The following is a 70727-nucleotide window of genomic DNA, read 5'->3' on the forward strand; positions in this document are numbered from 1 at the left end:
AAAAAAAAATTCTGACCCTCAGTCATGGCTCCTGGATGACAAACAGAGGGCAAAACCTCCAGCCTGGAGAGGGGACCCAGATGGGGCTTTTCTGCTTTGTGCTGGGATGTGGGTGCCTGGAGCCCACCACACTGGAGTTGTCACTCTTGTGACTCCACCAGTGGCCAAGTCAGAGAAGGATAAACCCAAAGTAACACATTTCTTGTGACTGCCACACACTGAGCCTGCTCTCTGCCTTGGGATAACCATCAGTAAAATGTCACCCACAGCCAGAGCCACCGGAGCCGTCACTGGAAATGGGCAGGGACTGAAATTCCCAGCCCGTGCTGACCCCTGACAAGGCTGCCAAAATACCACCCGGGTGAGTGACAGGGCACGCCAAGCAAAGCCAAGCACGTGGGGCCTCAACCATTTGTTTTTGCACTTTGGACTAAACTCCATGCCAGCAGGAGGGCACAGGAGGGGGAACCAGAGCCAGGGCAGTGGGCACGGGGATGGCAACAAGGGTTGAGCTCAGCTGATGTCTTGCTGTATGTAGCATTCCTCCTAGGTGAGCTAAATATACCCTCCCTTTCCTTTAACACCCCCCCTCCCTTTCCTGCTCCCCACCCCAAGGGCATCTGGGGGCAGGGGGGATCAGGGCTGAGCAGGCACAGCCCTGGGCTCCCCTGCCCGGCCGTAAAAGGTGCTGCTGGGCATCACAGCCAACTGGGGAAAGAGAGCAAGAAATAGCACAGACACCATGGTGGATGGGCAGAAATAGAAGTGAGGCAGGGACTTACTGCCTGGCTGTGGGTGGGGGGTGCTTAAAGTAAGGACAAGAGGTAGTAAAACCTGATTTTCTATTATTTTTTTTTTTCACTGTGCAGACATGATGTGTGACTCTTCTCTCTGTTGAAGTTCTTCTTCCTCTTAGAAGGTCTGACTCTTTAAATATCCAGTAAATAGTGAAACAAGCTGCTGGATGAGTGCTATTTCAGGGGGAGAAGATAAGGGTTACTCAACACAGCATGGCTGAGCCTGCCAAGGGCACGAGTGTGAAGATGTGAGTGAAAAGGTGAGTGGATTTAGCTGAGCCTGAAATAAATAACACCACGTGAAGACTTTTTCTTTCTTAGTCTAAATGCAGACTCCTAGCTCTAACATCCCTGAGTCTGTAGCACTCAAATCTCCTGACTTAACTAGACCATGCCTGAAACAGCAGCTTTTTTTGTGATATGCTGACATGACCTGTTCTGCATATCAGCTTCATTCAGTTAACCTCACCCACCCTTTCCTAGCTAAGCTCATGCCCAGCACAATGAATAACTTTTGTTTTCTTCCTGGCAGCTCTTTTTTTGGCACTTGTCATTTATTTTATTTTTGAGGAAGGAGGTTAGGGTCCTACCTCTTACAATATTAGTGTTGGCTATAGATTAAACAATATTTCATACAACTTATCATTTAAATTCTATTATGTGTTAGCCTTGGCAGTGCAGGCATTGCAGAAATGCCAGTAGAGAAACTTTGATCTGAATGAGTGTAGGACTCAGGCAACCTTGAAGTATGGCTACAGAAAATAGTTTTAAATAATAAAAATCTGGCATTATGAATCTCTTGGGGACACAGGTGCTGCCAATGCCCTAAACATCCCATGTTAAAAGAGGCATGACCTCTCTGCAAAAATCAAGGACCATTTTAGGACAGATGCAACTTGGGACGAGGAGTCACACTCGACATGTGTGGAATTCACCAGACACATTTTGGGCACCACCCCAACCTGGAATCACAGTAGCTGTGGACATGTATGGCTCGAGGGACCTCCAGAGATCATCCAGCACCTCTTTGCCTCCCCTTGCCTCTCTTCCTGTCTGATAGCCAAGACTGGTGCTTGTTTAACCTTTTTAAAATACCTCCAGTGACAGGGGCAGCCCTCTGTCAGGGCTCACCTCTCCTCCTGATTACAGCATGATATTCCATTAGCTCTAATCCAGATCAATCTCACCAAGAAACAGCTCAACTTCCTTCTGCCTACCTGAAAACTAGTTGGTCTAATTGCAGTCCTTACATATTTGACACATTGCTGCCCTTGTCCTCCACTCTTCCAGCCTGGACAAACCAGTTCTTTCAACCTTTCCTTTTAAACCACATCTTCCATGCTACTAATAAGCCCTGCTTGCTTTCATGCTTGCCTGAATCTCCATCTCTGGGGCACCAGGATGCCATCCTACACCTGGCTCAGCTCTGAGGAGAGACCAATGGTGATTTCCACAGCCCTACATCTGGGGTGACCTCCTGCTTGGCCCCCTCCCCATCCTGGACCACTTGCCTCTTGCCTGGCCCTCCCCTGCTGTGTTGCTGCCAGCCTGGTCCTTCCTTACAGCATCAGGATCCACTCCAGTCCTCCTGCTCCCCTGTACTGGATGAAATCTTATTGAGCTCAGACCATTTCTCCCATTTGTCCAGGCTGCTTTGATTTCTAGCCCTCCAAAGTGCTTGCAGAGTGTGCTTCCCCACCTGAAGGTACCCACAGATTTTCAAGTGTGCTTTCTATTCCATTACCCTCCTCATTAATGATACAAATAACAGCAGAGATTTCCAGTGCTGCTTGCTTGCTTGCTTGATGCTCTCCCTTCCCTCCAACACCTCCCATAACCTGGGAAGTGACCACCCTTTCCCATGACATGCAGGAGGGACATGGGTTGACCACTGGTGACATCAGCCCCCTGGAAAAAGGGGGTAAATCCCATTTTCCCAGCCTCTGGAGCTTGCTGCTGCTGTCCTATGGCATTAGAACCTCACCTGTGACAACAGCAAAGTGAAAAACCTGCTTTCTATGTCTGTGTCCATGCTTGGGGGTGTTGAACCTGGCAAGCCTGTAGGCAGAAAGCAAGCTGGGCTTGGTTTGGCTGGGCTGAAATTTGGGCTACCAGGAAGGTTTACTGAGTGAGTGAGTTTGTACAGCTTCATCTCAGGCTCGCCAGGGACCCAGCTGAACAATTAAAGGAAATATCAGTTCAGTCGCAGGTTGCAGCACACTCATGGCCCTGCCTTCAATGAATAAAATTAATCATTCTCACTGATTCTCTAATCAAGCCAATCCTCAGAGGTGTAAATTATGCTGGCAGATGTATAATCAGGGAAGTTTTCCAAATTAACCTAAAAAAAAAAAAAAAACAAACCACCAAGACTCCAGTGAGTCTCTCAGCACTGGCTGAGCTGAGCAAAGGCTCCCTGAAGTGCAACACAAAGCTGGGGGGCAGCAACCAAGCCTTGCAAAAGCTGAGAGAAAAATAACCATCCTGGAAGCCAGGGCTTCAATTCAATATGAGGACAGCCCAGCCCTGAGCCAGTCTTTCCCCACTAACCCTTCCCAGATGTTTGAGAGATGTATCCAAGCACTTTCCTGCAGGAAGATCCTATCAGGATCCTACACCTCAGCAGGTGGAGGAACAGGAAAGGTCACAATCCCTTTGTCTGGCAGACCCTTAGGAAGACAATAAACCTCAGCACGTGGCTAGCAATAAAATATGGAGTGTGGAAATATGGCCATCAAATGGTGCCAACCTCTACTAAATGCATCTTTACTGCCAGGCTGAGTCTGGCTGTTGGATGGAGGGAGACATCAGCTTGACAGCTTCGCCTTGGTTTGGGTTTTGGTCCCTGTGAAACATCTTTTCACCCACTCACCTGGGTCTTCAAAGGGCCTTGGGCCACTTTATTTATTCTCCCTGGAGATGTGGATTGAAATGGTTGACCTGGTGTGTACTATTTGAGGAAAAGGGGGAGATGTCTGAATTTTTTCAAATGCAGAATTGGAGCCTTCAGAGGGAAACAGTAAAACCAAGCAGCAAAACCTGAGGCACAAGGGTATGGACAGCAAAACCTGGGGGCACAAAAAAGAGTTTGGATGGGGCCTAACCTGCAGCTTTGTGTACCCACTGCTTTATTATGCAAAATAAAAATAAAACTGATTCCAGCAAATTAGAGTAAATATTTGATGATATAATTATGCCTTATTATATGCAATGTTCTTTCTTTTGCAAATTAAATTTTCAGGGAAATTCATCACCCATTTCATTTTTTTATTGTTGAGGTCATGAGTATGTCACAGTTGTTTGCTATGTACTTTCATAACCATTTGATTAATATTAAATGTTTAAAATAAAAACCCCATTAATATTTTAACTATAATGGCTCTGCGAAAACATTATGAATAAGACTCAGTATTTATGGCCCACATTAATTCTTAGTGCTACTTTTTATATTTTTACTGCTGTGCAGGACACGCACAGTTCATTATATATGAAAAATAGTTTAATTTTCAGGAGCTTTGTAATAATCTGTAAAATGGAGTTTCCCTTGCCATGCCACATGAGAGAGAGCTAAGTACCAGGAATCATCTCATAGGTCTTGAAGGCACCTTAAATACCTGCTGGACATGGTAAGAAACCCAACCCTGTATGTTTGACTATTAACCCATACAGAAAAGCTCCTTCTGGCCACCACTCTCCTGCTCTGGGTTTCAGGCTCTGAAGGTGCCCTGGAGTGCTGCTCCAGAACCTCAGGCAACTTCAAGTGCTTCAGGTTTGGTTGGGTTTTTTTTTTATTGTTTTTTTTGGTTGGTTTATTGGGGTTTTTTAACTTTGTTTGTTTGTTGTTTTTTCTTGTTTGTTTTTTTTTTTTGGGGGGGGGGTGGTGTTGTATTTTTTCCAATACTACAGAGAAGTGCTGTGCCTTCCATTAAAAAAAAAAAAAAAAAGGCTCCCAAACCTCCTCTGAGCACTCCCCCTGCTCTCTGCCTGCTCACTGTCAATCAATCAATCCCAGGTAATGTTTCTTTGGATGGATCAAAACCTCCACCATCTGTTTGTAGGATGTTAGTCCTAAACCAGGTACCTACCAAGGACTTGCTTTCCCTCTGCTACCCTAAATGCTCTCTCAGCATCCTTACAAACTGGAAACCTCACTGTGTGTCCTGAGTGCCCAGAGCATCTTCTTTGCAGGATGAAAATTGGATCCCAAGATTTTTGCTGAAAACAGGAGGAGACACAGAGCTACAGATGACAACACCCATTCCCATCCCCACTCCCACTGCTGGAAAATGACAGGTCCCAACTCCCTCAAAGTGTCAGGGCACATCTCACCTTCCTCTTAGCAGGTTGGAAGAAGCACCCAGTTCCCAGCTTCATTGGGCTTTTGTGTGCCATGGTGGACTTGTTCCACACACCTTCTTCTCCTTCAAAGTTGTGCAAAGTGAAGCTGAAATCTACCCTGTCTGTCCTGGTGGCTTTCTGGACACCTTGTCCTGCTTAGCCAAGGCAAAGGCAAAGGGATGGGTCCCTAAGGCACTGGTGTGCTCCTCACCTGTCTGAGGCCAATTCATGGGGCTGGACTTGAGCAAGTTAAACATTCCTTTTAAATATGCTCCACTCCAAGCCTGCTCCTCTGCTTCTGAAACGTTGCCACCCTCTGCGGTGGGCACCATCCCTGGTGATTCAGAGTTTCCTAGGCAGAGTGAGTGGATGTGGCCAGCAAAAAAAAGGCTTGGATTGTCTTCTGTGGTTGCTGAAGTGACATTTCAGACAAGCAGGGAAAATGTTCCTGATGGGATAGAGGTTTAAGTTCCAGAGATGAAAGCTGCTGCCTCGCCCTGCATTGCCAGCACTTGCTCTCAAGACCTCAACCCTGATTTTCATTTCATTTCCTCAGGCTCCAGAGGTCTATCAGACACATGGCTTTCCACTGAACTGAAACCTCTTGTTTCAGGTGATGGTTAGCAAAATATTTGCTTTCTGAGGATGGTTCAGGAAGTTTTGGACCATGAGAACAAGAGGCAGAGTGTGCCCAGGCCTGCACGTGCTGTTTTCACCTCTTCCCTCTCCCAAACACAGATGCACAGACTCTGCCTCCACCCATGAAGACCACAGGAGAAACAAAGGCTGTGAGTTTTTCTTTGCAGCCCAGGACTTCAGGACCTCCAGAAGGAAACAGAGCTCTGGTATAGAAACCAGCAGCAAGGCCCTGGGACAACAACTGAATTACACTTAAAAGTAGTCCTAATGAACTGGAAAAAAAATGATTCAGGCTAAGAGAAAAGATCATCAGCTAGGGATGGACTGTAGAGGAGCCACTGTGCTTTGGCAAGGGAGTGAAGCCCATCAAGACCCTTTGCCCTCTGCCATGCAGGGTTCTGCAGCAGCCAGGGCCTTCAGACTGCCTCCTGCAAGCTCTGTTTGTTTCTGGAAACTGAAATGCCTCAGCTTCCAAATCATGACAGGAGAAGGTGCTTTACTTAGGGTTGAAATTGGAGCCAAAATCTATTCCTGGCACTGACTTGAAGGTCATGCACCAACAAAGAGCTCCTGCTCCATGGGTATGTGCTGTCAGACAGATGCTGCTGTTGCTCTTTCTCTGACAGTGACAGATTTCAGGCTTAGCATGCCACCCTTTCATGGGTGTGTTTGTTTTCTCCTCCAGTCTGCATTGCTCTTCTAATCCTTGCCCCCAACTCAAGTTTCACCCACTTGCTCCCTCCCCGAAGGGATGCAGTGAGGCACAGCTGAGCGCAGATCCTGACTGCCACAGCAAACTCCTGCCTGCTTGCAGCCTTCACCAGCAATGAGATGGCAACACAACCCCACAAACCTGCCCTGCAGAACCTCTGGGCAGGGTATCCCCCGAGGGAAGCAGAACAGTTCACACTCAGCCCTTGTGCTCCTTTATGCCCAGGGCATAAAAAAAAAAATGGAAGCCAGTAAGCAATCCCCTGAGATATGGAGTTGTGGAGACATAACCCATTGCTCTCTTTTTCCCAGCTGGTGGGATGCAGCACTGTGGCACCAACCCCTGAGGTGAATATGGGGAGCACAGCCCCACTTTTCAGTGCTAAGGGTCTGGGTCCCTTCCTCAGGGACACAGCAGAGGTTCTTTTCAGAGCAAATATCTTGGTCTTCACCCTCTGTAGAAGGGTTCAGGCTCCTACAACACAAAACACACTTTATCAACAAATCTGGCCATTTGCTCTTGCTCTTCTCTGGAGTATGACACCCATGTCATATTGAACAGAAGGAAACAAAGCTCCCAAAAAGGCTGCCCTGCTACTCTGGTGCTTCTCCCTCTCAAGAGGATAATTTTTTTTTTTAAGGTGGCTCTCCACAGGTGTTTGGCATATAAGGAGACATCACTTAGAAACAAGCTGGGAGTTATGAATGGTGGCTGTGGGATGGGCAAGTCAATCAGGGATAAATTGGGACTGAGGAAAGAGGAGCCTGGTGCACTACTGATCCCCATGGACAGAGATAGATTAGACCAAACAGTTGCCTGTATTTATAACCTTCCCAACACCCTGCTGCACCCAAAGGAGAAGAGAGAGGAAGAATCACAAGACCTGCACTGGCTGGGGCTTGGGAAAGGAAGTCTCTGAACTCAGAACATCCCCATCCCGGGTCGAGATTTTCCATGGTGTCACTCCTGGGGAGGAGCACCCTGCTGAGCTGAGCCTCACTCCCCAGCCACCAGGACAGCTTTTGGGGAGCTCAGAGAGCCAACTTGAAGGGTGGCAGGGAGAAGTCTGCTCCTGTGATCCCTGCTCCTCACCCCTTGCTGTCTCCCAAAGGCTGATGGAGCTGATGGATTTATTAGGAGCTCAGTCCCTTTCAGTGTGGGGCTGTGTTTATGTTTACTTTGAGGAGCTAGAGATGGTACAGATGGCTAATTTGTTTGTTTGGTATTGTTCTTTCGAGCTGCCTAGAGCTGTTTTTGTACTTTGTATTTGTCATGGTTACTGCATACTCAAAATCTCAAGTGCCTCTTTTCCTGCATGGCAGAAAGCTTGCTGAGGATCAGTTGAAAAATCACTGCTGCTGAGGAGGAGCCATCCTCTCATTCCCCCTTTTGCTCGGCTCTGCTCCCATGGTCTTTGTTTAGGTGAGGAACCCTGGGAGGCAGAGAGCCAGCTCCCATCACAGGGCTTTCCCACAACACCCAGAAAACACAGATAAAGGGTTTTATGGTGGCTCTGGGAACCTCCCAACCCCATCTGAAGATTAAGAAGGAAGATGGGCAGGGACAACAAGAGAAATGATGGTGATGGTGGTGAGGAGAGAAGCAGCTGCATCTGACCACACAACCTTGCTGCCCAGTTGCTACTGGTGGGAAGAGCAAGCCCAATGATCAGCATCCCCAAGAACACAATTAGGAGACAAGGTTATTTTCAGTGGTGTCCCCTGTCATGGCTTGTAAAACACAAGCTCAAAGAAGCCCAGAGTAGTCCCTTCCTCCACCACAGGCACTGGGTGGCTTATATTAGCACAATGCTCCAAATCCCCTCTAAGCCCTCCCAGAAAGGGAGAGTAAATATAGTTTGTCAAAGAGTTATCTTTAGCACACAGCCTCATCTGCCAGCATGGATCTTTCTGCATGACCTCTTGCTAAGTCAGGGCAATTTCTGCTCCTTTTGCTCACTCCTGCCTCAGACACCAGGCCTGGAGGGGAGACAGAGCTCCCTAGGGATGGAGGGAGAGATGGCTTCCACCCAGCTCCCTGCTCACCCTCTGCATGGACACAGATGGGCTATTGACCTCCTTCAGGCCCAGTTTCCCCTGTTGTCTGTTTTAAAAGGAAAAAAAATATGAGATGGGAGCTCACATGGTGATGGGAAAGCAAAGCATCTCTGCTGGCTCTGGTGTCCTGATTGCACATCTCCAGCTGGGCACCACAGCAAGTCAAAGGGAGGGACTTTCATGGGAAAGCCTCCTCAGAGCAAGCAGTGACCTGGACAACTTGATGGCACCCAGCAGCCAAAAAAAGGCTCAACCTGTGTCAGGGTATGGAAAGGAGACCTTATAGGATCCTTCCAGTACCTGAAAGAGGCCTACAGGAAAGCTGGGGAGGGTTTTTTTTTAAAAGGGCATGGAGTGATAGGGCAAGGGAGAGCAGATTTACACTGAAAGAGGGTAGATTTAGATTAGATATTAGAAAGAAATATTTTACTGTAAGGGTGGTGAGACACTGGCACAGGTTGCCCTGCAAGCTCCCTGGCAGTGTCTCAGGTCAGGTTGGATGAGGCTTGGAGAAAGCAGGTTTAGTGGAAGGAAACTAGAAAAGAAACTAGATGATTTTTAAGGTGCTTTCCAATCCACACCATTTCATGATTCCATACTGGAAAGTCAGAAGCAGAACTCTGGGTAAGCTGGAGCTGAATGAGGGCAGTGAGAGGGCAGGAGCTCCCACTCGCCGTGCCTGTGGGGATGTTACACAGCGTGTCCCCTGTGCCCATCACCTCCACACAAAAATCCCCATGTCCAAGCCACGAATTTTCAAACACATCACTTTTCCCTTTTTTTTTTTTTTTAATTTTTATTTTTACATCTCAGCAGAAACTCATCCCTTCAGGAAACAGCCACAGGCGTCTGGTGTAACACAAAGCTCAGAGACTCCAACGTCACAAAAAAAAAAAAAAAAAGAGGAGATGAGAAAGTTAATGGCTCCAGCTGCTGCTCTGAGCTTTACTCTCCGGGGCTGCACTTGTTTTGAGAGGCATCATGTTGCAGCTCCTTCCCCTGTGCCACTCTCTGACACGACTGGGGAACTCTCCAGAACAAGAACAACTCCGTTTTGGTGCCGTCTGCCAGACGGAGAAACCCAACCAAGAGGCCCCCTGCTTCCTCCTCTGCTGCTGGAGTGGAGTTCTTCCAAACTCTCCGAGGCCAATTCCTCATCTCTGCTGTGCTGCCCTAATCCTACGGTGACTGAAACATGACCATGGGGGAACAAAGGGCAGTTTGGGGGCTGACAAGCTGCTGCTCATCACAGGGGAGCTGGAGAAGGACCAACTGGTTCAGCTCTGCTCCAGGGATGGGGAGTGAAGCCTGGAAGAATCAGGAAGGGGACATGAGAAGTTTTCTCCAGCATTCAACAGCTTTCTTCAAAGGATCACATCCAACAAACCTCCCTCTGTTGGGAATAACCAAGGGTAGCTCTGGTAGATATTTATCTATAAGAAACCTACACGCTGTCAGGTGTCTATAGCCAAAGGAAAGTCAGACAGCTGCACTCCAGATAGGCAGCATCCAACTGCATATATTTTGTGGCCAAATCACTGCAGAGCCACTGTAACCATGTCATACAACACAGGTTGCATGAGGGTCTCTAATCACTCCACAAGAAGTGCTCTTTTCTCTGTTGACATCAACTCCACATTCTTTTCCTCCATTAACTTCCAGGGAGGGAGGAGGGAAGGTGGAGATCCAGCCACTCCCCCACCATCCCAATACCATTTGTACCCCAGGGCTCACAAAGCTCTTTCCCATTAGGACACTGCTAAGGAGACAGCAACAGTAATAAATAACTGCAAGAATCCCTCCCAGCCCTCCCTATTTATTATAAAACAAGGAGATGCTGGTACCCATCAGCAAACTCTTACATGTGAGATTCTGCTTGCAAACACAATGTTTTTCTTTTGTCATTCATGACTAGGGATTGTAATTCCTGGATAAATTAACCTGAAACACATTCCTAAATTTAGTTTAAATGCAAGCTTTCCAACAGCTTTTCTTGTTCATTTGTCACAAAGCTGGTCAAGCCTGCAGTGACAACAAAAAATTCCCTTCTTTTTACTTCAAGGGAAGCAAAAACTGTGGAGAAAAGGCAGACCAGTGGATCAGTAACAGCTTCAAGTCCTTCACCCCTACAGCTCTGCACTTCCTTCTGCTTATTCTGAAAAGCAGCCAGGAAATGCCCTGCATGGAGCCAGGAGCCCTGCGATGCTGACGACAGGAGCCAGAATTTTATTTCACTCACTGGCCACCCCCTGCCCCTTCCCAGTTTTTCTAAAGACATGATGGTGAAAAAATTGAGGGGAGAGCAACTTTTGTCCTCTCAGGGCCAGATTTTTCCTTTGCACGTACAAAGTACCCTGAAAGAACCAACATGTCTTCTGAATTATTTCCAGTATATGGGAATGATAAGAGCATAGAAATCTGCTCTGGTTTAATTATGAATAAGTAATAAGGTAATGCTAGCAATGCATTTAACCAAAAAAAAACAACCCCAGATTTATAATAAGTGATTATGTATAAACAATCAGAACAAAATTGTGTGTGTTGTAACTCAGCATTTACATTTAGGAGCTGATTCTTCCTAAGCTCCTGGTGTAACCTTAACTACAGAGACACTCCCACTGGTGAAGTCAATGACAGAATTGTTGGCAGGATGGGATCTATTGAGGATTTTCCTCAACATGAGGAAAAATTTCTTTACTGTAAGGGTAGAGCCTTGGAACAGGCTCCCCAGAGAGGTTGTGGAGTCTCCTTCTCTGGAAACTTTCAAGGTCCATCTGGATGCATTTCTGAGTGACCTGCCTTAGTTTTGGTCCTGCTCTGGCAGGGGAGGGGGTGAGACTCAATGATCTTCAGAGGTCCCTTCCAACCCCTGACATTTTGTGATTAGGAAAATGGATTGCAAAGGAAAAAGGTTGTTTTTGCTGTTTTGTTTCTTTTTTAAACTAAGGTTTAGCAGCTCAGTCCCTAGAAGACAAGATTTGATTTTTGCTTGGTGAGTAAGTTCACCTGATTTTGCCTTACTTATTCAACAATTTTACTTAGTCAACTTACAGTTTAAAAGCAAATGAAACCAAATAACTCAGTTTCCCAAGTATTCCCAAGTATATTATTCCCAAGTGCCTAAACCACCCTGGTCTGACTGCACAAGAGCTCCTGGTGATGTGGAGCCTGACAGGTACACTTGGGGGTACAGTGACAAAACCCCGAGTTTTGTTCATGAGAGAGACATGGTGGCAGGAGGGACACCTGAAGGAGTGGGTCATGTCCCATCTCAGCAAGAGGGATTACATTCAGGGTGCTGTCACCTGCCCATCATTGGGCCTTAGTTCAAGGGAGTAATGAGCAAATCAGACCAGCTTGCTTCTAGCTCCCCCACTCAAGAGGCAGAAACAGGGATGGGTGGCACCTAATTCAGCCTTTTTTGTTGTTGTTTCGTTTTCAAGTAATTGGTCTCACTGAAGTCTTTTGCCTCTGCTTTGAAATCAGGCTGGTTTTTCACTCTGGTCAGGTGCAAACTTCTGAGAAGCAATCCTGAGTTTTGGCTGTGAATAGTAAACAGAAAGGATGCTTCACTACTGTCACCCTCTTGAAAAGGAACAAAATGGAAGAGGAACAGATCTTTCAGGGTTTTGCTTAGGAGAAGAACTCAAGGCAAGCCGGAAAACACTCAGAGGCTCAGACTGGCTCCACCTGCAACAACCTCAAGTGCCCCTCATACCTCTCTTTGCCTTTTGCTTTTCTCATCCCAAAGAAGCACATGCTGCAGCAGCATGAATACCTCTTCCTACAGATCAAGCACTGTTTCAGCTTTTGGAGCTGCTGGATCTGAAACCCATAATAAAATTAGTCTCAGGAAAGGAAGAGAAAGCCATCCAGACAGGTAACCCTGTCCCTCTGCAGCCAAGCTAAAGGAGGAGCCCAGAACCTTGTCTACACAAAGCAGATTTCTTGGTGTCGCTCCAGCACTCCGTGGACTGTTATCCATCAAAAGCAGCACTGGAATTGGCACTCTCCACAGAAAAGGAAGGGATCCACCCCAAACACTAAATGTCAGGAAGCTTTTGTGACACAGGATGAAGAAACACATGCTGCTGCTGCTGCAGTTCAAAATGTTCCTGCTCGGAAGATAACCGGGAGGCAGTGTGGCTGGGCTGGGCTGTTCCACACCTTCCACCAGTGCCAGGACCACATAAAACCTGCAAAGCCCTTGCTGTGAGTTCTCCCCAAGGGATGGCTGGAGGCCAAATGACCCAGCACGAACTCCCATTCCCAGAAAGTCTCACTACCTGGCAAGCCTTGCTGTTAAGAGGTGGATGTCAGGAAAAAACTGAATTGTGGGAAAAGAGTTGAGGAGAAGAAGTCAGACCCTCACCTTCACAAATTAATTTTAACATGGTCAAAGAGGTCCATGCAAAGTAACTTTAAGAAGCAAAACTGGTGAGGTGAAGTAACTATCTGGATTATAAAGATATTAATCAGGGGTATAAAGCAGATGGTTTAGTTATGGGCACAGGTTATTTGTCTCTACAGAGAAAAGCAGAGGGCTTACAGACATGGAAGGGCTCCTAAAGTCCAAAAGTAATAATCAAAATAGCCATTAAAAAAGCACAGCTAAGAATTATGGCTTCATGCTCTCTATCATAACTTGCTTCCTCAAGGAAAGCCAGAAGGCACAGCTTAGATGTCTAAGCAGAAATTTCTAACTAATTATAGGCCCTTGAATTACAAGTTAAAGCCCCAGCAGGGCCCATCCATCCCCTAGTGCAGGGAAGCTGATACCCAGTGCTTGTCCTGCATGAAGTGTTTTGTTGCACAGAGTTAATAAAGATAGCATGGTATTTTCTGCAAGGAGAAAAAGGCCTTCTGTAATTTCTGAGCATCTGTCATTCATTTAATTGATGGCCCAGTATTAAACCATGGCAGAGCTGTTGCCCTAACTCTGCTCTCACAGGGAAAATGCATTGAGCCCTATTCAATCACCACCACAAAATCACAGGGAATTCAGTGGTGCTTGTGGGTTTTTTTTAATTATTACAGTCCAAATAGGTCTGAAAGCATGATGGAAAAAAGTGGTGTTTGTGCTGGTTTAGCTTTGTTGCAATGGATGAAGTAGGACTTGCAAAGGCATGAGTCAGTGTGCAGGAGGTGGTTTAGTTCCTGATTTTTTGTGAAATGAAAGAAAGGTGATGTTCAGCATCACCTTCCCCTGCTCCCATTGAGATCATTCATCCAGCACCCTAATTTTGGGGCTTTCTAACTATCACCTGAGGGGTGATGCATCTTAAAAGAGAAAATCATTTGCTTCTAGTGCTTACAAGCACCAAAAAAGAGTTGTGTAAATAGTCTGAGCAAAATTCAGTGCCTCGTTCTGTTATCATAGAATCACAGAATTGGCTGGGTTGGAAGGGACCTCAGAGATCATCAAGTCCAACCCTTGATCCACTCCCACTGCAGTTCCCAGCCCATGGCACTCAGTGCCACATCCAGGCTCTTTGGAAATATCTCCAGACACGGAGAATCCACTACTTCCCTGGGCAGCCCATTCCAATGCCTGATCACCCTCTCCAGAAAGAAATTCTTTCGAATCTCCAACCTAAACTTCCCCTGACACAACTTAACACCATGCCCTCTTGTCTTGCTGAGAGCTGCCTGGGAAAAGAGCCCAACCCCCCCCTGGCTCCAACCTCCTTTCAGGGAGTTGTAGAGAGTGATGAGGTCTCCCCTGAGCCTCCTCTTCTCCAGGCTGAACAGCACCAGCTCCCTCAGCCTCTCCTCATAGGGTCTGTGCTCGAGTCCCTTCACCAGCCTGGTTGCCCTCCTTTGGACCTAAGGTCCTATGTAGTTGTTGACTAATACCTCTAAGTCCTCTTACTACTGGACAGCTGGAGAATATGACACTCAGAAAAAGCTGGAGAAAATCTGGAATTCAGGTGGCAAAAAACCATCAAGGGATCTATTTGAAAAAAAAATTAAAATTGGGGCCCATAAAATGGGGCCCCATAAAGATGCAAAAAGAAGAAGGGAAAAAACCCACAAAATCACAGGAGGGAAAAGGCTAAAATCCAGCTTGCTTTCTTGTGTCCCCAGCTGAGCAGGTGGAAGGGTGAAGCTCCCATCTCCAGCCACCACCCCTGGCCCTACAGCACCAGGAGCAGTTGTTGTCTCCTGCTGTGAGGAAATGGCCTGGGAACCAATAACACTTTTCATTTCTGTTTACTCATCTTCTGTTTGTTTTCAAATGGCTGCCAAAAAAAAAAAAGCATGAGGAATATCTGGTGGTGGGTGAGGGGAAAAATAAGTGTTTTATAGTGGAAAATGGTAAAGAAAAGAAGAACCAAAACCATATTTATCCTTTTTGCAGCAAAGGGTGAGTGCTCTCCTTTCCAGAGGCAGCAGTTAAGGTCTCCCTGGAAAAATGGAGGCTCCTCAGGCTTGCCCAGAAAAGCCACAGCCCCCAGGAAAAGTGCCTTGGGGTGGGATGGGGGGCACCCTGGGGACCACTGGGACAAGCAGCAGCAGGTCAGGGGCAAGAGAAGGGGACCCCAAGGTGGGAGCTGAGCTGAGCAGGGCAGGGTGGTCCCCAGCACTGTGTGGAGGTGAGGGCTGGTGAGCAGGGATGCTTCTTGTGGTGTTTGCTGAATCAACAGTGATGGGAGGAAGAAGCAGCTCCTATAATCTCCGTGAACTTTTCTTGGCTTCTCCATGAGTTTTATTTTATAGGAGGCTTCCACCTGATGCAACAGTACCAATCTCTGCTGTACCAAACTCTACAAAACTGGCTCTTGAGTAGCAGCAAGAAAAGCAAAGTTGGGTGAATAAAAAAATAAGGGAAAAAAAATGAGTAATGAAAAAAATAATAAAGTTAATAATGAAAAAAAAAATGAATAAACATGAATTAATAAAAATAATGAAAAAAAAAATGAAAAAATAAGGTTGGAGCCATCCCTCCATCTTCAATGTACCTCTGTCAACCAAGCAAGACATGGACACTAAAGAAGATTCCTATGGGAGACAGGAATGTTTCTTTCCCAGAAGGAGAACTTCAGGAAGGCCAAGACTTTCAGGGAGCTCAACAATTCAAATGTGAACTCAGCAAAGACCAGAGGCTGCCTGCAGGCAGTGAAAGGGTTACTTCTGGAGCCCTAGGTGGCTAAGGGTAGAAGCAGGAACTCCATTCAGCTCTTCCAGCACTGCCTGACTTTGGCCTGGGAGAGAGGAAAAGGCGTCCCTGCTCCTGGGAACAAAGAGCAAGGGCAGGAGGGTGACTCAGGAGTCCTGCTGGCCTGCATGGCATCCAGGGAGGGTGGCTTGGCTGTCCCATGGCCCTGCTTGGCAAGGGGTGAGGGCTGCCTGCTGACACACACAGAAAGTGAATCCAGGCCCACATGTTGTTCTAGTAGGGAAAAAAAAAAAAAAAAAAGGTTTGTTTTTTTTTTTTAGATTATTTTGGAGCTTTTTTGTTTTGTTTTTTTTTTCTGGGAGCACAGACTTGAGTGTAGTTTAGACTGGGCTGGACTGGTGCTGCATGAATGAACAGGAGCCTACTCAGGGAAAGGTGTTTTGTTGGGTGGGTTGGGGGGTTTTTTTATTTAATTATTTTTCAAAAGCTGCAAACTGGAGTTACTACCTAAACACACACGCTCCACGAAGAAGAAATGTGAAATGCTGAGGGCTGAGCCCTTTCCAGCCTAACTATTGGGTTGCCTCCAACACGTAGCCCTGTTGTAGTGAAGCACGTGCTGGATGGAGGAGTCAGGGCTAAAAAATTCTCCATTTATGACAAGCTTGGCTACTCCCAGTGCCATTAATTTCTGCACAGACACAGGGAGTGGGTGCAACCAGCAGGTGCCATGCTGCAGGTTGGTGAAACATCACCCTGGGAGGGCGAAGGGGTGGCTGGGTGTCCCCAGAGCAGTGTCCCCATCCCCTGCCATCCCTGCCAGCAGGACAGAGGGGCAGGGCTTGGCCCGGGCACAGAAGGAAAAGATCCAGGGGCTCTGTTGACATAACAAGCCACTAGAGAGCACTCTCAAATGTATTTATACTCTTTTGCCTAAGTGCTAGTTCATAAAAACACACGGTTGCCATGGCCTGGTTTACAGCACATCTAAAAAGAGAGCTCCCAAACATCCCAGGTTTCCTGAGGCCACCACAAAGCCTCCCTTGTCCAGAGCCATTCCCATCCCATCCCCCTGGCACCTGGGTGCAGGGCAGCACCCTCCAGCTCCACACACTCCCTGCACTGCTGCTCATTTACAAATAAACGTCAAAAACAGTATTTTTAAAAAATAAATCTAAAAAAAAATTAAAAACAAATTAATCTTGCACTCAACTGTAAGGTTTATGGTGTTTTCTTCTTTATATACAAAAAAGTGCAATAAGCAATTAAAGCTCTGAGTTTCCTCATACTTCGTGACAGAATTTAAAAAAAAATAAAATGGCAATGGGTTAGTTCAGCAGCTACCAACTGCATCACTGTGCAGGTGATCTGCCAGGAAAAAGTATTTTTGGAAAAAAAAAACTGATGGCAGAGGGTTAGGGAAAAAAAAATAATCACACGTTCTTCATTGAAACACTTTTAATACTACACGAATTACAGTGTCACCTTTTAAAAAGTTAAAAAGGAATACTAACAGTAGCAATGTTGCAGCTAAAGCACTTCAAAATAATTTAAAAAGTTTGTTGCCCAGGAAGTTGTAAAGTGGCACAAAGGGAGAATCCACCAAAGCATTACTGCAACTCAGCAAAAAGCAATAAACGGGGAAAAAAAGCAACACTGATTGCAAGAAAAATGAGAAAAATAAGCTATGAACACCCTCAGATTTTTTTTTTTTTTTTTTTTTTTTTTTTTTTTTTTTTTTTTTTTTTTTTTTTTTTTTTTGTTTTCTTTCCTTTTGCAGTTCTCAATGCCTACAGCATGCAGATCAGACTTGGCCAGGGTGTGTGGGGTGAATGTAGCTGAGTGAGCAGAGCCACCAGGAGCCATTTCTTTTCCAGCTGAAGTGTTCCAGGGACACTGTTCCTGGCATCACCTGCCAGGGAGTTTCCATCCTCTCCAGGACTTCCCAGAGCTGGGAGGAGGAAAGGTGGATTTCCTTATGGGCCTCTCCACCCAATATCCCTCAGCCCTAAAACAAGGGGGTGCTTTGTGCAGGCTCAGAGCTGAGCCACCTGATAACACACAAAAGAGGCCTTTTTAGGGAGGTTTTGGGTTTCAGTTTTGCTTCTTTTTTAAGAGTGGGGATATCATTTAAATAATAAAAAAAAAAACCATGAGCTTCATCCCACGTGAGGTATTATGCCAAGCAACTTTGAAGAACTTGTTACCATCTATCAGCTCAAAATCCATTTTTTTTTAATAAAGTGCCTAAATACACATTTACACAGATCATAGTGGTTCCAAAGAATCCTTTACAGTTCTTGTTGGTTTTTTTATATATATAGGTATATATATAGGTATATATAATGTGCGTTTCTTCAAATTGGCTAAATGTGTTTACATAAGACACCAATCTTGACTATAGGTATAAGCTTTAAAGCGTAATATTGACTCAAGGAATTTGTTTATCATGCAAATCTTACCTAGTATTACATTGACTTGTAATATGGAACACAATGTAGTGGGTGTGCTCGTTAAACACTTCATAAAAAATTACTGTGCATGTGCAGTTCTGATCTTCAAATTAATAATAATGACCATTTTCTTAAAAAAAAATAATAATAAAAAAAAAAATCTTCCAAAGAAGACCTACTCTCTGCATTAAATTGCAGTCTGAACATCATCACATTTAGAACAGTTGACTAAAAAGCACCCAAAATTCTTCAAATTATAGCTGAACAGGTTTTCCTCCTCCTCTTCTGATACTGGAAGTGTTTATTAGCCTGTCCCCAGGAAGGGACGACCCCGTCACCCTTTTTTTGCTCAGAAACAACTGCTTATAACCAAGTTATAAACACCTCAAGAGAAGGGCTTGTACAGCTGCAGCATTCCCAACGAACTATAAACAGCACAAAAACATCACTATAAGACTCGAACTATTTCTAGTAACCAATGATTTATTGATTTTAGAAGTCTGCTTGGTGATGCAGAAGCGTGATCAAAAGAAGTGGCTTTACAAAAGCGTTCTCCAAAGTAGCTTAAACGGCAGGGCCAGGGCCATTATGTGCAGCCCTAATTGCTTTCATTTCAACCAGTTTATATTTTCATTTTCAAAGAATAGCAGGTTTGTTTCAAGCACACGTAATAAGGAAATTACAGGTTTCCTCCACCCACATTTGGGCTGTCACTGATATGCCCGCGGGCAATCTGGCAGAGCCTCAAGTCACCACTGTCACTGTACCACACCGTACCTGCCACTACTTGGAAATACCAGGTCAGTGATAGTAACAATAGCAACAGCAGGAGAGGTGACTGATAAACAAACTCAAAGTCCACCTGCGCTACCTGAAAATTAAAGTAAAATTTAAAAAAAAAAAAAAAAAACAAATTTCTCCCCCACCTCCCCAGCTTTTTGTCCAAGGACTTCCCCAGAAGTGACGTGGAAGACCTTCAGAGATGGCAGTGCTACGTTGGCTCCTTCACCAATAATTAAGTTTGTTATCAAAATTCCACGTTCTGGTACGTAATTGGTGAATAAATGCAATTTTGTAATCGTACAACTGATCACGTGAACTCTGGTCAACTTCGCCTTAAAAAACAAAACCAAACAAAAAAGCAACAACAACAACAACAACAACAAAATAAACAACCCCAAACCAAAACCAAACAAACCCAGAAATCCCTAACTCAACAGTGCCTCTCAGACACCTCTCCACATCCTACTCTGGAGGCAACTTCCCATGAGAAACACGGTGGAATCTGGGACTGGATCTGGTGGATCTGCCATCACAACCCAAGCCACACGTTTCTGGGAGAAAGCCCTCCTGCTCCTTAAGCTTGCCTGGTTGGTGGGATGGCAACAAGCATCCCAACCTTGGCTACCACTCTTCTCCCCAACCGCCTCAGACCAAGCCTGCATGCGACCAGCTCTACAGGACAGGGGCCAGGAATAAGGAATCACAGACAGTAAGGCAATCTTTACAATGTCAGAAAGTGTATTTGGCATTTAAAAAAAAAAAAAGAAAAGAAAAAAAAAAGGAAGGAAAGAAAAAAAGCGAGAAGAAAAAACAAAGTAACAAGTGCATACAAATACAGCTAGAAGCATTTCTGGTTTGCCAAGTGCTCTCTAAAAAAAGCAGCGCAAGTCACAGCCTACATTGAACAGTAACTGTCACCAGGGAAGCACAACAAATAGTTGCTATAACAAAAGGGAAAAAAAAAATAGATACAAACAAACAAAAAAAAAAGAATTAGAAGAAATGCCTTTATAATAAGTACATACCTTTTGTCTTCAAAAAAATATAGAAACACAATGTATTCAAAAAAATCAAAATTATACAGCCATGTTTATGAAGTCTACATTTCCCTTGTCTTGGAGATATATATATATTTATATATATATATTTATAGATATATACAGAATTCGAGCAGTTCGAGTTCAAGGTGACGTCGGGCGGCGAGATGGGGCAAGTCACGAGTCCCTCTCCTTTTTCACTTTCACATCTCCGGCCAGGATGGTGGCGATCTCCCCCTGCATGAAGGCCCAGGGGACATTGGAGCCGACCAGGGGACACTTCTCCCCGCTGGGACAATAGACCTCCCCGCTGGCTCCCTGCTGCTTGATGCTCTGCCGGGAGCAGGGGAAGCAGAACTTGTGGGAGGGGACGGAGGGGCACTGCACGAAGTGGGTGTCTTCCAGGCGCTCGTGGCACAGGGTACAACACAACGGGACGCTGGCGGCGAGGGACGAGTCCGGCAGGCTGGCGGGGTGGACGGGTTCCAGCCCCCCCGTCGTGTTGGCCCCCTGGCCCGGCACCTCCCTGCCGGGGCCCAACCTTCTTTGGTTCATGGCGGAGGGCGAGGGGGGGCTGCTGCTGTTCCTCCGCGTGGTGGAGTGGACCTGGTTGGCGTCTTTGGAGGCGTGGTTGCCCCCGGCATTGTCCGCCACCAAAATGAGGGCGGCCATGGGGGACTGGCCGTTCTGGGCCGCCTCGGGCGGCGTGGTCCGGTTGGAGTGGGGCGAGGCGGTGGGCGGCGGGGGGGACATGAAGGGGGTGGCCGTCAGCGGCAGCTTCATCCCTTCCGACGAGGTGGGCAGCCAGGGCTGCGCCTCCCCGTTGATCTTCGGGGGTCCCGCCTCGCCCTCCGGCTCGGGGGAAGGCTTCCTCTTCCGGGCTGCCCGGGCCCCTGCGGAGGCAGAAGGGAGGAAGAGGAGGAGGAGGAGGGTGAGAAGGCAGCGATGTCGCAACGCACGGGGGTCACCGCCGTGCAACCGCTGCAAAAACACAAAAGTGGCCGCGACCAACCTCCCCCCCCCTCTCCCCCGCAAGCACCCGGCCACCCAGGCCATCAAGCCGTCGCCTCTGGCGCCCGAAGCTGGCCGGGAGCCTCGACCCCGCATCCCAGTAGAGTGTCCCCAGCCCTCCCCTCCCCTGCCCGCCGATCCCCAGGCCCGCCAGCCCTCGCCGCCTCACCTGGCTTGGCCACCGCGCCGTTGGTCTCGTAGCCCAGCAGCCTGCCGCCCGCCATGCCCGGCTCCTTCTTGAACTTGCTGTCGAAGGGGGGGACGCCGTGGCCGCCGTGCTGGTGCAGGGCCAGCAGCGTGTCCCGCACTGTCTTGGGCTTGGCCAGCCACTCCTGCTCGCCGCTCGCCCGGCCCTTGCCGTCGGCTCCCAGCTCCGCCGCCGCCGGGAGGCTCTCCGCCGAGCCCCGCTTTTCCTTGGCGCCTCCGTCGTGCTCCCCCGCCGCGCCGCCGCCCGAGGAGGAAGAGGAGGAGGAGACGGAGCCGGGGCGCTTGTGCCCCAGCTCTCCGGGCTGCCCCGCAGCCTGTGCCGCCGCCGGCTGCTGGGGGACGGGCACGGCCATCGGAGAGGGCGCGGCGGAGATGGCGGCCAGCGAGGCGGCAGCGGCGGCTGCGCGGCTGCCCAGGCCACCGATGGCGGCGGGGAGCCCGGCTCCGTTCACCAGCGGCACCAGGGTGGGGGGCACGGCGTGCGTCCGCCGCGGGTTGGGGCTCTGCCGGTTGAGCTCGGGTGGCTCCTCGGGCTTGGGGAAGCCGTTGGGCACCAGGATGCCGTTGACTTGCCGGCCGCCGCCGTACTCGGCGCCCAGGCGGGGCGGCGGCCGCTCGGCCGCCAGCGAGTAGCGCTCCAGGGGCTGCGGCGGGGGCCGCGCCGCCGCCTCGGCAGCCGCGGGATGGCCGAGCTGCTGCTGCTGCGCCAGGAGCTCCTTGGCGGAGAGCGGCGGCTGCTTGGCGTGGGGCGGCGGCGGGGCCCGGCCCTCGGGGAAGCAGCCGTGCGCCCGCTTCAGCTGCCGCGCCGTGTCGATGACGAACTCCACGCGGTCGGCGCCCTCGTAGTTGACGCAGCCCCGGCACACGGGCTCGGTGAAGTCCCAGATCATGGCCCAGGGCATGCGGGGCAGGTCGCACAGGTAGCACGACTGCCTGCGGGAAGCAGCCGCCACCGCCGCCGACGACATGTCCCGGCCCCGGGGCAGCGGCGAGCGCCCCCCGCTCCGGCTCCGGCCACCGCCGCCTCCTCCGCCCCTCGCCACCGGAGTCCCGACGGGGAGGCTCGGCCGCCGCGGACGCAGCGGGACCGTCCGCCGGGCCCCCTCCCCCTCTCCTTCCTCTACCGTGCGCTGGAGCGGGGCGCGGCGGTCGCCCCGAAAGGCAGAGTCGCTGCGGGGGACGCCGCTCCCCTCGCCGTCTCCGCCGGCGGCGCTCACAGGGCGGCGGGGACGCGCATCTCCGCGGCGCGGCTGGCGCAGGGCTGCGGCCGCTGCCGCCCGCACGGCTCCCCCGCTCGCTGGCTACTACGGGGCGTCGGGGCCGGCGCGGCGCGGCGGGGCGGGCGGGGCGGGGACTGCCGCGGGGGCCGGGGCCGGGGCTGGCGGCGGCGCCGTGCCGGGCTCCAGCCGCCACCGCCGCCTCTGCGCGCCGCCGCCTCGATTCTTCGACAGTGCCGGCCGCGCCTGCGCGATGGGCGCCCCCGCCCGCCGCCGCCGCGATCCCGGCCCCTGCCCGCGCCACCGGCACCGGGGGTTCCTCCTGCCGTCGGGGGGGCGCCGCTCCCCCGCCCCGTCTCGCTCTTGGGGAGGGCTGTGGGAGCGAAGAGGGACAAGGCGAGGGGCGGGGGTGCGCTGCGGCTCCCTCCTTCTTCCCTCTTGTATTTTTGTTATTGTTTCTGTTACTATTTCCTGCGCTGCCGAGGGGCTTTGCCGAAGGCTGCCACCCAGGGGGTGCCTCCCGCAGTGTGGGGCTCGGCGTGTATGTGACCCCCTCCCCGCCCCCTCCCTTCCTCGGCCGGTGACCTTGAGCACTGCGCGGTGCCCCGGGCGTGCCCCGCGGCTCTGGGTGTCCCGTGTGCCCCCCAGGCCAGTCAGCGCCATCTCCGGGCAGGGCCCGGCGCTCTCCAGCGCCTTTCCCCGGCTTTGTTCTCCCTGCCGGGGCAGGAGGCACCATTACAAATACATACAACGATTTTTAATTTTTTTGTTGTTTTTTAAGCGTTTAATTGTGCACAGGAAATAGGACGTTCTAGATTTCCTGTAATTTTCAACCACAAACCAGCGTTTCTCTAACGCAGACAGCAGAATTCACACAGACTAAGCCAAACGTCGTCTTCTACTCCCCCCGCAAAAAACAAACAAAAAAAAAACCTGCGGACATGTTTCCCTGTCCCCCTTCCACGCTGCAAATCGCTCATCCGCCGCCCGCATCCACACCAAAACACAGGGCGGGGAAAAAGCAGGGAGTAAAAAAGGGTGTTTGCTCTTCGCCTTTGCCACGGGAGGTGAAGCAACCCCTCACCGGGCGCATCCCGGCACCTACACCCGGCTGCACGCGTCTGCCCGAAGCCGGTAAACACGGCGTCGACTGCTCCCCCCCGACGCCCGTGCAGGGGCCGCCCTTCCCACGGCGTTATGTAGGTTACGGGGGAGGGAAGGAGGGCAGGAGGGAGGGAAGCAGGGCGGGCGGTGGAGGCCGGCCGGGGCCGGGGAAGCTCTGACGTCCGCAGCTGCCGGCGGGAGGTGCCTCCCCACCTCCCCCCCCCTCCACCGCGGCTGGCAGCCTCCCGACGAGGCGACCGGGGCGCTGCGGGGCCGGGGACCCTGCGGGCGGACCGGCCCCGCACGAAGCGCCGCCTCCCTGCTGCTCTTCCGCGGTCCGACGCGGAGGTTAAGCGGGCAGGGGTGGCAGCAGCCGTCCCCCCCACCCCCCACCTTCTTCCCGTTCCTTCCAGCACCGCCCGCCGCTGTCGGGGCTGGGTGGGGCGGTCACCCCTCAGCCCCCGGGGTAGGGGGACACTCGCCTCTCCCTGCCCCGCCTTCCTTCTCGGCCCGGAGCTGGCTGCTAGCACAGACCCTGGTGCCAGGCTGGGTGACTTTGCAACTGTGCTCCCAGCTGGGCGGCCTGGAGGTGTCGGGCTGCCAGCAGGCAAAACAAACACCCCTCTCCCGGCCCCCGACTATTCCCGCACGTCGGGGCGGTGACCGCGGTTGCTGCCCCGGGCGCTATCCCCGGAGCCCTCACGGCTCGTACCCGCTCTGCGGGAACCATCCGAGGCAGGGGTAGAGGAGGAAAAGGGTCAGGAGGAAGAGGAAGAAGGGGACAGCCCGCAGCACATCCCCGACGTGCCCCCGGAGCCTAAAGGGTTAACCTCGGTTCTCTTTGCCGGAGCAGCCCTCCCTTTCACATTGCATCAAAGTCTTTTAAAGCTGTTTCTCTTCCCTCCTCCCCTCCCCGGTTGGAAAGACGCTTTATCCATGCATGCTAAGTAAACAGATCTTTGTTTTCGTCTTCCACCCACTGCCCTCTTTCTCCAGCCCGGAGCTGGAACCTGGCCAAGCCGGCTGCAGCGATTGCTGCCTCCACACAGCCACTCACACACACACACACGCGGGGAAAGGGGGGGGGGAGAAGCCGGGTTTCTCGGGTGAGGCAATGCGCCTGCAATTGGCAGGGACAAGGCAGGAATTGTAATTGCACTTCATCATGTGATGGCTTATGAAAGAGGAAGTTTGGATGTTTTAGTCACGTACTCCTTTGCCCTCTTGCTTTAGCCTCCAGGTTCTCCGGAGGAAAAAATTACATATATTTATATATACTGGTAGAAAGCCAAGAAACAGTGTGTTTGCACATTTCACATTTCAGATCGTGAGCAGAGCTGGAGTGCTACATGAGCGAGGCTGCAGGGGAAGAAGAAAGCGAAGCTTTCAGCTGTGGCAGGCTTTTAACTGCAGGACAGAAAATGTGACCTGTATTTATTTTTCTTTATTTCTAATGAAAACTAGCTGCTTGGAAAAATCGAGATGTGTGGTACTCCGGTTTTGCTGCATTTGCTGCCTTTGAATTCATTCTGGTGGAAAAAGAAAGAAAAATCCCACGTTACCGAGCACAATGTCAAAAGGCTGATGAAAAAATAATGGCAGCACTACATAGGAAATGTGGTTTATGTATCAAATCACAAAAAAAAAAAAAGAGTCCTCAAAGCTGCTGACTGTTACAGCAGTAACTGCACAGGAATTGAACAGATAATGCTTTTGTTTCGTGTTCCTTTTCTTTGTTTTTTGTTTTTTTCAAAACAGAAACCATCCTTTTGAGCCTGATCTCTTCCAAACGCCCCTTGTTATGACACGCCAGTGCTGGAGATAAGAGCAGCGGAGTGCTGGAGGACACCTGAGGGGGGGGGAATGGGGGCTGTGCATGCCTGGGGCAATGCCTGGGCCAAGGAGCACCACGGTGGCATGGATGAGGACCCAGCAGAGTGCAGGAGGCCTTTGCCTTGTTCTGGTTGTGCCCAGTGTCAGAGCTGATGGAAAGGAGAGGAAAGGTTGACACAAGGCAGCTCTTTAAGATGAACTCTGCCCCCAACCCCCAAATCAACACCACGGTGAACCCCTTCTTACCCTTTGTTTTTTGGGTTTTTTTAGTGAACCAGACTGAGATGTTGATTTATGTCTCCATTCTTCCTTCCCTGCAAGTCCTATTTCCCTTCCTGCCCTTCATTCACACTGGTGGCAATGATCCCACACAGCCCCTTGTCCCAGAGCTGTGCCCTTAGCCTGCACTTCACCCATGGACCTTTTCTCTGTGGACCTTGCCCTTCCTTCTGTGTCCAAACCAGTGCTCTTCACTTGTTCCCTGTGCCCTCAGCATTCCTCTTTCCCTTCTGACTGAGGGCTGCCCCATCTTTTACTCCTACATATATGCACTGCTTCATCCATGGATTTTATTTGCATCCTTCTGTTGAAGCAGAAGTCCTGCAGGGTTGTAGCAAAAAGGCCAGAGAGAAGACTGAAAGGGTGATGATAGTGGAGGTTGCTACCACCTCTCCTTCTTTGATACATAGTGGGGTTTGGAGGCTTCTTTCCCAGAATGGAGAGGGGAGAGGTTGGGAATAGGCCTTGAAGTTTTGGATCTGGTAAAACACAGATGATTTGGGGCCAAGGACCCCACCACCAAAGCAGTGCCAAGGTGGATGAAAGCAAGACCTGCCAGCTCAGCCTGCAGAAACCTGACAGCAGATTACAGCCTCCTGCAGTGCATGGCTGGGAGTTTGGTCATTAATTGCTATAATGTTTGTAGAGTCTCTGCTGAGAGGAGAGTTCAGGTCAGAAGAGAGATGCCTTCTGATTTTATGGCATCTTTGCTGTTTTCATTCCTTCTGGAGATGGGATGTTGTTCCAGAGGATCTTCCAGAAAGCTGAATGAAGCTGGGTTTCAGTGGGCTTCTTACCTAGGTGAGGATTATGTGATTTTTGCCAGCAGTTCAAAAGCCCCTGAATCAACCAATGAATCTTGCTTGTAGACAGCTGCTCATATTTGCCTGCAAGAGTGAGCTACTGGCAGCCATTTTAGAAACACTGAAACTTTTGGTTTTAATTTTAAAACAATCCATCCTTTTGAAAGTTAATTCCCTCTGCGCACATCTTAGGTATGGGGTTTGAGATGTATCATTCAGACAATGCCTGAGGTGAAGTTCTGCTTTGACATTGATGCTGGTCCCAAAACCAGCCTCACAGCACACTAAAAAGAGAAAAATCCTAGTGAAGAAGAAAAATACCCATCTAACAGTGGTTTATTTAGTGACATAGGGGGGGAAAAAAGATACAAATGAGGCACAGCCTGTTGACATAAATAGGCTTTGGACAGGCTCATGCTAAGACACTGATCCTGCAGATGTTTACAGCCATCTATAACTTTATTCACAGGAGCATCACTATGAATATAAAGCCTTGTGCACTTTGGTGCTGGCAGGAAGGGATCATGGTTCCCTGGGAGCTGCTCAGCAGCAGGGTGCTGAGGGCAGGAGCTGGCAGAGGACCTGGCAGAAAAATCTTCTGCAGAGGCCAGGAGGTCACTGCTCCAGCTCCCTGGGAGGCAGGATGTACCAGAGGCTTGAGAGGGACTGGAGTAGCTACTCCACATCTGCCTTTTGCCATACGTGGGGACCTTTTCTTAACCCCTTCAAGACAGATGTGTTGAACGCCACTGTTTAAACTTCTGGGAGCTGTGAGGCACCACCTAAGCAGAGCCTGCCTAGAAAAGGAAGCAGCAGCAGGATGCTGCTATACCATGAGCTCATAGATATCTCCCAAAATAGGGAGATGCTGTGTATGCTGCTATTCTGCTATGATTTTTTTGCTCTAGGAAGTTTGGGCAAAGATAGTTCCCAGGGAGTTGCAGTGTGAGCAAGAGCCTGGGTGCTGTGGTTTCTGCTCCATTGGTGGGCTCTACCCTAGGCTGTTTGGAGGAAAAATTGCATGCTTTCTTTAAAAAAGGAAACAATTCTGTTTTCAACTGAGCAGTTGACTTTACGCCCTCTTTTCAAGTAGCAGTATGGAAAAGAAAAAAAAAAAAAGCAGCAGGAAAAATCTCATGGAAATACTTGAGAAATTCAGAGGTTACTACCCTCTGAAGAGAAATAAAATCTTCAGAGAGATACTTCCAGATGCCAGAAGAAAGGGCAATTGATGTGGAAAAGCTTCCAGCCCTTATCCCTGGGCTGGGTGAATAGGCATGTCGGGTTATCCCATTTACACTCCTCCTTGCTGCTCTGCACTGCGAGGCACAGTCAGCAATTGTCTGTGGCCACGGGCAAGGGGGGCAGGAATGCAGTGGCCGGGGGCTTCCCGAGGTGTGGGCAGAGCATCAGGCTGGGTGACCCCTTCCCAAAATAAACAGGAAGCCTGGGAAGCTGTGACCCCTCAGTGACACCACTCCAGCTCTGCCGGAGTTGAGGGGCTGCTGAGTACCTCCTCAAAAACTGGGCAGAGGCTGGGACTTCACAGGAAAGGATACAAAATAAGTGCAGGGGAAGGTCATCTGTTGACAAAAAGTTATGGAGGGCTTTAAAACTCCTTCTGTTTAAGCCCTCAGATAATTTTATTACTTGTCTGTGCTTCATCCACCAGAGCCCGTGGCCGTGCAGCCTGCAAAGAAGGGGCAGGCAAGCTGTAAAGAAAGGGCAGAGCTTCCCTTGCATATATTGAATATATAGCATATATTGAAGCCTGGTGTTCCTGAGCAAAGCAAGAAGAGGAGCTCCAGGGAGTGTGTGCTTGCCGAGGGGTTTCACAGTTGGGCTAGTTTTGTCTGGAAAACACTTTTTCCCCATTTGGGGGAGTTGGTGGCAAGGTCCTGACTGAAATAAAGTCAAAACCAAGGCCCAGGGTTTATGGAAGCCAGAGCTATAGGAACTGTTTCCAACGTGGGAGTTCCTGCATTACCGAAACATCCCCCCAAAGCAGCAAACTGTCTTTCCCTTCCAGTTCCAGCTTCCAAGTCACCTCAGGAACCCCCTAGAAGACCTGGCCCATCCCTAGAGGTCTCTCTGCCTTAGAGGGTGTCAGCCCCATGGTTTGGGGCAGGACAAGACCCCCACTGCTGGCAGGGGGTTTAGGGTCTTAGCTGCTTGCTGCTGACCTCAAGGTTTCCTGCCAACACCAGCAATTTTGCAACCCCCCTTTTCTTCTTGCCTGGTGGTTGCCTTGTCCTCCTGGCAGGGTATGGGCACCTGGAGGGGCTGGGGGCTTTGGGGTGGGTGCTGATGGCTTTGGTCTCTGAGCAGACTGGCTGTTTCAGAGAGAAGAAAGAGGAGAAGCATTTCTTCTTTGATTGTCTAGCAATTGCTGGAGTTTTATAGTTACCAAACACTGGCACTCACCATCCAAAGTAGCAAGGCTCATGAAGTCCTTCCTGCCCATGGCCACTTGTGCCCCTGGCCTAAACAGAAGCTGTTCTGTAGGGGAAACACTTCAACATATGGAGAGATGTGCAGCTGCTCCAGGAGAGTCTCCTGAACAGACCCCTCTCCCTCCGGGAGGAATTTTGTGTATTAGGCTGTAGCCTCAGTTTGTTTGTGAGATGTGGTTGATGGGCACACACTTCTGCTGTGATATTTCAGTTCTGCAAGGGAACAAGAGTTAGCAGAGGAGTGTCCAAACCTGAGAAAACAAAACAAACAGACAAAAAAAAAGGCAAATTAAGTTTGTTTCTGTCCTCTCTCCCCCACCACTGCCTCTCATTCCTCACCCTTTCTCTCCTCCCTATGCCCAGGCAGTGCCCTCCTCTGTGGGGAGTCCCTCAGGGAGCTTCCTGGGCAGTCAGAGCAGGTGGAAAATGCTCTCCTCTGTCCTTCAGCCCCTAGCCTTACCTTTCTGCTCTCTGCTGTCTAATCTGCTAAGTAAAAACACATAAAGGAAAGTATTTTTATCTTCTTGCATGCTCTGTCATATGTGTAGTACACTACTGTGTAGCAGTGCTGAGGAGCAATACTTACAAGTTTAGGCATTAATGATGCAATTGTAAACTTTAGCAGCAGAGCTGTGTTGTATCACCTCATCTTGTCCACTTCTACTTTTCAGGCAAAAAAAAAAAAAAAAAAAAAAAAAAAAAAAAAAAAAAAAAAAAATCACTCTTTTCCAGGCACCTGCATCCCTCCTGCCCAAATGCTCTTGCTGAGCTCCAGAAAGAGGTGCTGGCTGGGAAGTTCACATGAGTTCGTAGCTGATAAAAAGAACACCAAGCAACATTAATAACCAGGAGACCTGTGCTGGAACTGGCAATTAAGCCCAAGCCTCTTCTTCCGGATTTTTGTCATTAAAGGAACTTGCCAAAGGCTGGGCCTTGCCTATCACTTAGTCTCCCAGATGGGATTAGATGAGGGACTGAGGACAAGTCATCTTCGTAATGGGACCTGCTGAGGTCCTTGCATCATGCCAGAGGAATGGCTGTGCTGGAGAGCTTGCTGGGGTGGTTGCAGAGGCTGCTTGCACAGCCACCACTTGCTGCTGATTTAGGGTTCTCACACATGTGCTTGGAAGGTGCCAGAGGGGTGTCCCTCAACCAGCCTCTCCCTCACATGTCTCACCACGTTGGTTCAGCATGCAGTGCATCAGGATCAGCAACACCAAGCAGCTGCTTTTTGGCTTGCTGCTCTGCTTGAAGAGTCCTTTAGAGGCTGTGCCAGTGGCAGATGTCCCAGAGAACATCACTGTCATTTTGTGTTGGACCTTGTGGCACCTCATGGCGGCTTGCTGAGGCAGGGCCAGATGTGGTCACAACTGATTTAACCCCCTTGGGGACAGCAGTGACAGGGGAAAACTATACCAGCAGAGACTTCAGCAAGGATTAGCTACTTAGTGCTGACCAGAGCCCCTCCAGTCATCTCCACAGCTGAACTGGAGCCGTGGCCCAAGAGCCACATCAGTCCTCTGCTTTGCTTCCCATGTGCCCTCTGCATCCTCAGAGGTGAATAATTTTGGGGTGTTGTGTATCTGGGGTGGGTTTCAACTGCTGATCCAGAGGGAAGAGGACAATCACCTTCCTCATCCATTTTCCCTTTGCCAGTTACTATTATTGCTAACTGCTGTTGCACACAGGTTGTAATTAAGTGGAAAAAAATACAGACAAAATGAAAAAGGGTACGAGCCTCTCAAAAACATCTCTGTGTTAGCTGCAGCCTGACTCAGCCTTCAATTAACATTCTTACTTAAAATACTTTTGTTATACAGCTTTTGTTCAATTTTATATAATAGCAGGCCAAATCACCACCCCAGAGCTCCATGATGAAGAGAGGAACTTGGCCCTAGTCTCATGAGCACCATCTCATCCTCTCTTTGATCCAGATTGGCCTTGGATGTGCTTCTGGAGGAGACCATGCAGTGTTCCTGCAGCTCTACCTTGGCATGGACCTTGAATGGTGCTGCCACCCAAATACCTGGTCCCACCTTCCCCAGCCCAGCAGCCTGGTTCTGCCCAGCACTGCTCTCTGGAGCCAGTACAGCAGTGCTAGCAGCTGCCATGCAGCTAAACCTGACCCAGTGTCCCCATCCCACTGCTCTGGGGGTGCTATGGGGTGAAAGGGAGCAGGTCCAAATGCTGGGGATGGAGCTCAGCAGCAACATTGGTTTGTGCCTGCCACCAGGCACCCTCATGCTGCATCCACACCCATTCCATCACTTCCCATGGGCTGTGCCATCCATCCCTGAGCTGCCAAAGGGCACTCTGGCAAGGAGGGAGGGATAGATGGGCTTTCAGGGCTTCCTAAGGACATGGGACCACTCTGGAGTTGGGTCTGATTCCCTACCAGGGCCTAAGGAGCTTGAGAGTTGGGCTCCATCTCCTGCAGAGGATGGCAACACTGCTTCCATCATTCCTGGGAATGATAATGTGGGGAAACCTCTGCCCAGGGCTCCTCCACTGCAGAGGGATGACTTTAGGGCTCAGTAGTGCTATAAAAGGGTGTAATTACCAGCATGATTTTTTAAAATCTGTTCCTATCAGGCCTGGGTTCTTACTGGTACAAAACATGGTCTGTGTGTTAGTGTGTGTGTGTTCATTCATGTGTGTGCCTACAGAATATAAAATGGGGATTTGTATTAAAATCTGGAAAACTGGCATGAGGAAGATACTCCCATGTGTACTTCACTCATTTTGAGCCATTGCTGTCACATTTATGCCTCCACAAATACTCTCTGGAACCATGGGAACCTCAGCCTGGGTTTGCACAGTGTTCCATAAGCAGGATGGTGTTTCAGCTGGGAAGAGGGCTAAGAAAATAAGGATCTGAACACATCTAAACTTAATCTCATTCTCCATTTCTGCCCTCAGGTAACTAAAGAGCACAGTGGGCACCGTATCTCCTGGGGGCAGCTTTGCTAAGTGGGTGAATTTGTACCAGGGCAGCATTTGGCCCAAGGTGATCATGTGCAACACCCATTACCATGAGGTCAGGAGGCTGTGACAGGCCACCACCAACCTTATCACATCTGCTTGGCTCCACATCCCTGCCTGACCCAGCAGCATCACTGAAGAGGAGTCACTCCTGCCAGTGCTCCCCTCTGCCCAGGAGCTGGGAAAACTCCCAGGATCAGCAGAAACATCACAGAATGGGCTCAGCTCCTCTTCTGCTGGAGAGCCTGCAGTGGCACGCAACCTGGAAAGAAGTAGGTTAATGCAAGTGAGGTTCTTTCTTCTGTATTTTGTTTTATACTGAGAGTTATGTGTTTTGGCAGACTTTTTGATGAATAGGTCAGCAGGGTGTGGAAATGCATTCTAAAGCTTTCTGCATCCTTGCACATGCTTCTAGTTGCCGGGGATTTTGCCTACTGCTTCACTTGGAAAGATTTAAAAGAAAATGCAAATCATAAGCAAAGGGCAGAGATAAGTTTTTGCAAAAACATTTGGCACAGATTTTAGCCATTCCCTTGTCATTTGTGAACCAACAGAAAGAAACCCCCCCACTCAGCTACATGCAATATGAAAATGCTAACTTCTCTGTTAAGAAATGGGGAAAAAAAAACATTACAATCTGCTATGTTCACCTTCAGATAGCATATATAAGGATCTGTAACAATTTTTTTTTTTTGCTTCAGAATTGGTGCAAGAATGGGAAGGATCTGGACTTTTGTCACATCATCTTCCAAGCACATCAGTAACAACAAAGTATTGTTTCTTGTACTTCAAAAAGAGGTGAATGTTTCTGCATGGTGGGAAATCCAACTTGCACACCTGAAATGCAAGAAAAATCATATGAGCAAAAGACTCAGAAATTCATTTCAGATGTAACCAGATACACCTTCTGACAGACTGGAATACTTAAAATCTTCTTTAACCAGCAGCATGTCAAGACATGCCTGCTTTGGACACTCTTAAGACATCCAGCCCCCATATTTTTCATACCCTCCTAATTACATTCATATGTTTGGTTTCATATTTGACCTCTCTGTTGCAACAGAGTGCCAAGCAAAGCACTTCTCCTAGGTCTGACACAAAAATTAAGCTGGAGAGGATGGGGTATTCAAGATTGTCATATCCCTCATACACACACTAGAGTGACAGGCACCAATTAGCAGTATAACAAAATAAAAACTTTTTTTTTATTTAAATCCCCAGTGCAAACGTGCAGTTCTTAATTTAAAGTACAGTCTGGGCTCTTTGCCTTGGGTTGTTTGAGCACTTTTGTGTTCACACCTCTAATGCTTCCTCCATAATCTGGCAGCTCACCAGCCACCAGGTTTCAGCTTCTCTTTATTAGGAAGAAAAAACTATTTGCACAAAAATTGCATCATTCCAGAGTGAAGAACTGACTCACCTCAGTTTTTAGGAACCTCTGTCACTGAATCCAATGGGCTCAGGTTCCCAGGAATTGCTTTACATGAAACCTGGGGCTGCACAGGGTGATGGAAACACCGATCAGGAGACACCATCTGCAGAGAGAAATTTGCTGCTTTCTTCCCTCCCCTAAATTCTCTGAGAAACCAAAGCCCAAAATCACATCACTGTCAGCAAGAGCCGAATTGGGCCCATTATAGATACAGCCATAAAACCAGATAAATGTGATCATTTTGGTGCTTTAAAAACACATTATCAGTGACTAAAAGATCTGAAGGCACAGTGATGGTTAAACAGCAGCCTTTGGACCATTACTGATCTTTTGGAGAAGGAACCAGCAATGGCAACAGGAAGAGTCAAGCACCTGGCAACCTGCACAAGGATGGATTTCAGCTTTCTCAGGTAAGAGAGTTTTTCTGGAGGGCTGTCACACCACAGCCCCTCAGCCTTCAGCACATCAGGGTTCCCAGATTCAAGACCAGGCTTCTGGGAATTTCTTGGCTGAGCTGCACCTCCTGTCTGCCTTGCTTGGGAAGCCAGGTTTAAACACCACACTGCTCTGCTCTCCTTCAGCACTGCTATTACAGCCTTGTTGGTGAAGCAAGAAGAGTAATCCTCATGTAAAAATAATAGTATTGCAGACCTAGACAGCAGATGGTGTTATTAAATACCTGGCCAAAGTCTAAGGTCATCATGCTCTAACAATTAACAAGATACATTGTCTATCACTTAATAGGTAACCTCCTAGTGTGGGATGTTTGCAGGGCCAAGCAGAGTGGCAAGTGGTATCTTGTCCAAGGCTAGATAACTCTTCCAGTTAAACAAATATTTGGCAACCATTTCCTTGCCTGAATTTGTTGCTACCAACCCATTGGATAGAAATAACATGACTGTGTTGTTTCATCTTCTAAATGATGCCTTTTCTAACCATTAGGTTTTAACAAGGTGGCAAAAATTTGAGCATTTATTGATAGTTGCCTGGCACATAGGTTAATTTGTAAGAGCAAATCCTCAAGGTGATGTAAGTCATCAGGAGTCTGCTTCTGACTGGCTCCAGCAGGGTGCTGTGCATGTGAGGTGTGATCACCAGTCAGCTTATTTTTTATTCACAGAAGTCTTCAGCCAGGGAACATGTTTATCCTTACTCATGGGACTGTTGTCCTAGGGACAATGCCTGTTTATCTGTGTTGATAAAGTTGAAACTGACCCCTGGTAATATGTGGCAGGGCTGTCCTTGTGGCATGATTTAATAAAATATTCAGGCAGAGCTCCCTCTAAGGATTAATTTTATATTGTAACAGCTGCACTTTATCAATGTGTCCCTTGATATTTGCCCAACCTTCCTTGAGCTTGTCCTCTCAGCTGATGGGTCCCTATTTCACTTCTTTGTGACACTCCCTGGTGTGAGAACAACTTTGTGTATCTGCTCCTTTAACCATGGTTTCATTTTCCTCACTTGTTTCTTCTGTTTTCTTTATGAAGTTCAGGTGAGGGCACCGACATCACTTTCAGGGATGGGGACCCCACTCCATCATCTCTTCCAGGCCTTCAAGGAAGTCTTGGAGGCCAAGCCTCACTCTTTGAGGCAGTTCTGGCTTTTGTTTTTTTACCTTTTTGTTGTTTTTTACCATGTAGTGGCAAGATAGCAGAGCCCTGTTGCTGCCAATAGTTTCACACAGTACTTTTCCTCCATGGCAATTGCTTTCCTGCTAGGATCCATGAACTTGAGAACAAAGTACATTTTATTATTTGCAAGGGTTAGATGACAAATACAAACAGATGGTGCAAAGATGACTCCTAATGCATAGTGATCAAGGAATTTAATATTCATGGGTAAAGGCCTGGAAGATTAAGTAAACAGATTTAGATATGCAGGGGAAAGTATCTCCTAACAATGCATAAAGTCAGCACAGCCATTTGTGCCCTCTGTGCTGCTTGGGTCAGGGCAAACATAAAGACAAAGACTGGCCACATTTTCCAGTTTCCTTCGAGTGCTCAAATCAGCACAAATCAGAACAAAACAGTGTTTTTAAGGAAGCCCTCAGGAGGAGTTTTTGCAAGATGGAGAAAAAAAAAAAATATTTTTCCACTGACAGAGGGCTGCAAAGCCTGAGGATGCTCCAGTCTGCTGGTGCTGCCCTTAGGTGAAGCAGCCTTACCTGAATGACACTGCTGGTTTAGCAGGGACTGGTCAGATGACATAAAATTACTCACCCAGGCAAGGGTTGTGGCACTGGAGTCTCCCCACACGGCTTTGCTGTTAATGATCCTTCTGGTGGCAGAACCTGGGATTTAGCTGGTGCTGCTTTCACATGGAGTCATCTTGCAGAAGCAGTTTCAACACTGATGAATATTACGAGTCAAGTCCTCAGCCTGAATCACCCTGCCCTTCCAGATGACTTTTTCCTTCTGCTGTTTACATCAGAGGCAGGGAATTTTGATGCTTTTTTGTGCCTCTGACTAAAGGAGTGTTTCATCTGAGAAGTGATTTCCAAACTCACTGAAGTCATCCCCCTATATATTTCCTTTTGTTGTTGTTGTTGCTGCTCTCCTTTTGAGCGTGGGCAGCTAGTGAGATGTTTCTAAGGCACTACTGACTGAGCATGGAATATACAGCATTAAAAAAATAAAAAAAAAATTTAAAAAAAAGGAGGAAGTTTATTGATGCATTTTGCTTGACGGTGCCCAGAAGTTTGCTCTGCAGCTTTGATCAGTCTTCCATTTTATTTCTCCAGATCAGGTTGTTGAACAAACAGATTATCTGGGGTTTGGTCATCCCTTTGGCTTACACAAGCAGCACTTAGCCCTTGGAAGGTGTGTGACAAACACTGCTGTTTGTCTTCTCTATTTCCATCCTCTGTCTGCAGCTGTAGCTGCCCCCAAAGGCATCAGACACCTCTAAATGCTCTTTCTTAGGGTCATGCAGCTCCACAATGCTTTCTCCACATCACCTGGCTATCCCTAGAAATAGCATCTGGTGCTTGACTCCATGTACAGGTTGCCATGTGAGGAAAAGTGAGTTTATTGCCCTGACCCAGAGGCTCAGATTTCGAGGGGGGGTCACTCAGTGCTGGATGAAGCAGTCGTGCTGCACACAGCAGCTGGGGCTGGGCATCTCTGTGTCTGGTATCTGAAATTTGTCTGGCTCTGTGGGTGCAATTGCTTGGTGTGGCTATGCAAGCTGGAACGTGGCCCAAGGGAGATGGCAGAGAAACCTGCCCTGTGAATAAAAGCCTTTGTTAAGATGGATCCCATCTGCACATGATTTCATCAGCTCCATGAAATGTACAGGACATTCATATGGTGAAATAGGCAGAGCTCCTGTTCTGAGGGAGAAAACCCTTCTGTCTGCTTTTCCACAGGAGTCTGTTGCCATACGAGGAGGTGAAACCTTCTGCCACACTGTTGCTGCTCTTCACTGCAGGATGGGGCAAGCACTGGGACTATGCGAGCATCATCATCAAGGCAATGTGCAGAGAAGCATCAAAAGCACTTCCCCCCCACCCCCCCCCAAAAAAAAAAAAAAAAAAAGAAAAAAATAAAAGAAAAGAAATTGGCATTGCTTTATTTTCTTTAAATACAGTGATGCTTCAAGCAGTGTAAATACAATTCCATCCAGCTAACGAGGAGTCCACAGTGCTGAAACACTCCTGCCGGCCAAGCCATCTCCCTGCCAGCCATTCCATTTACCATATGTTTGGTGTGGTTTTTGGCAGAGTCAGCCTGAGGATTTTTTTGGGGGGGAGCAGGCCTGCAAAACAGTTTTTCCCTGCCTCCACCCAAACGTGAGTGAGTCCTGTCTGCCACCGTCACGCCGCTGCGTGGGGTCAGCCTGGCTGTTTTGGGTAGAATTAGTCAGAGGGACCTTTGGAAAAAAGCCCAAAAAGGGGCTGATTCATTTTCTGTAAGAGTATTTGTGTTTAGGACACCATAGGAAGATGACTTCTTCAGCATCACGCCCTTGCTGCTGTTCTGGCTGCTTTTCCCATCATGGAGCAATATTCCCAGTGATCACCACTTGCTTGCCTGCTGGAGATGCAGGGTGAGGAGGCTACAAACAGCAGTCAAGGTGGATCCTGACAGAAAGAGGAGCCCCAGCAGTACCCAGCAGCATGTCCACTGATGTGCTTTTCCTCCAGCTGCCTCATTTTCCTGATGTGCTTTCTGTTCCTTTGCTGCCAGCCCCCCTTAGGTTGGCAGAGGAAACCTCTGAGGTGTAAGCCAGGGCAGCTCCCACTGCTGTCATCATAGAATCATAGAAAATTAGGGCTTGGAAGGGACCTTGAAACACCATCTAACCTCCCTGGGCATCCTGTTCCAGTGCCCTGTCACCCTCACAGTGGAAAAGAAAAAAAAAAGCAAAACCCAGATAATGTCCTCCCCAGGTATCCCAAAAAGCCCAGCTCAGGGTGGTGGTGGCCATCCCAGTGTCCCTTGAGTGCCAGCTCTGACAACACTGCCGGGTAGGAAGGCTGATGGCTTTCCCAGGGAAGGAAAAGGGAGGGTTGGGAATGGGCTGGGAAGGATTAGCTCACAGGGTTGCCAGTAAGGAGCAAACCTGGCAGGGTTAGGACACTTTTCAGCAGGATCTGGTGTTGGGGGTGGCTTGCTGCAGCCTTCATGCTTCTGCTGCAGGGGCTGCACAGCTTGGGTAAAACCAGAGCAAGCTGCAGAGTGGGACAGGTTGCTCTGGAAAAGACAAAACTGGTACTAAAGTACCTTAAGAGCCCATCTGCAGCAGTCCAGCAGGTAGGATGGAGGTGCTAGGCAATCCCACACTGGGATGTAGTGTTCCTTACCCTGGGACACACTTCCCTGACATACAGTCTGGATGTTGCCATCCATCTAGGGCACAGGAGAAGTCTAGCTAAGCAAGAGAAAAAGGGAATCGAAACACCTTACCCTGCCCTTTTTTTGAAGCAGATGCCAGAAGGTGGGAATGTCTGGCTGCCTTTTTCCTTCCTGTCCCATGCTCAGAGCACTTCTTCCCAGGGAATTAGCAGTATTTCACACAGACAAGTCACCTCCTCCTCCACAGAGGAGCTTGGCAAAAGAGTCACAGGGTGTCTGTTCACCATGCACTCTTTTCTAGACTTGCTGACCTCAGGGAACAGATTTGCCAGGTGAACCCTCCAAACAAAGATTAAAAAAACAAAACCAAAAAAACCCGGCAGCCTGCAGGGCTACCATTCCTCACTCCCTTTCTGCTGAATTAATTGCTAGAAAGGCAGCACGGCAGCACAGAAGCCAGGCACTCCATCCCCCTTGGAGGAAGGCATTAGTATTTGGCCTTACTTCTCCATTTCTGTTCTCTAAACCATTGCCTCTGACCACCCTGATTCACCTTGGAACTGAGATGCAGAGTTTGGCTTGATATCATTGGAAATACACATAAATATTCATGCCTATAGCATCATTTTTTTGCTAACGTGTCCCAGCTGTGAGACTTGATGTGCACAGCCTGGGCAGGAGCATCTTTTTGCCTTGCCTGCCTCATCCTGCCCAGCTCAGACCCAACCTGGGGCTGCTCCTGGAGGCACAAGATTGCAGGGGTGCTGCAGGGTTTGGGGGAGCTGCTGGGCACCCCCAGGTAGGGCAGGATCGGGACTGCTCCCCCAGCCAGGGCTATTCTGGCTGAGCCACCCAGAGTGCTGAGGCTTCCCTAGGCACCCCTGCTCCCCCAAAAAAACACCAACTGGCCTTTAAACAGAGTCAGCCATGCACTGCTGGCTGTCAGCATTGCTTTTGTTCCTCTCCTGGGTGTTTTCTGTTCACCCCAGGCAGTGACTCAGCATGCACACCCCTACCTTGGATGCCCGAGAGCTGCAAAGAGGGAGGGGGAACGGGATGGGATGGACCACAGGGTCCCACATGCATAGCCGCAGGGTTTCTGTCTTCCCTTTTCTCATTTTGGGGCCATAGAGTTTCCTTCTTCCCTTTTCTCTTTTTGGGAGAAACCATTGCCAATTTCACAGGTCTTTCCAGCGCAGGCAAACAAAGGGGAAATTAACTCGGAAAGAGAGGGAATTAACATCAGTAAATAGCCAGGACATCGCTAAATGATAGCACTTGGGTCCTTCTGCAGAATCAGAGGTGGGCAGAGGCAGGTTTAAAAATAAAAAAAAAAAAGGAGAAAGCAGCTGGGTGAGGGCAGGGATCTCTGCAGAGAGAACCTGGTGGATGAAAGGCAAAAGAACAAAGGGAGAGGCGGTGGGGAAATGTGACGGAGCAGATACATTCATTGCTTATCTGCTCCCGCATCAAACGAAATTCCTGAGTGTAAAGCAAAAGCAATGACGAACAGAAAGCTAAGGACTGCCCTAGGGGAAGGGGCTGTGCTGCTGTAATCAAAAGGCCGAGGTTAAAGCATTGCAGGGAAAGCATTGCACACGTGGGCTGCCGATGGAAGAAGGAAAAGAAAAATCTGGGTCTGTGGCTTCCAGTGAAATATCAGAAACACGGTGGGTTCCTGGTGCAAAGTGCTGGTCCTGTACAAATGTGTGCTCCCACTTGTTCAGAAATGGGTGGCAAGGCTGTACTGGCTGCCTTTGTGCTGGGTAAGGCACTGTCTGTCTTCCAACAGGTGGTTTAATGCCAGCAAAAAATCCCCAGACAAAACAAAGCATGAGAACCCGCACAAGTACATGCTCCATAATTTTGGCTCTTTCAACAGACTGGGAGTTCAGTAATAATCCTGATCAATCTAATCCTGGGTCTTGCCACTCATCCAATTTTCATTTGGATCAAATATATTTTTAATTAATTGGCTATTTCAGCTAAATCTACGTCAGTGCAAATGTTTCCAGCTCTTTAGCCCCATTATAACATTTTCCAAAGCAATGCAAGTGCCAAGAGAAATGATGCTCATGAGCCTTGGGGTGCTGACACATTCACTCAGCAAACATCCCCCCCCCAATCATAGGTGCTGGGGGACCCCTGTGGTGTGTGGGGTGAACAGAAAAACCTCCCCTGGGGTGCTGGGGCCAGGTAAGGGGTTTGGGGAGGGACAGGAGAAGGAGCCATGGCAGAAGAGAAGGAGCAGAGGCATCTTCCAGCTGCTGAGCTGGTGTGGAAACCTCCTCACCCAGGTTTATTCCTGCAAGGTGTGTGCTCCCCTGCACACTCACCCTGCTGTGCCCTTACCTCAGGCTTGAACTGGCACATATGGCTGAATATTTCAGATGATGGAGGGCATGTGTTTGCTTCTGCCACCTCCAGAAGAGGAGCAGCACGGATGGATGTAGGCGGCAACATCTTCAAATTACAGTTTAATAATCCACACCAGCTCATGAGTCAGGGCTCTGACTCACAGGCAGAGACAACCCAGCCTGGGGGGGATGCAGCTACTTCTCCAGTTGCTCCCCTGCATCCTTCCCAGTCCCTGTACTCACTGCTTTGGCACTGGGAGCCCTTGCACCAGAGCCAGATGCTGCCATCCAGAGCCATCCAGGCCCTCCAGCCTCAGCCAGGACCCCAGGAGCAATGCAGGCAGTGAGGGACAACTTTCACTTCAGTGTCTAGCCCTGTGTGAATTGCTCAGAGTGTGGCCCGGGGACCCATGTGTCCTCTAAATCCTCTAAACTGTGTTACCAGGGGAAAAGGAGGATGGAAACACTCTTGTTCAGACCACTGAGTTGGTTAAAATAACTGTTCAAATAGCAAAAACTGAGCCCCACGCCTCCTGCAGCTTCTTGAGGTTTTGCTTTTCCTTACTCTCTGAGAGAGATTAACCTCTGATGACTGGAGATTAAGATTATTTCCACCCATACAAGGTATGTCTGTTGGTGCTCAGAGGAAAAGGGGTTCCTGTGACAGTCTGATTTTAGGTGTACCAATGATTTTAGGTATACTGATGATTTCAGGTGCACTGATGATTTTTAGGTGCACCAATGATTTTAGGTGTACTGATGATTTTTAGGTGCATCAATGATTTTAGGTGAACTGACGATTTTAGGTGCACCAATGATTTTAGGTGCATCAACATTTCAGGTGTTAAAGGCGAGTCTGCATTTTAAATGCATTGTTCTCTCCAAAAAACTCCTACCTAAAGCCAGTCCCAAGGCTTGAATATTAATGAAGGAGTTTCCCTACATGAACAGCATGTACTGTCTCGTGTCTTCTGCCTGCCTTGAATTTAAAGCAGCCTGGTGCAGCCATAGGAAAGCCTCGTGTCACTCTAACTGCATATCAACAGCAGGTAAATGCCATGCACAACACTCTTCTGCTGGGACACACACACAGCACGTCTTTCCTTTGAGAAATGAAATCGATCTGGGCTGAGTTCAGATGGATTTTGAGGACTCCAGACATGCCAGATCGGATGCAGGGGACAGAGCTGCTTGTCTCACTGTTTCCACACCGCTGCTTTATTTTTAACAGCCAGGACTGAGATTCCCAAAAGGACCACGCTGTCGCAGACAACAGGATATTAAATTTAAAGTGGCAGAGTTCCACGGTGGTCACTTTTTTTCCAAAATCCACAGGGACCCTGGGGGCTGACAGAAAGAAGGAAGATGCTGAAAGCAGGTGCTGCGTCCCCCCATCTCCCGCCTGCGATGCCGCCCCGGCCTCCCCTCCACATCCCCCCGGGAAGGCCCAAGGAGGCAGTGGCCTCTCTGCTGCTTTGTGTTATGAAAAGGTGATGGTTTTTAAGTCCCTCCCTGCATCATCAGAGGTGTTATTATCTTTGACCAACCCCTTCTTCCCCTGGCTGGTCCCCTGTGTGAGGGTGCATTGCTCAGGGCTTTCTTGCCCTGTCCCTTTCCCCACAGGCTTTTGCCCCAGAGCTGGTGGTAACTTCTTTGAAGTGTGGCACACAGAAAGTGCCTTTACTTAGAACAGGGAGGGTAAGGAAATGATAAGCAAGCTGACTGGGGAAGGAAACAGCCTGTGGCAGAGCAGTAATGACACCCAGAGATGTCCCCTTTGCATCCCTCTCCCCGTGGCCACCTGAGGGGGAGAAGGGGAGAGGGCGAGCAGCGTTCTGGCTGCTGGGGTGCTGACTTCTCCCCCCAGCACAACAAACACCCCAGTTTTAACCAAAAGGGTGACAGTGTCTCTGTGTTTCCACAAGTGAACAGCTGGCATTGCCACACTTTCGTTACCTCTTTTTTTTACGCTGCAAGATGAAGGCCCCTTCCTCCTCTCCTCCTTTCCAAAGGTTCCCCCAAGCCTGAGAAGGAGCAGTGAAGGGAGTTGTGCCCTTTGCTGTCTCCCTTCTTCCTCAGGGTGTGGGCAGCAGCCCCTGGGGTGGGTTTTTTGGAGCCATCCTCCCTCCACACAGCCACTTCTCTGGAGACCTTTCCAAAATTTCAAGCGGGCTCAGGGGTGTTGCAACCCAAGCAAGGCGGGAGATGTTGCAATGGGGCATTTTGTTACATGGCTATAAATGCCTTTTCTTCCCTCCTTCTTCAACCTCACCCTCGTGCCCAACCCCGCCATAGGGAGGTGGGACCAGCTTCAAAAATAATTTACCTTTTGGTTGATTTTGTCAATCCCCTTCCAATGGAAGCTGAGTGTAGGGAGGGAGCAGAGCATCCAGGGAAGGAGCAGCCCCAGAGGAGGAGGTGGTTGCAGGGGCTCATCTCTGCTCCCAGGGATGCCCACATGGCAAGCCAGTCCTCCTAGGGTTTTGGGGCAGGCTGAGATCACACCCATTCATTGTTCCCTTGCTCTTTCCTTGCCTCATTACAGGTTGTCTAGACTGAGAAGTGCAGGTGTTGCTCTTGGAGCATGAGCAGAGTAAGGTGTGACACACCACCCCCCACATAGTGGAAAAGGGATGTCAGTGCCTGCTCCAGAAGGCTCTCCCTCTTATTTTGGCTCAGGCTGGCTTTACCTCTTTCCCTTCCCCACACAGGAAGAGGATGGGGAGATCTTTGCTGCACAGGTAGGGCCTTGATCCTCAGAGCACCCATAAATGGCTCCACGTGCACCAGAAAGTGGTGGCATTAAACACAAGTCACATCGAAGCTGCTGTCGGTTGGTTTAAAAAAAAAATAATTTAAAATTAAACCTGTTCTGAAACTCTCTGCCACAAGTGGTTACAAGCCTGGGTGTTGTAAAACTGGCCTGTTTCCTCTTTTCCTCACAACGATCATGTCCTTGATTCCTCCTTTAGGCTGCTTTGGCAATTCTTGCACAGCAATAAAAAGGCATGACACAGCATATGTTTTGTGGCTCACCTTGCCAAACAAAATTACAACGTTAGTGTAGCTTCTTTGCCTTTGCATAATGAACTCTACAAAGGAGCTAGAGGGAGGGTAAGCATCTGTGCCAAATTAAAAGCAAAAAAAAAAAAAAAAAAGTACAGAGCAATCAGCATTTAAAGTAATTCTTTTAAAAATTACTTATCTTGAAACTGTTACAGACAGCTAGGGAAAGTCATACAGTTCCTAAATGTCTGTTATGTTTTCAGTCTGCAGCTACTTTGCTAAGATTTTTTTTTTTAAATAGATGCAACTGGGAGAGCTCACAAATGTGGTGCAGCAGAGCATCCTCTGCAAAACACGTGCTGGGACCAGGAGGAAGTGGGCTGCAAAGGAACTGCTGATTCCCAGCTCCTCAGGCTCACCAGGCATCATTTGCATTTTCAGTGGCATTTGGAATAATCTTTGTGTTATGGTGTGTGGGATTGAGCTGATTTGCTCCAACTGCAGACAAGGGGAATTTGATGTGTGGGGAAGAGGTTGACTGGGGGAGAGGTGTGTTCAGTTGTGCTGCTTTTTTCATCACCTTACTGCCATTCCTGTCTCTCTTGAAAGGAGACCACAGACCCCTCTGGGCAGGCCAAGGGAAGGGGAGGATTTCTCTGGACAGAGGATGATGACAGGGAAAAGGGGAAATTCTTCAGTCTGTGGACCTGCCAGATCTGTTCCAGAAAAAAGGAATAAAGCAGCCCCAACAAGCCCACTGCACTTTTTGCCTGCTAGAAACCTGCGTGAATTGCTAAATTAGGATTCAGGCAACTTGAGTGGTTCAAGTGCTGAACGTTAAAGACCAGATCTTACTTCATTAATGACAAAGACAAAACTCCCAGCAAAAGATCTGACTCTTAGTTTCTGAAGTCCACACATCACATAACGGGGGTGGGGGGGAAATAGAAAATAATATAAAAGAAATGGCTAAGGAAAATGTTACCATCATTTATGGCAGCTGGTGGCAGTGAGGTCACTCAAGTAGAAGAGAGATCCAGCACCTCCCTGGTTTTAGGCAGACATGAAACTTTGTCATTTGTTGCTGTCACATCCAACACTGCCCTGTGCAAAGTGCTGTACCCTACAGAGACAGTGTCAGTCTGCCTGGAATCCTTACAGAGACCTTTGCACAATATCTCCCACCCCAAATGTGAGATACTGAAGATATTGAAGATATTGAAGATATTGAAGATATTTCTTATCAGAAAAGTGGCCCAGTCATTTGATGGGCATTAGATATATTCATGCATTAAACACACTGAAATGTCACCTGCTCATCCTCACCCTTATTTGTCTAAATCACCTTTGCATTCACTGTGATACCATGGGTGAGGCTTGGTAGCACTTGATAACCATGTAAGAATTGCACCAACAACTCTTCTTTTGGTAAGAAAAGGCATTGGTCAAAATAAATGAGTTCTTTTCAGGTAATGAAAACAAGAGAAAACTCCAAACACACTGGAAAAGTAAGGCAGTGCTTTGAGGAACAGCAAGAGGTGGAATCAATGTGGAGGAGAATGAGCAAATCTTTGAAATACTGTTGTGTGTCTGACAGTACCCATCTTGCACAAACCCCTTCAAGATGCCCTCCCAGCCCCCCACAGGCACAATTTCTCCAGGATACTTCAAAATTAGCTTCATCCTCAGGCCATCCTCCCATGATCTGCATCCTTTTAGAGGCTGAGGGACACCCCCATGGCTGTGGAGCAGCACAGCCAGGAGGTGGCCAGCCCCCAGCACTCATCTTTGAAAAGAATCAGAGATGTTTCATGCTGAGACACACTAAATTCATTTCCTGCACCAAGCAGAGGATACCCAACCACCAACCCACAGCCTTCAGCTCAGCATGGCTCTGCAGGTGAGCACACACCCCTCCAGAGGCAGGGGTGGGTTTGAGGATGCTCTTTTGTGTCCACATGGGATTCATGGGTTGAATTCAAGGCTTCTGGGCTTCAGTGTCCCATTTGGGATGATCACTCACAATTTTATGGCACTGGGTGTTTGGTAGCACTGGCTCTGAACCAGTCTTGGGGTTGCTGCTGCTGCCCTGCCCACAGCACAGAGCTGCAGGCAATGGCTTAAAGCTTCTGATAAATCAAGCTTTTCACAAAAGCCCAAGTGACTGATTCCCCAATCTGATTAAAATTACCAAAGGAAAACATTTCAAACGTTCAATAATTTACACCAGCCACCTGTATTTTTGAGGCACCTTTCCCCATTCTGCTTCCTGAACTTAACAAGTTTCTTGCCACGTTCTTGAAGCTGTTTCCTTCCTTACTTCAGCTCTCACTGCTGCTGAACATTCTGCTAATAAATAAAGGTACTGTATGGGTGAAGAATGTGCTGGGGATGAAAAATGTAATGCCATTTATTGTAGAACAGTCCATGTGGGCAGCTGATCTTAGCATGTGCTCTGCATCCTTCCAAAACCAAGATGATTTGCAAAGTACTAACGCTAAATGGAGTTTATATTCCAGCTTGGTTTTTTATTATTCTGATTTTTAAGTTAGCATTTTCAAATGCCTTTTCAGTCATGGTTTTTTCATTCTTAATGGTGTTTAGCAAAGTCAGATTTCCCCTTCATGGTTTTTTGGGGTATTTTTAAAGGTTTTAAATGTAAATTTGGAACACTGATCACACATTTCTGGGGAGCAGGAGCCATTTGTTTGTTTATATATTTATTAACCAGGAATTATTTTCTCTCCAGCATGCTTCAGTTTCCTACAAGGTCAGCACTTCAGTGAACTAATTCTTCACCATGGATGGGAACTGAATTATTGGAATAAAAAATCAGCAGGGAGGAGTTAGGGTAAATTGTCCTTCCAGCTATTTCTGCAAAAGTTCTAATAGCTTCCTAAGTCCTGGGGCTGAATGGGGCTTTCAGCTCTCCTGGCAAAGTCAGTGGGAGATCTGAGCAGTGGGGTCTAAGTGCAGGGGTTTGGGTAATCAGGTTTTCTCAGAAGACCAGTGGAAAACCTATCTGTTATGACATGCTTTTGCCTGAGATTACTTTTAATAGGTGTTTTGGTTTTGGAAGCTTGAAATGATGAGCTGGCACTGCTACTTTTGATTTTACTTCAGGGAAGAGGAGTTATAGGTTCAGGGGGTTCTCCTCTTGCCAGCAGGGTGATTTCTTTTAACCAGAATACCATCTGGTTAATGTAAACATGCCAGTTGGCTAAGCCTCTAGGTATGGGTTTTCAAAAATAAATACATTACCCATCCATGTCTTTATGGGGAAACCTTTGAAATCTCTCCCCCCACTTTTTTTTTTTCACAGCTTTTTTTTGAAGCATTGTAAAGTCTGATCCAAGTCCAAGAGCATGACCAGGGGTGTTCTTCAGCTGATGAAAATCGATTCTGAATCAGATCATAAAAGAAGCATAGTGACAACACTTTGCAAATTGCTTTTTTTTTTTCCTTTTACTGAGAAATTTGCTTTCTGAGACCCATATGAATAGAAGAATATGCAGCATTTATGTCAAGGCTTAACACTGGGCTGGTAATTAAACAAATGACAGATGCTCCCTATTACCCAGGACAACTTAGCACCCTGGCTCACCACTTCTGATTGGTTTATTCTCCTTGAGGCCTGAAGGTCTCTGCACTTTCCCAAGGAGCTTCTTATGATCTCAAAGACCACTGAAGGATGTATCTGATAACAACTACCAGATAAAGAACAGAACCCTGACTGACTGCAAGAATAGCACCTATCAATGTAGCATCATAGCTCTTCTGTAACAGCACCAGAGTTCTCTTTTTATACAATTATATCAAGAGAGGAGTCAGTTCTAGAGTTGTACTCATCTGGTTCTTTGGAGTCTTAAAATGAAACCAACAGCCCCTTTCAAAACCACACCAGCCTCAGGGACAGACATCCAGAGGAGGTCTCTTTGCTTCTGGGTGCCCCATAAAAAAAATAATTAGCTGCAATATCACCCTAACTCCAAGTCTTGATGTAGTGAAGCAAAACTAAAGCAAAGTAATGAAATCAATAATGTTATTAAAATAACTTACAGCAGCATTACTGACCATCCTGCCAACAATACACACAGGTAGGTACCTCAGTACCTAAAGGGATGTCTGGCAGAGGGTGACAGTGACACAGATGACAGCTAGAAACCAACTTTCTTTCCCCCTGATCTGATGAGGTTTCCTAAGGTGCAGGTGCCCAGGGACAGCCCCACTGGTCAGCTCTGGTGTGACAGCAGGAGAGAGGACAAACAGGTCCCAAAATGAAGCTTTTAGCTTGGGTTTTTTTAAAATTCTTCTAGCACTAAAGCAGAGAGAGTGGGGTGTTATCAGGAACTGTGCACGCTGTGTGCTGGAAAAAGCAGGCTGCAAAAGATTAATCTGGTCTTGAAGGCCAGATCCATCTTGTTGGCTGTTTGAGAAGGTTCTGGTGCATCGTGAGGACTCCTTGATGCTGCAATGATGACAAAAAAGCTCTGCTTTGCTTGAGTCTCTATGTTTAAATACACACTTCAATGTCTATGCATAATAGAATAAAGAAGACTGTAACTATATGCTTACTACACATGGAATTTGGGAATATTTGTAAAGTCTAAGCTCTCTCATTGTATAAAGACCATAAAAATGTCCCCAGACAGACAGACAGAACTGAAAAGGTTTTTTGTAACATGCTTGAACTGTTTGTGTTTTACACAAATGACACAAATATTTCCACCACTGTTAGCCACATCTCCTAGAAACTAGTGACAAGTTCATAGGCAGGGGCAGATAATTGTGAAAAGTAATACTAATTCTTCCTGACACAACTGAGTGCTAAATATACAGGGGCTTCTCTGTCTAACTCTATTCTGGTACTGTCTGTCTGTGCCCTTCTGTGAACTGCCTGCAGCTGCCATCTCTCTGGCTTCTTGCAGCCTGCAAAATTTTATTCTAAGTAATACAAGGGGAAGTAATTTTGCAGGTGAAAGTGAAAAGCATCTGGGATGAGAGTGACCTTGGAGTGGCAGCAGTCATGATTTCTATAAAAGGAGACAGGGAAAAAAAACACAAAACCAAAAACCCAATGAAAAAACAGTGCTCTTTGAGGAGGCAGACTTTAGAGGAACAAATCCAGGGCAGAAAGATTTGAGGAGCTGGCAATGCTCTTAAGAAAGTTGTTTGAAAGGCACAGCCACAAAACAGATGGAGAGAACTACTCCTGAGCTGCTGAGTACTGAAACAACTCAGCCCAAGTCCAAAGGGAAGGTAGTAAGGTATCAACCAGCTAAATCACAAGCTCTTCTTCAGTCTAAGAAGTGCAGAGGAAGCAGACAGAAAGTGGAACTAGGTCATGTTACTAAGTATAAAAGAACAGCAGAAGCATGGAGGAACAACATGAAAAAGATGGAAGTGATGCAACAAGTGGTGGGTGTGAAGTGTGTGCAACAGAAGGGCCAAGGAAAGAGCTGGGTTTCATAAACAGGAGATGCTGAGTGATGATGCCAAGCATGCAAAAGTGTTTGATACTTTTTTGCTTTCAGCCTTTGCACAAAGGTGCCTCCTATAATCAGCATCATCTGTCCAAGGGTAAGAATACCAGCAGCAAGAAAGATGAAGGAGATCAGACAGTGGGTAAATAAGTCAGATATATTCCAACTGACAATCTCTAAAAGAACTCCCTAAAAAAAAATCCCTAAAAAAAAAAGAAACCCTAAAAAAATCTTCTGCCACCCTGGGTAAAGCAGCTGAAACCCACTTGATGCCATTAGCAGAGGAATCGGGGTGGGGGATGTTTGTGCACCCTGAGAAAGGCAAACCTAGCACCCACCAAGGAAGGAGGAGAGGGACACAGCCAGGAATCACAGACCAGGCAGATTAATTTCATTTCCTGGAAAAATCCTGGAAGTGGTAATTGGATAAATTATTTCCCAGCACTTTGAAAACAACAAGCAGCTGAGGAACAGCAAGCACTGATTTGACAAGAACAAATCACATCGAATCAATCTAATTTCCTTCTACAGCAGGTTTTAGATCTTGATTTTAATAAGGCTTTTGCCATCATCTCACCTGACACTTTCATAAAGCAAGTAAAGAAACACAGCTTAGAAGAAACTGCTATTAGAGCAGCGTACAGCTGGCTGGAAAACCAGACTAAGAGCAGCTATAAATGCTTCACTGTCAAACTGGCAGTTTGTATCAAATGAAGTCTGAAGCCATCTGTTTTATGTCTGGCAGTGTACAGTATTTTCATTAATATCTTTGAAAAAAAAAAACCAAAAAAACAAGAGCAGGGAACACTTATTAAATTAGCACAGGACACCATGAAGAACAAACGCCTTGGAGAACAAGAGGAGAATGCAAAACAATCTTGATAAATGGGAGAGAGGGAGAGGAGGAGAAGCATCATTCAGCAGGGACAAAGCAGAGCTCTAGTTTTGTGTAGGTGTCACCAAGGACTTACAAGACCAGCTGGGGAAAAGCCAGCCCAGCAGCAGCTCTGCAGAGGGAAATCTCGGGGTGGAAGCTCCACATGAATGAGCATGGTCATGCTGCAGTAAAAAAAAAAAAAAAAAAAAAAGAATGTGCTCGAATGAGGTGTCCAAAGAGAAGTTACAAAGAGCCTGTTACAAACAGGAAACCCTTCTTCTTCCCCTGTTGTCTCTGCTGTCAAGGTTTCATTGGAAGAGTCATCTCTGCAGGGTTGGCCACTGCAGTACAGGGGGACAGAGCTGATGGCAGAAAGTGCAAAGGAGAGCAGTGGCAGTGGTCCAGAAAAAGGGGGAAAAGGAGGAATAATCTCAAACTGAAAAATTGTATTGATAAAATTGTCTGTACCCAAGGTGTGGAGGTGAGGAAGACATAGGAGGGTCATCTAATACATAAACCAGGACGGGAATAATCTTAGTTCTAGGTCCTTTTGGAGCAAAGGAACTTTACTAAAAATCTTTCCAAGAGAAAAGACAGGTAAATACCTGAGTTGCCCAGAAAGTTGAAGACTTCTCAGAGGATTTTGATCACTAACACAAAAGCATTAGTCAGTTGAATTCACCCAGTGCTCCAGTGAAGGAGCAGCTACAGTGATCCTGGCAGTTCCCAGGACTGGATGAGCTTTGGGATCCAACCCACAGCCTGCATCTGAACATCTCAGGGACCAGAGGCCATTTCTCAGTGAGGACAACTAAACCAAGCAGAGTGATTTTATCTTTAGCTTTGGTTAGAAAAAAAGTGTGCAACAGGAAGGCAGAGAACCAGGATGAATTGAGTCAGCTGAATACAATGGGGTGATGTTAGGATTTACTTGCAGACTACTCGGGGTTTTTCACTGACATAAATGGCATTTCACTGCAAGCTTTTGGGAATCTGCTGCTACAGATTTCCTCTTGCAGGAACAACACCATGGCTCTGAATAGTGGTCCTCACATTCACTCTTTGTCCTCTTTTACCTTGCTGGTAAACTCCTCCCTAGTGGCCTGTAGGGACTGTCCTGCCCATTCCCTGCCTTTGGTAGAAATCCTTGCATCAAATGCCTCTTTTGGCTGTAACAGCCCCAAACCCCACAGTTCCCTGCCTTCCCTTACACGTCTAGAAATGCAGCTCTGTCGTCTTCTTATTTATGTTAGCCCTCCCCTTAAAGTCCCCTTAGAGGGTTTTAAATCAGGCAGATTTGCAGCCCCTTCTGCTTATGAACCTCTTTCCCTTTACACTTGATCTCTTCCCAGGGCTTTGCCACCTTAGGCTTCTCCACATCATCACAAAAAATCTGTTGCCCACAAACCTGGCACTCAACACAGGGAAGGGAAACTCCCTCTTAGCTGAAGTCAAATGCAAGGGAGCAGCAGCTCTGGTTGTCCTCAGCAATCCATTTGAAACCTCTCTCTCCTTCAGAGACATTTCCTTTCTCCCTCCAGATTAATTGATTCCTCTTTTCTCATGACCCAGGCTCCTACAGCAGAATAAGTGGTCAAAATTGTGCCTCCTGACCTTAAACACCCAAAAGTTCTCTAAGAATGGGGCCTTGTGGCAGAGGTAAAACCTTTTAAAATAAATGCACCAGGCTGCATTCCTTGAACTTAGGACTCAGATGCAATCATGTGCTGTGTAAAACACACTGGGTTGTGTGTGATCTTTTTTTTTTAACATTTGTTGGGTTCTTCTTAACTCTCTGTACTGCTTTGACACTGTGTTCATCAGTGCAATATGGGTTGTTATAGATTGTCAGATATTTAAAACAGGTATAGAAAACACAGGGGTGGGTGGGGGTTGCAGCTTAGAGCAGATGCAAAGGTAAGGGATGGTCTGGTCATTGTGCGGTGTGAGTGGGACTTGTTTCTAACCACACTATGGACCTGTCACTTTTCCTTCCAGCTCTCCAGCTTCCTCTCCCCAAAACAGACTTGAAAGCCCAAGAAGATCAGCCACTAGAAACTCTAATGTTTGGGGAAATCACAGGACAAATATTTCAAACCAGACCTGATCCTCCAAGCAAAACACACAACATCCCATTCTCTAAATATTGTGATGGAGATGCCAAAGCAGGGAAGCAGCCACAGAGATGGACAGTAGCTACAGATCATGCAGGTGAGCAGAACATTACACATTTTACCCAGGAAATGCTCAACTTTTCAGTATTAACAAAATAAATCAGTGGTACCAACAATTCTTCCTGCGAACTTGGGGCAATGTATTGGAGAGGTAGCACCATGTGGCTCAGCAGCATCAAAAAGCCTCAACCTTCCTTCAGGAAAGGGCAAAACTTCCACCATGCAGCATCACACATGTGTTGCCAGGGCCTGGGCAGAAGAAGAGGAGTGTTTGTGGGTTGTCCTCCAGCAAGAACCTGGGGAGGAGGGTGACATGTCCTGCAGTGACTGCAGAAGAAATGCTATGACAGTGCCAACAGTCACCTCCCTTTCCCAACGTGATAGGAAATGACACTGCAAACAGAAATGTAACCTGGTGAGGCTGCAACTCTCTGCTTGAGCCCATCAGCTTGTCTTTTAGCCAAGAGCAGTCCTGCAGCAAGCTGTTCCCTGAAAGCATCTGCACGCAACCAGTGTCCTAAATGAGAAAAGCTGCAGAATCGGCCTGAAACCCCCCAAGAAAGCCATCCCAAAAGCTCCCACCCTGTCTGTCTGTGCATGTCAGCCCTAATTGCAGCCAGCAAATATAAAAAGCTTTCAGTGTCAGCACTGGAAATGCAAAACCAGGGTGGAAAATGTTGGAGGATTAGCAGAAGCCCCCAAAGAAATCAAATCGTGGCCAAAGGAAGTTGTACCGAGGAGCACAACATTTGACTTCGAAGTATTGTGGTCTCAAGCAGAAACCCAAACAGGACCAAGTGTTTGGAAAACTGTAGGCTAACTGTAAGGAAAATAACCATTTTGCTGAAGTGTTCTTTACCAAGGGCAACCTTCAAAGACATATCTTGATTAAGGCAAAATCCATGGATGCTGGCACAGCGCTGGAAGAGCTTCTAAGGATGAATGTTGGCTCTGTGCCCACTAATTTGGCACTCGAGGTCACGAGCCCTGCAGAGGAAAGTGGGACCACTCCACAGCTGTGTGGGTCCCTGGTTTCCACACTGACTTTGCAGGGGGCACAGGATCCATGGAGGAGGTTATGGGTTGTGAGAAATGTAACCCCCACACCTCCATATGGGTCCCTTGCTGGCTTGCAGCCTGGCTTGGGCATCTCTGCCTCTTATCAGAGAGCAAGATCAGGCAACCCCTCAGCTGGTGCTTCCCCAAAACCTTTCCAGGAGAGGCTTTTATATTCCTTTCTGGCTGCTAGCAGAGGGGGAATGGGAGAAATGGGGGGAAAAAAATGTTTCAGTGATGCTGATCCTTTCATGTCCCCAGTCTTTTCTCCTGGGATGGAGAAAATCTAAACGTGGTTTCACCAGCCTGTGAACGAAGTTGGGAGCAATTCCTGCAGGTATCTGCTCCAATGTGTAGAGGCAGGAGACCCCAGTGGGTTTTTGTACCTCTGCCTGTGGGGAGGAAAGGAAAATGTGAAAGAAAAATGTGCCAAGGGACTGAAGGACTGAAGTTTCATCCTTTCTGCATGCTGCTGGGGCATGGAGGTGCCAGCAGAGCCAGCAAGGGGTTGCAGATATCTGACACAGCAGCCAATGGGTAAGGGATGGGGTTAGAGGCTTGTAAGGAGATAGAAAGTGGAAATAGAAAGAAACAGGAGCTGGGAATGAGGAACAGGAGGGAATAAAAGGAGCAAAAAGCTCCAGAGAACAGGAGAAAAGACAGGGGAATAAAAGAAAATAGGAGAAAGGAGGACAGAAAGATATACTCAGAAAAAGCATGGGGGGAAAAGTGGTGAATTAAGTAACTCAAAGCAGAAGCTTCCCCCCCCAAAAAAAGGAAAAAGCACTTTATAGTCAGGCCCTTTAGAGATAATTTTTTTGGCTGTGCCCAATAGGGTCCTGGTCTTTGCTAGGCATCCCCATAATAGAGTTACAGAAGAAAATGTGAAGGATAAAAAAAGATATGCAGTCCAGGGGAAAGGAAGTTTGAAGTCTGAGAGAAAGGGAAGAGAAAACAAGGGAGGGAGATGTTGAAGTTGGTTGATTTGTCTTTTCTTGTGTTTGATAAAGTTACACCCTACAGATGCTAGAAATCCAAGCAGCACAAAATCTTGGGTTAGTGCAAAAGCCTGTGGCAAGAAAAATTGCATTTTGAGGGGAGCAGCTGTGGATCCCAGACATCCTACAGCCTGGGAAATGACTGAAGCCATCTCCTTGGGATGGTCTGCAGCTGAGGGAGGGCCTGCCCCAAGGCAAGTTGTGCATCCATGAGAAGCATGGATTCAACTCAGAGCCAGGCAGTGTGGAGACAGGAGGCCAAAAATGATCAGACCATGGATTAGAGGACATCACAGCTGGGCTGACTCAGCCCCTGCTGCAGATCTCAAGCTGGAATCCATCCCCTGCCCCTGCAAAGCCCAGTGGGTGCATCCTGTGGGTGTCAGGAAGGGGATTGATGCCTCTTCAGTGCTTTGCAACAACTGGAAAAATCCTCAGGTCATCTGCTCAGGGTGCCACTGTCTCCAAGTCTGGCAGCAGTATCAACAGCTGCTGAATGAAGTTAAAGGAAAATTGACTTTGTGTGAATATGCCATGACTCTGGAAATGCTGCTAAAAAAAAAAATAAAAAAAATCATCACTGCTGGATTTGAATTGAAAAAACCATCCCAAACCAAACACCTTTCCCAGGGGTGTGTGCACACATGGGTATGGGCAGGGAAGTGCTAAACGCTGCTTGCTGATCCCCCTCTCCCAGAAAGAGCTGTAGGGCAGCCAAGCTTCTCTGCAGCTCACACAGCCAGAAGACCAGACGTGTCACTTGTACCATGGGGGTCTCTGTGAGCACCCCTGGGGTGACCTCAAGCTCCAGCACACCAGAAGATGTGTGTCTGGGTTGTCTTGCAGTGCCAGAACCAGCCAGGGCCTGGCAAACCAGATTTCCTCCATTTACAGACCAAGAGGATGAGTCTACACCACACGTGTGCCCAAGCACTCCAGCCCAGCCCATCCAGGGGTTGGCAGCTGGGGATGGCTGAGGGGCAGTGGGCAGGGGACCCCTGTACTGAAGAAGGTTACTCCAAGGTCATTTAAGGCTCTGTCTATCTCATCATTGCTGTGTTTCTGAACATCTCCCCCTGTGTGCTCAGCACCTGTTTGTGTGATGCATTTACAAGCCACCTCTAAACCAAATTGGGGGCATCAAGGCAGCTGAACATGGAGGCCACAATATGCAAACTGAACATGCTGGAGCCCTGCAATGGCCAAGCAGTTGAATCAGAAGGAAAGCATGCACAAATGGGACCCACAAAGGGAAAAAAAAACCCTTTTTTTGAGTGCTGTTTGCTGCAGACAGAAGAAACTCCCTCTTATTAAGCAGCTGAGCATGTGAAAACCTTGAGCTGCTTAACAACACACAGAGCATTACATGAGCACTGGGAGGGAATGTGGTCTGGGCTCATCTGGGCTCAGCTCAAGAGAGTGCCCTTCCGTGTATTTCCCAGGAGCCTGGACAATCACTTGGATTTGTCTGAGAACTTCAGGCTGCGTCCTGCAGGAAAAGAGAGGGCACAAGGGCACAGGATGGCTGAGCTGGCCCAGGAGTGTTGTTCCCAGATGAAGCAAGAGCAGACAGGGAAGGATCAGGAGGAGGGAGGGAAAAGTCTGCTGTAGGCAGGTCCCACCATGCTGAGTTGCTGCTTCTCGCTCTCCCACCATGTTCCCTCACTCCTCCAAGCCACCAGCCTTGTTCTTCTGCCACTTCAACCATGACAGCAAGAGCTTTCTAAGCTAAGAAACAGCAAACAAACCTGTTTCCTGAGAGCATAAACTTAGTGCTTAGTGCTGTTTCCTGGCAAAGGGACCCCCTTGCAGGTCTGTAGGGTCTCTGGCAGGGGGAGGCAGCTTCTAACTCCTGCCTTCACTGCCACTCCTGGTTTACAAAACTCAACTGGAAAAAAAAACAAAACAAACAAACCCAAACCCGAAAAATAAACCCTCAAACCCTGAGGGTAAGGATTGAAACTCTGAGGCTGAAGGAGAGGGTTGTTTCTCCTCTGCAGAGGGTAAATCTGCTCAGCAACCTACTTTGTGCCAGCAGCATCACAGACAGCAGATCTGAAGGGCTCAATGCAGACACCTGGCCTTTCCTACAGGTTTACCATCGGGTGTAAATATGCCTACAGGAAGGTGTCAGTGGCAGGGACACTGGGTACTGCTTATACCTGCCCCAAGGCAGCCTCTATTGTTGTTCCAGTGCTAGAGAAATGATGTAACAGCACTGGTTTTGTTCCAGTGCTGGGATCTGGCAGGGTTTTCCAAGCTCTCTAGGATACCCACATGCAAGGCAGAAATCCCTGCGGGCTGGGGCTCCTCTTCCATTTCTGCTACCAGTGCAAGAAAAAGGAGAGAGCAACCACCAGGAGATAAAAGATGCTGAAAAAATATAATTAGCAGTAACTCTTAGGACTCACCTTAGGTGTCAACAGAGTTGATGGCTCTCTTTTGAATGTACAAACCATTTGGTGGGTATAACAGCAACACACTCCATAATCCCTTCCATATTTGGCTTTATTGGCTTCCTGTGCAGAGCCATTAGAATCAGGGTTGTCTCTTATGTAATGAGGATGGGTATGTTAATGGGATGCAAATTGCATGAAAGATTTCTCTGCATCAGTAGAAAACAACCTGGTAATACACTCCTGCATAAAAATCTGCATAAAAATCTGCTACAAAAGATGTGCTTTGAAAGAGGCAAAAATCCCCTGTGACTGAAGAAGAAATACACTCACTATGGGCAAATGAATAGCAGGTTTGGAACTAGAGGTGACCCAACACAGAGCTGTTTGGGTCCCACAGAACAGAAATACCTTTAGCTCTCGAGGTATTGCAAAGACAGAGTTCAGACAATATCAAGGCCAGGCAAGAAAAAGTGCAATGAATATTTTATGCTCTGAAAAACACAGTTGCAGGATGACCCTGCCTGAATCTGTGCTGAATTCAGCCATGCCCAAAATATATGTGTTGTTTGAATAATATTATAAGCAATTTGCTCTATGTGATGCACTTCTCCTTTCCATGCTGAAGTGATGCTTCAAGACTGACACTTGACTTTCAGCAAGGTAGAAACAACCACAGCTAGCCTCAAGTGCCAAGCAGCAAGTCAAGAGAAATGTGCTTAATCTGCCACATCACTTTGGTTGGTTTTGTTTGTTGTTTTTTTTCCATTTTCTGGTGTTGACCTGAGTCTGCCTGTGATTCCAGCCTGTTCCCAGCAATCTGGAATGGACCTGTTGTCCTAGCACAGCTGCCTTGCCCACATGGCAGAAGTGGCAGAATCCCCAGCATCACCACACACCTCACATCATGCCCTGGATGTGTCTGTTCTGCTTCCACCCCTCTGCAGCCAAAAGTGCCCAGAACCAGAGAAATGGGAACCCCCAGGCTAGGCAGAGCTGCAGAACCTCATCCCACTTCTCCTGGTGGCAGTGGGCAGCCCTGGGGACACTTGCTATGCAAAGCCTGGATGACAGAGAAGAAAAGCAGCATTGCTGGAATTCCTTGTCTTTTTTTCCACCCAAATCACCCATGCACAACATGGAAATGTTGTCCCCTCCAGGGACCATACTCTGTCTCAAGAATGAAAGGCCAGGCTTTTCCTGAAATAACATCCAGCTCTTGCTTTGCCTCCTGCTGGGCTCAGCTGATATTCATGGAGGAGCCTAAATAAAGAAGTGCTGAACTCATTGCCCAAGCTTTTCCTCCTTGCTATCTGCATTCTTTTGCATTCATTAAAAAACAAACAAACCTGTTTCCTGATAGCAAGGAGGAAAATCACAGGGCTGAGTTGTTTGGGTTGGTTTGGGGTTTTTTTTTTGTTTTGTTTTGGTTTTTTTTGCTTGCAAAAGGCACTTGAATATTATAGAGAGAAGCGGGATCTAGAGAGACAGATTCAAGTGGCTTGTAACAGACAGAGGTTATAGGAAAGCAGAACCAACAAGGAATTCAGTATCACTGCCTCTCAGGGATAAGAGGAAGGCAAGAGGGATGGGAAAAGAAAAAAAAAAATCATTGGCACTGCTCCACCAGCCAGATCTTAGAGAAGAACCAGCATCCTCCCAGTCTGTCCCAGAGGCCTGGCGTGGACAGTCTGGATAGGAGTCAGCCAGAAGGGTTGGGGACACAGCCACTCTCCCCCACCCCCTTTTTTGGTTTTTTTTTGGGTGACAATTAGATCTCTGAGAGAGAGCTAAAAGAAACAAGGAGCTCAGAAACCCACAGCAAATGTCTCAGCCCTGCCCCAGCTGCTGACGGGGAGGGGTACAAAGATAGCCCTGGAGGCTGCAGCCATCCTTGGCGAGGGGCTGGCCAGAGGCGGGAAGTGCCTCACATCCTCTTCTCCACATTGTTCTCCCAACTCCTCCGGTGGCTGGGAAAGTTTCTTACCCCATCCTCACCCTGCAGCTGGCCAGCCTGCTGCTATTGATTCACTTCCCCAGGCATTTATTTCTCTTACTGTCATGCTCTTGTGGCATCAAAGCCACCACCGGGCTCGGGGAGGGGAGCGGCCACAGCCACTGCCGGAGGAAACTTTTCCTGCACACCAACATTTCTGAGCTGCAGGGAATGGCAGCGGTGAGAGGAGGGGGAAAAGGAGGCTCAGCCCAGGTACAGGTGAATTCAGGAGGCATTGCTGCTGCTTTATGTGAGAGCAGACACATTTCAATCCCTGGCGGTGCTCTGTGATGTGTTAAGGCTGCTTTGCCTCCCTCTTAGCACAAACTAAAAGTCAGCACCTAAAGAGCCCTGGCTTTAGATGTATAATTGGATCACATCGTGTGTAATGACCTTGTTTGGTCCATTGTGCCTTTGTTTTCTACCCCAGCTCGCACCAGAGCAGGTTGAGTGTTTCCAAGGCAGTCAGGATGACCTGACTTGGAGCCCTGGTGGGTTTATTCTTCTTTTCATAGAAAAAGTGGATAGAGGGCTGGGGTCCTGCAGGACAAGGCTGGGTCTCACTGCCAGAGAGCTACGTGTCATGTCAAGAGAAGTAGAGGCAATGGTGGAGTGGACTGGAGGCTTCAAGAAAAGGACATGAAAGCAGAGAGCTTTAACACCAAGGTTACAGTTAAAGTCCACCCGGGGCTGTCTGTTTGAGTAAAGCAAGTCTTGTTTAACTTCAGGAAAGAACATCATGTAATAGAAGTCTAATTACATTGAACAGTACCTGATGTAAAGGTTACAGCTTATGGATTAACAGCAAGAACTGATGCTGTGAACTGGGAACTCATCTGGAACTGGCTGAAGGGGGAAAGGGCATGCTGGTAGTTAATGATTTTGGGCACCTAAAGGATGCAGCTATGGAAAGACAAGCAGGATCCCACGATGCGCTGAAGAGTGTGTCCAGCAGAGGAGGTGAAACACAGAGATAACAATGTGCACGGATAGATACTGGAATTCTGGGAGTCTCCCAAGTGTCCCTCTCTCTCTTCATCACCAAAGGAGAATCACATTTCTTTGTATGGCATGAGACAAAATGGATTTGCCCATGGCTGTGAAGTAAAAGGTTTCTCTCTGGCAGAGCAATGATGTTCTGGACCAGCCCAACAGTCAGAGCACTAGGGATGAGGTCCACAGGGACTGTCATGATAAGGTTGTATCAGGACAAGAGCTGATAGAGGCAGTGCCTGCCGTGGGAGAAGCCAGGATTCAGAGGACATTATTCCTCATGCTGTGAGCCTAGGGAAGAAAAAAAAAAACCAACAGAAGCTGAATAGAAAATTTGCATAGCTGTTTGAACTGGTAGGGGAAAAAAGTTCCTACCAATGTGCCTCTGCAACTTTTCTGGAAGGAGCCAGTGTTGGATCCCAGGCCTCCAGTGCCCTCAGTAAAAGGCATGATGGCTGCAAATCCTCTCTTGTGTTATTGCTTACTTGGCTTACAGGCACGTGGGGCTGTCAAGGACATCTCCTCATGGCTGCAAGGGGAAAGGAAGAGTGCAAGAAGATGAAAGATTTCATGGCAAAAGCCACCAAGCACTGTGAAGGGCAGGCGGGTGGCAGACCTGGGCGCTGGGTGTGGGGAGAGGCTGGAGGTGACCCTGTGTGGCATGTTTAAAAATAGTAATTGCCACTGTGCTTCCCACTCCAGCAGCTTCACGACACATCCCCTCCAGCACCACATAAATTCTAAGTCATTTAAAAAACACCACAAATTACTTGGGAGAGATGTTTAAAGCACCTAAGCTTTTAGCAGGACACTTAACACCGCTCCGGGCGTTATAATGCAAGAGCAGGAGGTTCTCCTGGTGGGTGCCCATGCCAGAGGAGCCAGCACAGGGAGGTCACCCAGCAGCAAACCCCACAATCAACCTCTTGTGCTGGATGTGTGAGAAAGCTCTCCCTTTCCTGTCGCACGCTGCCAGAGAGCTCTGGCAGCTGCAGGCCCCCGCCGATGCCCCGGGGGCCTGAATAGACAGAGCTGCCCCAGAAACCCCCAGATGTGTGCTGGGATACTCGGGATTTACTGGCACATCCAGGATGGTGCTGTCTAGTTAATTTGCTTTTTTGTGATCTAATTTCCTTACTTTAATTCGTTTTGTGTGTCATCCTCCCCCCCCCCAACATCTTGAAAGGAAAGAAAGAAGCGATCCACCATGCCGATGTCTCTGACTCCTTAAAGGGTCTCTCTTTGGTGTTCTCTGCCTGACCTCTGTTCCTTGCTGTGAAATCTCCCCATCACTGTCATTGAAGACACATGCCAAAAAAAAAAACAACTGCCAATTACACCGGGGTTATTGCACTGTGGCTCCAAAGACCCTGTCCTGTGTCCTGGCCCTCTGGAGCAACCAGGTTGCAGTGCAAGCTCAGAGCTGAGCAATAGCTGCCTTGACATACAGCATCTCAGCCATCTCCAGCAACTTTGGTCCCTTGTTCCAGAGCAGGAGGAACCCTCTATGAGTCTCTGCAACATGGTCCATACCTGCCCGAGTTGTTGGGATTCATCTCCTGTGGCTTTTCTGAGAGACCGCAGGCTGCAGAAATCCCTGGGCTGTGACCCCTCTGCTGATGAGGGCCCATTTATTTTCTCTTCACTGGGAGGCCCTGGTAGGTGGAAGGTGTATTCCAGGTGAGGATGGGACCCTGCATCCACCTAGTTTACTGGTCCTCTGATTTAGACCCAGCTTCAAGAATTGAAGGAGTCTCCCGAGGAGTGGAATCTTTATGGCTCAGCCACATTTTGCAACAAGCCTCCAGCTTGTCTAAGATCCCCTTGTCAAGTTCCATTTTTCAGGCTCTTTGTGCAAAAATTATACTTAATGGAGGAGCCTCTCCAGTGTGCACACAAGCAAGGAGTAAAGAAGACACAACATGCAATCCATAAATAGAGACACTTTAGAGGCTCTTTAAACATTCACGCTTTTTGCATAATTGATGACTTTCCATAATAGATAGGGATGATAAACAGCTTTAAATAAAATGAAAATTTATCGTTGTCATGTAATTTATCAGCATTATGTTAAACTGGAAAGTAGGAGGAGAACATTACCAAGTACTGAAATGAAATTGGTGAAAGTGAGAATAATTCAAGGGCTGCATCACTGAATTCATCCAAGTTTTTAATGAGATCACCAACAGTCAAGAAACTCCATGAGAACTTGGGAACCAAAGGAAGAATTTCTGTGTCACTGCATGTCCACCACAGATCATCAGCCACGTTCTCTGTGACTCCAAAGGACCAAAAATGACTCTGTTCTCCAGTGTGGGTCATATCATTTAGTAAATGTCCTCTTTAAGGTAAGCAGCTATAGCCAACCAAAGCTCGCACTGTGCTCTGTGGAAGAGGTGGCACTTCCAGCTTGTCCTGCTGAATATATAAAGTCATGTTTTGTGAGATACCTGTTCCTCCTCATGCCCTGTGAAAAAAGCAAGGATGTTGAGACTGGATCCCTGTTTGACTTTCAGACTCCTACAATCAGCTGAGATGAACTCCACCTCTGAGGAAAACAGAGATTTATTGGGGGATTTTAAGTCACTCCAAATGTCCATTGACACAAGGAGGCTTCTGTGTCAGGAAAGTAAACAAAATTTCTTAGTTGTGATGACAATGGGTGTCATGACCCACACCAACATCTCAGGCACCAGCTTCTGAGGAACCTTCCATGCCCCAAAACTTTGCATTTCGTGAGTTTTCAAAAAATAACTGGCAGAGGCTCAGCAGATCAGATAACTCTCCCAGGGTCCACCTTACAGCAGCCTGCTCCTGCAGATAGGTCTGAATTTTCCAAGTATTCCTCTATTAGCTCCTTGTTGATATCTTTGTTGACAAGGTCACCAAAAAGACAGATCAACCAAACAAACAAAACAGACCTGCCTCCTAAAAAAGTTAGGAACAATTAAAAAAAAATAAAAAAAAAAAGGAAAGTGGGGGGTTATTTTTTTTTCCCCTTGCCTGCAGCATTTTTAAACCCATAGATGGGAAGCAAGATTTTCACCTCACTTAAAATACAAGTCATGCTTGAGAGGCAAGGGATAGTTAATGTTTTCTCCCACCAAAGACCATCCAGACTGTGAACAGCAATCTGGAGAGAAGCTTCTACAGGGTGCTGGCACCCAGGGAGTGTGGTTCAGGCTCCTGGACATGTCTGTAGCTATGTAACCTGTCATGACCCTTCTCACTCTTCTCCTTTGACTTCAGAGGAGCTATTTTATCTTACCAACACCTCCCATCCCACCCAGAGCCTGGCTCCAGAGCAGGAGAGATTTTACTTCCCAGCCTCTGTGCAAGGCTGGAAGAAAAGTTCTTTATACCTGGAGGTAGCTGGATTGAACCATCAATCTGCGTGGCTTTACCAGGCTAAATTCTATTGCTCTCTTTTTTGTTTTTAAAGAAAACACCTACATTTTCAAAGCCTGTCTCTGACCTCTGTTGGACTTTGCAGCTCTGGCTCCTCCCAGCTGGGCAGCCCTTGCAGCATCCTGCTGACTCCGCTTTGGCGGGGATGGGTGCCAGGAGGTCCTCCAGCAGGACCAGGGCCTGAGAGGACAAAACAGCCAACCCAGCAGGCCTGGCTCCCAGCACCAGCCCTGAACTCTTGTGCAATATTCCTTGAAACCCATTCAAGTTGGCCGGGAGCAGAGCCTTTGCTCATGGCCTGGGAGCTGGATCCAGTACCGTAAACAAAAGGAAACAAAAAGAGAGGGAGAGCTCTGGGTCCCACGGTGAGGAAGAACACAGGCATCTGACCCAGGGCAAGATGTGCTGAGTGCTGGAACAAAGTCCTGTGGTATGCCAGGGGAGAAGCCAGCAAAGGGCCAGGGGCTGGGACCCCTCCTGCTGTGGGTGGGAGCATGGGGCAGAGGTGTTTGTGGCCTCATGGGCTCTGGGTCTGCAAGTAGAGTGATTTGGAAGAATGGAAATGGGGTGAGAAAACAAGAAAAGACTCAACATGACCACGGAAATATGTTCTCTTGGGGACGAGTCAAGCTGGAGGGTGAGGAACACCCCTGTACCTCTAAAATGAGGAGGACATGGGCATGACAATCAGATGCAGACAGCAACTTCTGTCCAGCACAAGTTCATGGTGCTCAGACCTTTTTTGTCAAGGTGATGGAGGGAAGGAGTCTGTCTATATGAGGTGCCCCTCAAGGATGTGACTTGGGCAGATCCAGTTATTTTGGCTGCATGGGAAGTATTTGCTTCTTCATCCAGCTGAGGCACTTGTGTATGAGGCACCCTGTAACCACAGTGCTGATGCTCCTCAAGGGGACAGGAATGAGACTGCCCTGCTCACACTGACCTGTTTCTCCACCCAGATCTCTCCCCTGCTCTTCTGCAGGGAGCAGAGCCAAGGGAAAGGCTCTACATGGCCAGGGTGTTTCTATGCCTCAGCAATCCTACTTGGCCAGAATGGTCCCTCTGGGCCGTCAGTAGTCGGTGTGAAACAGAGCGTCCCTCCAGCTCTGCTCTCCTGTGCCAGCCACTGAGCTCATGCTCAGAGCTGGAGAAGCACAGAGCTGTTCAGGAGCCACCAGAGCCCAAGGAGTCTCAGCCCTGCACCGGAGAGATTCTTTCCAACTGGAGATGCTTTGGCCACGGTGGGTAGATCCGGGCTGATATCAGGCAGAAGGGAGCAGAGAGGAGGAAAGAAGTAAATGATTAAAGGCTTAAGGGTGACCAATGGAGAAAGTTTGCCTGGAGGACACAGGAGCCCAGAGGCAGCTAGAATGTTGGGAAGTAAGCCTGGAGCCTAGAGACAAACTGTTGAAGCCAAAGGCAGGGTAAGCTGCACTTCCTAACAGCAAAGTGCATTAGGCAGTGATGGAGTTTCCCAAAGGAAGACCCATCACTTGAATCATTGGAAATGAGGCTGGACAAACTACTGGATCATGTCCAAGAGGGGATAACTCATCATGACCAAGGAGAGAGCAATGAATAAGATGTATACCCAGGCCTTTTCCATCTCCACAAATCTATCTAACTAATGCACTCACTCTTTTTTCGGTGTCTGAAAAAAAAAAAAAAAAAAGTAATTTCTTCTCCTGTGCCATCAGCACATCTTAGTATGGAGCCAGCAGAAGCAGAGGCCTGGGTGGGAGGATGTTGCCATCCCCTTTGGTGCCCAGGAGCAGGAGATGAGAGGCTCCTCCTCTTGAGGAGGGGCAGCCCTGCCAGCAAGCAGGCTGTAGGAGCAGTGCCCTGGTTTCTCTGCCCTTCAACACTGCAGGAAGCCCCCTGGCCACAGTTAGGGTTGACCAAACCCACTGCTCTGCTTTGCAAAGCTGTGCCTTACATCCATTAGTATAAATCTCAGGGCATGGCTCACTCCCTTGGCCCATCCAGATCAGCCCAGGTACTAGCCCAGCCTCTTGGCATCAGTTTGGGCCAGCAGGTGAGAATGGTCACTGCCATTGGGTTTGGGGTCCATCTATTTCATTTCTTGGTGCTCTCTTCTTCCTGTGAGATCTCAGAGCCTCTGGAAACCCCTGGGAAGCCTCCCCTCCAGCCTGGCTCCCTCCCTGGGGCACGGTCAGGCATCCCCTTCTCAGCAACCCCCACCCTGGGGAAGACACAGCCTCTCTCCTGCCATCTGATTCTGTAATTATTTGCTTGCTGCTAATTGCTAATTAATTCCCAAGTTATGTTATTAGCAGGTGGGCCAAGGTGGCATGGCTGCTGCCGGGTGATCTCCCATACCTGGCTGGATTTCTGGAGGCCGTTGCACGGTTAACCATTAAAAACTGGTGAAACCCCAGGCCCCTGAACAACAAGGCGAGTCCTCTTGGCTCTGCTTGAAAATCCTATTTCTAGTGGGTTATGAAACAGAGGTTTTGATGTGCTGCCAGGTTGGATGTGGAGCTCTGGGAGCTGAACACTCGGTGCACTGTCAGCCGCCGGCCCAGTGCCGCTTACATAAAGCTTTCCTAGCAACCCCACTTGATTGTCTAGGTCTGTCCATCCCTCTGTCCATCCATCCATCCGCCTGGCGTGGTGGAAAAAATGAGCAATCTAATGAGGAACTGGGCCAGCCAGCTCTTCCTGTGCTAACAAACATCCAGTGGTCTGCAGCCAGCCCTGAGCTTTTCCATCCCGGAGCAATCCTTCGCATGAAGCCCACCATCCCCTTCAGGCTCTCTCCCCAGGTCTGGGAGGAAGTGAGAGGCATGTCCTGCAGCCCATGCCAAGGAAAACAGGAGTTCTGCCATGAGGGAAGCAGGTGTGGGGAGCAGAGAGGCCCCCACCTCCCCACCAAGGGCTGCCCACCCCCCTGGGGGTGATGCTCAAACACCTCAGGGCTCCCTTGGGAACCCAGCATGGTTCTGTTGGACTGGCAAAAAGACCAGGTGGAGAGAGGGAACATGCACCTGGAAGAAGATGTCCAGGAGCAGAGAACTAGTCTGAGCTTTGAGGGGAAAAACAGAAAATTAAATGGTTTCTCCTGCAAATCTTCCTGCCCATCCTCCACGGCCAGCAGTGACTAAAAACCTTCCTAAACAAAGTCCCTCCCCTTGGTGGCTTCCCTTCTGTGCTGCCTCACATCAGCCTCATGGTCCCCATGAACCCCTGAACCCCAGTCTGGGTGGTCCCAGCCCCACCATTTCTGGGGGCTGGTGTGGGGGTTTGCTCCTGGGGCCTTTAAATTGGCACCCGAGCCGAGGCGATTTCTCCGTGGAGTTTCATAAGGAAGCACATGACGAGGGCAGTTGGAAACCACAGCTCTGCAAGTGCTGATTACAGCCTACTGAGGAAAAGGAGATTTTTATCTTGCAGGAATTCAATTATGAGAAGCAAAAAAAAAAAAAAAAAAAAAAAAAGAAGAATTAAAAAAAATGCAGCACGTCTGGTTCAGTTCACCCGAGCTCGGTGCACTTAGGGGGCTTTAATTTAACAAGATAGGTGTGCAAGCATTACCTAAATCATTGTGCTTACTGCTGTGGTTTGTTGTTTGGTTTGTTGGGTTTTTTTTAAGAGAAGGAAAAAAAAAAAATATATATATATAACCCACCCCCAAAGTCACCCTGCTGGCAGCTGAATGCAGCAGGGATGATGTCATTGGAACAGTTGGAGGAGAAAAGAGAAAAACAAGTCTGTGTGTGCTAATCCTGTTTGCTGCCCTAAAGGGAATGGAAAGCAGCCAAGGCGAGGAGTTCTGGGAAACCATGTAAGGGTGCCAAAGAGGCAGTGCTGCCAACACAGGGAACTGACATCTTTGTTCTCCCCAGCTGGGCAGCCGGCCAGAGGCCTCATTTCGGCGCTGCGGCATGATTACACTGGACATCTGCCAGCTGAGTGCTCTGAGCCCCTTTTCTTCTCCCTAAGCTTTTTGCCAAACATGTAACAGTTGCCATGGCAGTGGGGAGGAAAGTTATAAAAAAAATAAAAAATAATAAAAAAAAAATCAACTCGCACGTATAGATAGGGAGATGCAAAAAGAAAAAAAAAAAATCACAACAACAACAAGAAGGCGGAGGCACGGCTGGCTCCAGATGTGCCCCATGTGTGGATATAAAAAGCAAGCAAACCTATTAATCAAAGATTTTGGGGGATGGAGGGAGGGCGGAGAGGTGAGGTGAGGATAAAACAAGAATGCAGAGAGGCACAAGCACAGCCCAGTGCCTGGGCAGGAGGTGGTGGGCTGACCCAGTGGTCTCATCCCCTGCTTACATGTGAAATTGCAGGCAAGCAGGATTTAAAATAGAGCAACATGGTGGCACTTTCACTATTGCTTGTCTGCCTGTTTGTTTTTTTTTTTTTCTTTCCCTTCTCATGTTATAAAGAAAAGAAGCTGTTCTGAGGGTAAGAAGGGGGCTATTTATAAGCTCTGCATAGCAGAGGGAAGCAAGCAACCCAGATCTGGTTGCATCTCAAGGAGGAAAATCCCATTTTGTCCTGTGGCCCAGGCCAAATCATAATATTTCAAGCTGTGCCCTAAACAGTTAACAACCAACCACCCAGTAGTCCCATGTTTATAAAGGATATTTTATTTAACCAGGCAAGTGCTGCCAGACCCTGATGCACAGATCTACGCACAGAACAGAAGAGGTGTGGTCCTGGCTCACTTTTTTTTTTTTTTTTTTCCACCCGGAGAGGCACAGGCTAGTTTCATTTTACAAAGCAGCTATATACAAGAAGTTCACTGCCCAGTGAGCTGGAGTTCATCCGACTATTTATAATCCTGTTCCTTCTCCTCACACCCACCCTGTAGGCGATGGGACTGACACTGGGCCATGGCAGCCGTGTTCACAGCCAGCCAGGCAGCTGATACAAACCCAGTGGCAGTGAAAGGACAGATAAGGCTTCCTGGGATGGCATGCAGTGCCCAACCCAACCCTCAGGCTCCTCTTCACACCCTCAATGGGCTCCCCTGCTTGCCTCCAGGATTGGGGTCATTTCTGCAATCGCTGTGTCCTGAGAGCATCCCCCAAATGTGGGAACTGCTGGAGCAAACCTGGACCCACACCCCATGAGCTGCAGTCACCCAAGGACCAGCCCCTCTCAAGCCTGAGGGCTTTGGGGAGGTGAACAACCCCCAAAAGCTGCAGTGAGCAAGTTGGGTTTGGCCCCCAGGAGCCTGCAGTTGCTCCTCTGGTAGCTCAGCATGAGAGGCACAGGGAAGTTGGCTAAAAAAAAGCAAAGTGGAGCTACAGGGATAGTGAAAGAGACTGGATTCTCCCCCTGCCTTGCTACTGCCTTCCTGCATGGCCATAAGTCATCTACCTACAGTTTCCTTCAGCTTCCTATTTGTAAAAAACAAGGATGGTTTTATTTATGTATCTCAGAGATGGGCTAAGCATCCTAAATCATTCATGTCTGCAAAGTGCTTTCATTCCCTCAGATGGAAGCTCTTAGTGATGTGTGAAGTATTATTGGGGTTTTACTGCTAACAAAAAAGGAATGCAGGGCAGTTTTGTTTCTTGCTAGGGCTTATGCAGGGCAGGAGAATGCAGAGGATGGGGAAGCTGCTCATTTGCTCCACAGCCCCTTTGAGCAACCTCCTTTGCTGGTGCTGAGCTCAAAGGCAGCATCTGTGAAACATAAGGGAGGTGCCCCTGGGGGTCTCAGTGGATCAGCAGCCTCCTGGAGACCTTCTCATGGGTGCTTAGAAGGACACTGTCAGGCAAAGTCCCTTTCTGCAGAACCTTCCTGGCCTCCACCACACTTAGTGGGTGGCCCAGAGGGGACAACCTATGAAGAAAGTGATTTTTGTCTTTCTTTAGATCCCAGACTCCTCCCTGGGGTGCACATCAATGTATAAAGCAGGGCAGGTTCTGAGGCATCTTACCAGTGGTCTGAAGGGATGCCCCTCCTGGTTTGTAGGGAAACTGAGGCACAATATTTGCTGCTTTTCTACTTGTGGGGGAGGGAGGCATCTCTGCAAAGACATTTACCCACATGGATCTGTCCTTATTGCCACCAGTGACCACCAAGACCCCTCAGGCAACCAGGTACCTCTTCCCCCAAAGGTGACAAGCCACCAAGTGCTTCCCCAAGGTAGCCTTGGAAGCCATCCATCCATCCATCCATCCCTCCATCCATCCCCTGCTACCTCCATGCTTGGGTGGGCTGTGCAGGCTCCACGCTGCTGCTCAACCCCTCCCCAAGCAATAAACCCCTCTGTGTTACCAACCAAAGGGTTGCAAGCTACTGGAAACTTTGCCAGTGTATTTTCATATATTAAAGCCTGGCTGTAAAAAAAGAAATTTCAGGGAGGGGGATTAACTTTACTTGGTTCTGGCCAAGTTAATAAAATATAGTCTGAGGTCCTGCCAGGCTACTTAATTCATTTTTATTCAAAGTTGCTGGGTAATTTCCCTGAGGTTGGCTCAATGGGAAGCAGAGTCAGCTCCAGCTTCATTCTCTCCTCCTCCATGTCACCTTCCTGGCCAGTGATGATGGCTGTGTCCCTGCAGGGACAGGAGAGCAGGGATTTGGGGGAGTGACATCCCTGTGGGCATGGAGCAGGAGGGAGCTTGGGCTGGGGCTCACGTTCACGTGGAGATCCCATGCTAAGGATGACCCCAAAGGTGGTCTCCTCACAGCTGCAAGTTGGTCCCAGATGGCTGGGGGAGCCATCAGTGTTGAAAAGCATCAGATTGTCACCTTGTGCCCCCAAAACTAAGCCCAGTGTGGGACAGCCAGTCAGAGGGGTCCCGGCACTGGGGTCTGAGGAGGAAGGGAAGGGCTGAGCATCTTTTCCTCAAGGGGTGAGCAACACCAGCTCTCTGCAGAGAGCTGTTTAAAGAAAACCTCCTGCATTTCAGCTCCTTCAGCAAAGGTGACACTCACTAAGGCGTTGCCACTCTTTCCCTCTCCCTGGCATCCTCCAGCTGATTATTTCCCCCCTCATTTCTAAACCCCATTTACTTCCTTCACCCACCTGCATGGCAGGACTAATCATTGGCATGCATTCCGTTGCCTGGCACTAAAAATCAGTGTACAAGTGCATTCCTGCCTGTGCTCTGAATCATCACGAGGCTCCAGAGCTTTAAATGGGAAGCAGAACATGCTGCTTTCTAGACTGACAAATGAAATGTTCCCCACTCCTCTTGCTTCAGAAACAAGCTCTGAATCATGCAGAGGGTGAGGTGCCAAGGGAAGGCTCTGCTCTCCTCCTGGCTCCACCACTTGCTTGCTGGGTGGCCTTCAGAAAAACCTCTGAGGGGGTAAATCCTGCTCCTTCCTCCTCCCTGCTGGCAGCCCAAGGGCTTCATGCACAGGGGGACAGAGGAAGGAAAAGCTCCCATTTAGCTGCAATACCATGTTCCCCAGCAAAATGTGGCTTTTCTTCTGTCTCTGCCTTTCACCCTCCTCCCAGGCTGCCAGCAGAGGAGGGTGATGCTCCTGATGCAGGAGGGTGCTGAGCAGCAGGGCTGGGAGATACAAAACGAACCCTGGGAGGCTTCATGCAAGAGTTTCTGAGCTCAGAGGTAGAAATCCTCCTGTTGCATTAATAAAAGCCCCGATTCCTAGGTAAATAGAGTGCATTAATATTTATTTTAGGGAACTTGGAATCATGATTTAATACTGAAGAAAGGGCTATTCTTACATGGTGTTCTCAGAGCTTCTGCTAATACAGTATTTCCTAACTTCAGACGTGGTAACCTGGTAAGCTCCATTACCACTCTAATACTATATAAAAATGATCCTTTATTATAAATCACCCCGTGCACCAAAACTGATATAAATAGAGCCCCAGTGCGGCATTGGCATGCCTCATATTTCTCTTGGTTCACATTAAATGAGCCACTAAATTACAGTGTCCTTCTTTATAATATCATCCTCC

General features: G+C 48.3%; 1 protein-coding gene and 1 long non-coding RNA gene across 3 annotated transcripts; one reads left to right on the forward strand and one right to left on the reverse strand.

Annotated features, from left to right (window-relative positions):
- Positions 1–18579: 18579 nt before the first annotated feature.
- Positions 18580–22185, reverse strand: IRF2BP2 (interferon regulatory factor 2 binding protein 2). The gene is made up of 2 exons (XM_030447230.1): positions 21117–22185; positions 18580–20829 (listed from the first exon to the last, which is right to left on the reverse strand). The coding sequence occupies exons 1-2, from the start codon at positions 22120–22122 to the stop codon at positions 20114–20116; spliced, it is 1722 nt and encodes a 573-aa protein (XP_030303090.1). The 5' UTR covers positions 22123–22185; the 3' UTR covers positions 18580–20113.
- A 1144-nt stretch (positions 22186–23329) lies between these two features.
- On the forward strand, positions 23330–32994 carry LOC115598092. Of its 2 annotated transcripts, none has more exons than XR_003987378.1 (3): positions 23330–23570; positions 31763–32111; positions 32527–32994. It is a non-coding gene; the product is annotated as an uncharacterized LOC115598092 (long non-coding RNA). The 2 variants fall into 2 exon arrangements; XR_003987377.1 differs by having other exon boundaries at positions 31763–32097.
- The last annotated feature ends 37733 nt before the right edge of the window (positions 32995–70727 follow it).

Source organism: Calypte anna, chromosome 3, assembly GCF_003957555.1.
Source record: "Calypte anna isolate BGI_N300 chromosome 3, bCalAnn1_v1.p, whole genome shotgun sequence".
Taxonomy (NCBI): domain Eukaryota; kingdom Metazoa; phylum Chordata; class Aves; order Apodiformes; family Trochilidae; genus Calypte; species Calypte anna.

Excerpts from the sequence above, each read along its gene's own strand:
- IRF2BP2 (XM_030447230.1), bottom strand. The coding sequence starts at position 22,122 with ATGTCGTCGGCGGCGGTGGCGGCTGCTTCCCGCAGGCAGTCGTGCTAC. Across the intron at positions 20,830-21,116 it reads CGGCGCGGTGGCCAAGCCAG|GGGCCCGGGCAGCCCGGAAG; the intron begins GTGAGGCGGCGA and ends CTGCCTCCGCAG.